The sequence below is a fragment of the Triticum aestivum genome, chromosome 5A, assembly GCF_018294505.1.
Source record: "Triticum aestivum cultivar Chinese Spring chromosome 5A, IWGSC CS RefSeq v2.1, whole genome shotgun sequence".
Classification (NCBI taxonomy): domain Eukaryota; kingdom Viridiplantae; phylum Streptophyta; class Magnoliopsida; order Poales; family Poaceae; genus Triticum; species Triticum aestivum.
In genome coordinates, this window is record NC_057806.1 from 646,966,494 (window position 1) to 647,038,582 (window position 72,089).

Below are 72,089 nucleotides of genomic sequence, written 5' to 3' on the forward strand. Positions count from 1 at the left end.
ACCGGAAGCAAGGGGGAGAGAGCCCCCCTCCTTCTTCTTCTTCATTGACCTCCTCCCTAGATGGGAGAAGGGTTTCCCCTCTGGTCCTTGGTCTCCATGGCGTGGGAGGGGCGAGAGCCCCTCCGAGATTGGATCTCTCTCTCTCTCTCTCTCTCTCTCTGTTTCTCCGTTCCCAGATTCTACCCTTTCACCGTTTCTTATATTCCCGGAGATCCGTAACTCTGATTCGGCTGAAATTTTAGCATGATCTCTATCCGGATATTAGCTTTCTTGCAGCGAAAGAAAGGGCATCAACCGCCTTACGGGGTGCCCACGAGGGTCAGGGGCGCGCCCCTGCCTCATGGCCCCCTCGGGCATCGTCTCGCTTGGATTTTTCTTCCCAAAAATCACATATATTCCAAAAAAAATCTCCGTCAGTTTTTATCCCGTTTGGACTCCGTTTGATATGGATTTACTGCGAAACAAAAACATGCAACAAGCAGGAACTGGCACTGGGCACTGGATCAATATGTTAGCCCCGAAAATAGTATAAAAAGTTGCCAAAAGTATATGAAAGTTGTAGAATATTGGCATGGAACAATCAAAAATTATAGATACAATAGAGATGTATCAAGGACACTTAGTCCTCACTGTATTCCCCTTGAGCTAAGGTCACACAGACCTCACCCAATTACTCATGGTAAGTCTTCAGGTGACTTCCAAACCTTCACAGACTTGGTCACCCGGTGATCCACAATTTCCTCTTGGATGCTCTAGACCATGACGCCTAACCGTCTGGAAGATGCATAGTCTTCAAAGGTAACAAGCGTCAGATCCACGCAGGATCAATCTCTTCAGTGATGCTCAATCACTTTGGGTTTGTAGGTGTTTGGGTTTGGGTTTTCCTCACTTGATGATTTTCGCTCAAAATCCTCGGAGGATGGGATGCTCTCAAATGACAAGTGTCAGTTTCTCTCGGAGCAGCCAACCAGCTAGTGGTTGTAGGGGACGGCTATTTATAGCCTAGGGAGCAGCCCGACATGATAAGACATGAATGCCCTTCAATGATATGACCGTTAGGTGGAATGATATTTTGGGACAGCTGGCGCGTAGCACAGCAACGGTCGGAAATTTGACTATCAAATTCCTCAGGGCTATCATGTTCCTCACTTGTAGGCAATCTGCACTGGCGAATTCCTAACTCCTCAGTCGGAACAAATTCCTTAGGGACCAGAAGAACTTCGTCTCTGTCACTGAAGAAGTTGACTGAACTGCATGAGATTTCCAATGGCTTCACTCGAAGGGATTGGTAGGTGTAGGATTTTGAGTTGAGCATCACTTGGAAACTTTTCCTTAGTATTTCCTCGACCCCTTTAACAGTATGGTGTTTCCTATGACTCGAGAAAGAGAAAAATGAAACTATGAAAACAAAAGTCTTCACGCTTCATGTTCCTCGAATGAATACCAAGTCTTCATGGTCACACCAATTTCTTCACTTTCAAAGTCTTCAGAAAGTCTTCAGAAATCCAAAGTCTTCGGTTGAAGAACTTCATTTTTAGGGGTCGACTTTCTCTGTAAATATCAAACTCCTCATAGACTTATAGACCTGTGTACACTCACAAACGCATCAGTCCCTTAACCTATAAGTCTTCAATACACCAAAATCATTAAGGGGCACTAGATGCACTTACACTTATAATAAGCTAAGCGTTCTTGAGGACACACGGGAATTTCATCTAGTCACTTTCATAATGTCCGTTTTACTCATGTTTGCTACTTTGATAATTTGATATGTGAGTGGACTGGTGTTTGGGTGTTGTTCTTACTTGAACAAGCCTCCCACTTATGATTAACCCCTCTCGCAAGCATCCGCAACTACGATAGAAGAATTAGGACAAATCTAACCATAGCATTACACATATGGATCCAAATCAGCCTTACGAAATAGCGCATAAACTAGGGTTTAAACTTCTGTCACTCTAGCAACCCATCATCTAATTACTACTCCACAATGCATTCCAGTGTCGACGTTCACATAACACCACTAGGGGAATCAACAACATACATATCATCAAAATATCAAGAAAATATCAAATTCACATGATTACTTATGACAAGACTTCTCCCATGTCCTCAAGAGCAAAAGTGACTACTCACACATCATATTCATGTCCAAGGCCAGAGGGGTATTGAATAGCATAATGGATCTGAACATTTGATCTTCCACCAAATAAACCAACTAGCATCAACTACAAGATACCAATATGAGGTTTTGATACAAAGATTGAATACAAGAGATAAACTAGGGTTTGATATGATGGTGTTGGTGAAGATGTTGATGAAGATTGGTCCTCCCACGATGAGAGGGTTGTTGGTGATGACGATGGCTTCGATTTTCCCCTCCCGGAGGGAAGTGTCCCTGGTGGAATCGCTCCGCCAAAGAGCAAAAGTTCTCCTACCCAAGTTCCGCCTCGAGACGGCGGCATTCCGTCGCAAAAGTCCTCCCCTTATTTTTTTTCTAGGGAAAATGGGCTTATATACCAGAAGATGGGCACCAGAGGCTGGGCGCGCCTTGGTGCCTCGTAGGCACCTGGGTGCCCCCCTCTGGTACTCCTTTGCTCCAATATTTTTTATTTATTTCAAAATCAATCTCCATGAAATTTCAACTAATTTGGAGATGTGCAGAATAGGTATCTCTGACATAGTTTTCTCAGGTCTAGAATTCCAACTGTAGGCAATCTCCCTCTTCATGTAAGAATAGGTATCTCTGACATAGTTTTCTCAGGTCCAGAATTCCAGCTGTAGGCAATCTCCCTCTTCATGTAAATCTTGCATATTAAGAGAGAAAATGCATTAGAATTGCTCCACAAAGTGTTATATTGATTAAAAACACTATAAATAGCAGTAAGAAATCATGGTGCAAAATGGACATTGATACGTCTCCAACGTATCTATAATTTTTTTTGTTCCATGCTATATTATATCCTGTTTTGGACATTATTGGGCTTTATTATACACTTTTATATTATTTTTGGTACTAACCTATTAACCGGAGGCCCAGCCCATAATTGTTGTTGTTTTGCCTATTTTAGGGTTTCGCAGAAAAGAATATCAAACGGAGTCCAAACGGAATGAAACCTTCGAGAACGTGATTTTCGGAACGAACATGATCTCGAGGACTTGGACCCTACGTCAAGCAATCAACGAGGAAGGCACGAGGTAGGGGGCGCGCCTACCCCCCAAGCATGCCCTCCACCCTCGTGGGGCCCACGTTGCTCCACCGACGTACTCCTTCCTCCTATATATACCTACGTACCCCCAAACTACCAGATATGGAGCCAAAACCCTAATTCCACCATCGTAACTTTCTATATCCATGAGATCCCATCTTGGGGCCTTTTTTGGAGCTCCGTCGGAAGGGGTATCGATCACGGAGGGCTTCTACATCAACACCATAGCCTCTCTGATGAAGTGTGAGTAGTTTACTTCAGACCTACGGGTCCATAGTTATTAGCTAGATGGCTTCTTCTCTCTTTTTGGATCTCAATACAAAGTTCTCCCCCTCTCTTGTGGAGATCTATTCGATGTAATCTTCTTTTGCAGTGTGTTTGTTGAAATCGATGAATTGTGGGTTTATGATCAAGTTTATCTATGAACAATATTTGAATCTTCTCTGAATTCTTTTATGTATGATTGGTTATCTTTGCAAGTCTCTTCGAATTATCAGTTTGGTTTGGCCTACTAGATTGATCTTTCTTGCAATGGGAGAAGTGCTTAGCTTTGGGTTCAATCTTGCGGTGTCCTTTCCCAGTGACAGTAGGGGCAGCAAGGCACGTATTGTATTGTTGCCATCGAGGATAACAAGATGGGGTTTATATCATATTGCATGAGTTTATCCCTCTACATCATGTCATCTTGCTTAAAGTGTTACTCTGTTCTCTTGAACTTAATACTCTAGATGCATGCTGGATAGCGGTCGATGTGTGGAGTAATAGTAGTAGATGTAGGCAGGAGTCGGTCTACTTGTCTCGGACGTGATGCCTATATACATGATCATACCTATATATTCTCATAACTATGCTCAATTATGCCAATTGCTCAACAGTAATTTGTTCACCCACCGTAATACTTATGCTCTTGAGAGAAGCCTCTAGTGAAACCTATGGGCCCCGGGTCTATTTTCCATCATATTAATCTTCCAATACTTAGTTATTTCCTTTTCTATTTATTTTACTTGCATCTTTATTTCTCTTTATCATAAAAATAACAAAAATATTATCTTATCATATCTATCAGATCTCACTCTCGTAGGTGACCGTGAAGGGATTGACAACCCCTTTATCGCGTTGGTTGCGAGGAGTTTATTTGTTTGTGTAGGTGCGAGGGACTCGTGCGTGGCCTCCTACTGGATTGATACCTTGGTTCTCAAAAACTGAGGGAAATACTTACGCTACTCTGCTGCATCACCCTTTCCTCTTCAAGGGAAAACCAACGCAGTGCTCAAGAGGTAGCAAGAAGGATTTCTGGCACCATTGCGGGGGAGTCTACGCAAAAGTCAGCATACCAAGTACCCATCACAAACCCTTATCTCCCGCATTACATTATTTGCCATTTGCCTCTCATTTTCCTCCCCCCCCCCCACTTCACCCTTGCCGTTTTATTCGCCCTTCTTCTGTTCATCTTTCCATTTGCTTTGATGTCTTACTTGGCTCGTTTGCTCGTTTGGTTGGAATAGTTATTTATTTATTGCTAAACAGAGAACCTAAGATCTATGGATCCTCATACGCTTGCTAATCTTTTTAAGAGATCCAATTATGATGAACCAATTGCTAGTGAGTTTTGTGCACTAGATTATCTTTATGAAGTTTTGCTTGAAATTCGTGAATCTGAAAATTGTGATAAAGTACTTTATGGAGTAATTCACGATGAATCTTTGAGTAGAAAGCATGATTGCAATGATGATAGTATAAATTCTATTAATGTCAATTGTGCTTATAATATGCAAAACCCTAAGCTTGGGGATGCTAGTTTTGCTATGACTACTATGTGTTGCAATGATCATGATTGGGGTGATTCTTCTTATGATCTTGAAAATTTATTCATGCCCCATGATAAATATGAGATTGATTATAATGTTTTCAATAATATTATAGGCGGGTTTGGAAGAGTGTCAACTTTAGATCCCACATATTTGGAGAATGTTCAATCTTATGAATTTTTTGGTAAAAGTGGGTTTGGAGAAGTCATGACTTTAGTTAATGTTAATCCCACTATTTTGGAAGAGTGTCAACTCTGCATGCATGTGGATCGTGTTGAAAATATTTTATGTGATAGTTATTTTGTTGAATTTACTTATGGTCCTACATGTAATTATTATGAGAGAGGAAAATATGGTTGTAGAAATTTTCATGTTACTAAATTACCTCTCATTATGTTGAGATTGCTATTGTTTCTTTCCTCTTCCTTGCATATGCTAGTTTTTGCTTGCCTTGATAATTTGTTTGCCTATAAGATGACTATGCATAGGAAGTATGTTAGACTTAGATGCGCTTCTCACGTGTTTTATGATGCTCTCTTTGTGCTTCAATTATTGTCTTTCATGTGAGCATCGTTGAAATCTTATGCCTAGCTATAAGGCTTTAAAGAAAAGCGCTTGTTGGGAGACAACCCAATATTTTTCCTTGATGTTATTCAATAAATAATTTATCTAGCCTCTGTTTTGGTTGTGTTTTTTGTGTTTAATTAGTGTTTGTGCCAAGTAGAACCGTTGGGAAGACTTGGGGAAAGTCTTTTTAATCTTGCTGTAAAAAACAGAAACTTTAGCGCTCACGAGAACTGCTGCCATTTTTATTTGGAAAGTTATATTTAGTTAATTCTTTTTGAATATGATTAATAGATAATTTCCTCACGTCCAGAAATTTTTTTTAGAATTTTTGGGGTTCCAGATCTTGCGTTAGCTACAGATTACTACAGACTGTTCTGTTTTTGACAGATTCTGTTTTCCGTGTGTTGTTTGCTTATTTTGATGAATCTATGGCTAGTAAACCATAGAGAAGTTGGAATACAGTAGGTTTAACACCAATATAAATAAAGAATGAGTTCATTACAGTACCTTGAAGTGGTGTTTTGTTTTCTTTCGCTAACGGAGCTCACGAGATTTTCTACTTTAAGTTTTGTGTTGTGAAGTTTTCAAGTTTTGGGTAAAGATTTGATGGATTATGGAACAAGGAGTGGCAAGAGCCTAAGCTTGGGGATGCCCATGGCACCCCCAATATAATCTAAGGACACCTAAAAGCCAAAGCTTGGGTATGCCCCGGAAGACATCCCCTCTTTCGTCTACTTCTATCGGTAACTTTACTTGGAGCTATATTTTTATTTACCACATGATATGTGTTTTGCTTGGAGCGTCTTGTATTATTTGAGTCTTTATTTGTTAGTTTACCACAATCATCATTGCTGCACACACCTTTTTGAGAGAGACACTCATGATTCGGAAATTGTTAGAATACTCTATGTGCTTCACTTATATCTTTTGAGTTATATAGTTTTTGCTCTAGTGCTTCACTTATATCTTTTAGAGCATGTTGGTAGATTTGTTTTATAGAAACCATTGTTCTCTCATGCTTCACTTAGATTATTTTGAGAGTCCTACAAAACAGCATGGTAATTTGCTTTAATTATGTTAGGCATTCAAGATTAATAATAAAATTTTCTTATGAGTGTGTTGAATACTATGAGAAGTTTGAAACTTGATAATTGTTTTGAGATATGGAGATGGTGATATTAGAGTCGTGCTAGTTGAGTAGTTGTGAATTTGAGAAATGCTTGTGTTGAAGTTTGTGATTCCCATAGCATGCACGTATGGTGAACCGTTATGTTAAGAAGTCGGAGCATGATGTATTTATTGATTGTCCTCCTTATGAGTGGCGGTCGGGGACGAGCGATGGTCTTTTCCTACCAATCTATCCCCCTAGGAGCATGCGCGTAGTACTTTGCTTCGATAACTAATAGATTTTTGCAATAAGTATGTGAGTTCTTTATGACTAATGTTGAGTCCATGGATTATACGCACTCTCACCCTTCCACCATTGCTAGCCTCTCTAATACCGCGCACCTTTCGCCGGTATCATACACCCACCATATACCTTCCTCAAAACAGCCACCATACCTACCTATCATGGCATTTCCATAGCCATTCCGAGATATATTGCCATGCAACTTTCCACCGTTCGTTTACTATGACACGCTCCATCATTGTCATATTGCTTCGCATGATCATGTAGTTGACATTTTAGTTGTGGCAAAGCCACCGTTCATAATTCTTTCATATAAGTCACTCATGCATCATTGCTATCCCGGTATACCGCCGGAGGCATTCATATAGAGTCATACTTTGTTCTAGTATCGAGTTGTAATCATTGAGTTGTAAATAAATAGAAGTGTGATGATCATCATTCATAGAGTATTGTCCCAATAAAAAAAGAGAAAGGCCAAATAAAAAAGAAGGCCCAAAAAAAGAATTAATAAAAAGGGGCAATACTACTATCCTTTTTTCCACACTTGTGCTTCAAAGTAGCACCATGATCTTTATGATAGAGAGTCTCCTATGCTATCACTTTCATATACTAGTGGGAAATTTTCATTATAGAACTTGGCTTGTATATTCCAACGATGGGCTTCCTCAAATGCCCTAGGTCTTCGTGAGCAAGCAAGTTGGATGCACACCCACTTAGTTTCTTTTTGTTGAGCTTTCATATACTTATAACTCTAGTGCATCCGTTGCATGGCAATCCCTACTCACTCACACTGATATCTATTGATGGGCATCTCCATATCCCGTTGATACGCCTAGTTGATGTGATACTAGCTTCTCCCTTTTTGTCTTCTCCACAACCACCATTCTATTCCACCCATAGTGCTATGTCCATGGCTCACGCTCATGTATTGCATGAAGATTGAAAAAGTTTGAGAACACCAAAAGTATGAAACAATTGCTTGGCTTGTCATCGGGGTTGTGCATGATTTGAATACTTTGTGTGGTGAAGATGGAGCATAGCCAGACTATATGATTTTGTAGGGATAACTTTCTTTGGCCATGTTATTTTGAAGAGACATAATTGCTTAGTTAGTATGCTTGAAGTATTATTATTTCTATGTCAATATTAAACTTTTGTCTTGAATCTTTCGGATCTGAAATATTCATACCACAATTAAGAGAATTACATTGAAATTATGCCAAGTAGCATTACACATCAAAAATTCTGTTTTTATCATTTACCTACTCGAGGACGAGCAGGAATTAAGCTTGGGGATGCTTGATACGTCTCCAACGTATCTATAATTTTTTATTGTTCCATGCTATATTATATCCTGTTTTGGACATTATTGGGCTTTATTATACACTTTTATATTATTTTTGGGACTAACCTATTAACCGGAGGCCCAGCCCAGAACTGCTGTTTTTTTGCCTATTTTAGGGTTTCGTAGAAAAAGAATATCAAACGGAGTCCAAACGGAATGAAACCTTCGGGAACGTGATTTTCGGAACGAACATGATCCAGAGGACTTGGACCCTACGTCAAGCAATCAACGAGGAAGGCACGAGGTAGGGGGGCGCGCCTACCCCCCCGGCGCGCCTTCCACCCTCATGGGGCCCACGTTGCTCCACCGACGTACTCCTTCCTCCTATATATACCTACGTACCCCCAAACTACCAGATACGGAGCCAAAACCCTAATTCCACCGCCGTAACTTTCTGTATCCACGAGATCCCATCTTGGGGCCTTTTCCGGAGCTCCGCCGGAGGGGGTATCGATCACGGAGGGCTTCTACATCAACACCATAGCCTCTCCGATGAAGTGTGAGTAGTTTACTTCAGACCTATGGGTCCATAGTTATTAGCTAGATGGCTTCTTCTCTCTTTTTGGATCTCAATACAAAGTTCTCCCCCTCTCTTGTGGAGATCTATTCGATGTAATCTTCTTTTGCGGTGTGTTTGTTGAGATCGATGAATTGTGGGTTTATGATCAAGTTTATCTATGAACAATATTTGAATCTTCTCTGAATTCTTTTATGTATGATTGGTTATCTTTGCAAGTCTCTTCGAATTATCAGTTTGGTTTGGCCTACTAGATTGATCTTTCTTGCAATGGGAGAAGTGCTTAGCTTTGGGTTCAATCTTGCGGTGTCCTTTCCCAGTGACAGTAGGGGCAGCAAGGCACGTATTGTATTGTTGCCATCGAGGATAACAAGATGGGGTTTATATCATATTGCATGAGTTTATCCCTCTACATCATGTCATCTTGCTTAAAGCGTTACTCTGTTCTCTTGAACTTAATACTCTAGATGCATGCTGGATAGCGGTCGATGTGTGGAGTAATAGTAGTAGATGCAGGCAGGAGTCGGTCTACTTGTCTCGGACGTGATGCCTATATACATGATCATACCTAGATATTCTCATAACTATGCTCAATTCTGTCAATTGCTCAACAGTAATTTGTTCACCCACCTAATACTTATGCTCTCGAGAGAAGCCTCTAGTGAAACCTATGGCCCCCGGGTCTATTTTCCATCATATTAATCTTCCAATACTTAGTTATTTCCTTTGCTATTTATTTTACTTGCATCTTTATTTCTCTTTATCATAAAAATACCAAAAATATTATCTTATCATATCTATCATACCTCACTTTCGTAGGTGACCGTGAAGGGATTGACAACCCCTTTATCGCGTTGGTTGCGAGGAGTTTATTTGTTTGTATAGGTGCGAGGGACTCGTGCGTGGCCTCCTACTGGGTTGATACCTTGGTTCTCAAAAACTGAGGGAAATACTTATGCTGCTCTGCTGCATCACCCTTTCCTCTTCAAGGGAAAACCAACGCAGTGCTCAAGAGGTAGCAGACATATCACTCCCACCACAAAATATCAGCCAAGTATGGAAACTTTCTTGAGCTTGCTGGTTTCTATCATCGGTCCGTGAAGGACTTCAACACCATCGTTGCTCCAATGAGTGAGCTAACAAAGAAAGAAATTCCCTTCAAGTTGGGCAAAATACAAGAGAAGGCCTTCCCAGAATTGAAGGCTAAGTTGACATCTGCAGCATTCCTTGCACTGCTTGACTTCGGTAAATATTTTGAAATTGAATGTGATGTGAGTGTTCTTGGTATAGGAGGAGTATGCATGCAAAAAGGTTGGCCAGTGCATATTTTAGTGAGAAAATAAGTGGTCCAGCTCTTAGTTATTCTATTTATGTAAAAGAATTATACACACTTGTGAGAGCTTTGGAAACATTGCAACGTTCTTTATGGTCTAAAGAATTTTTTATACACTTTGACCATAGGACTTTTAAGCATCTTAGGGGTCAAATAAAACTAAGTCATCGACATGCGAAGTGGAGTGAATTCATATAGTCATTTCCCTGAATTGTCCAATACAATAAAGGGGAGTACAATGTTGTACATGGTGCTTTGTCTATACGTCATATTTTACCCTCACATCTTGATACCAAACTTCTTGAGTTACAACGCATGAAGGAACTAGACCCATATTTTTCGGAACCATACACCAAATGTAGTGATGGAAAAGGTCGGGAAAAGTTCCACCTGCACGAAGGTTTTTTGTTTCAAGCTAAAAAATTGTGCATCCTAAATTGTTCCGTTCTTTGTTACTTTTGCACGAGACTCGCGCTGGTGGTCGCATGGGGCATTTTGGAGCTAAGAAAACCTAGAGTCTGTTGGTTGACGAGTTCTTTTTGGCCAAGGACGAGGCACGCTATGTGTTGTGTTGTGAGATTTGCCACAAAGCTAGAGTCACACTTAATCCCCTCATGGACATCATACGCCTTTATCAATTCCTAGTACACCTTGGGAAGATATTTCTAAGGACTCCTTTCTTGGTTTACCATGTACTAAGGAGGGAGTGTCGGTATTTGTGGTGGTTGATAGGTTTAGCAAGATGACTCATTTTATTCCATGTCACAAAAGCTTCACATACTACTTAATTATTTCTCAATGAAAGTTGTGTTGCTACATGAAGTGCCACATACCATTGTTCCGACTATTACACAAAGCTCATGAGCTATTTTTGGATAACTTTGTGGGCAGAGCTTGGAGCCAACTACTCTTTTCCACCACACGTTACCCAAAAACAGATGGACAACCCGAAGTTGTAAACTGCACACTATCCATGATGCTAAGAATAGTTTTAAATAAGAATTTGAAGATGTGGGAAGAGTGTCTACCTCACGTGGAGTTTGCATACAACAAGGCAATACATTCAAGCACTATACTTTGTCCATTTGAGATTGTATATTGATTCAAACCTGCTACTTCCATAGATATTTTGCCTTTACCATTGCAGGAATAGTCCAACCTTGATGCACAAAAAGCGGGTTGAATTCATGAGAGGGCCAAGGAAAACATTGAGAGATGACTAGGCAATATGCAAAATGAGCAAATAAGGGAAGAAAGAATATTTTGTTTTAAGAAGGAGATCTTGTGTGGGTGCACTTGCGGGAGGATCATTTTCCGGATCAAAGGAAGTGCAAGTTGCAACCATGTGGAGATGGCCCATTCAAAGTGCTTGAGAGGATAAATGATAATGCCTACAAGATTAACCTTCCAATGAAGTATGCAGTCGATCCATCTTTCCATGCCTCCGACCTTTCTCCATACTTTGGCCCATCAGAATCGAGGACGACTCTTTTTAAGAGGGCAAGGATGATGAGGACATCACTGCCATCGACAAGACTCCAACAACTATGCGTCCAATCACAAGAAGTCGCGCCAAACAAGTAACTAATTGGTTGAACGCTAACTTAATTTTCCATATAAAACTGATGAAATGGTTGTGCGTTCATCACCTTTGCTGTTGTCTGAACTTAGGACAAGTTGAGGGAAGTCAACAATCTTTGAGCTTATGAAGAAATAAAGTTTGTCGAAACAAGTTTTGGATATAAATCTCAAGTTCCGGAATGTGCCTATGATCTTTTGCTATCCCGCAATCATTTGCAAGATGAAACATGACAATGTGCTATACCACCAGAATATCATTGAAGTCTACTTTCAACCCAAAAAATCTTGCATCATTTGGAGCAGTGTATCAAAATTCATGACCATTTGGGTGGAAGTTGAACACATTATCAATGATGCATGAGAATTCAAGAAGCTTGCCAATGACTCTCCAAGTTGACTGCTTACTATCCCCCAAGGAATCCATGCAAAGATGGTTATTATTTGGAATCCTTTCACACCTATCTAAGTGGTATTGTCCTAGTTACAAATCATTTTAGAGAACCTTTTGTCAAATCATTCAGCTACAAGCTTATGCAGTGAGACCGGGAGAGACTCTTCTCACCTTTGCTCTTGTGAGTTCATCCGGATCCACGAGAAGGAGCCTCTAGTTCCCCATAATTCATGCTCTATGGTTCTAGACATTTTATGTGAGTTTGTCCTGCTTTGTGATTCTGTGATTGTACGGACAACATTTCAAAGTTCTTGCAGCTTCAGATAGCCTTCCCCGACACAGGAGTCTCATCCAACCATGATGGTTAAAGCTAGTTATCCCGGGTACTCACAGCTAGTTACCCTCCCTGATTTGATCCTACGATGTGAAGATCAGGACACCCTTCCGGAGTTCCCTCTCTGAGAATTCATCTTTTGTTATTCTAGTATATTTATATTACTTTTTATACCTTTAATTGATGATCTTTATTTTATTGGAAATCGTGTAAAGATTATTTGGATTTGATACAGCTACCTGTGCAAGCTGGGTGTGAACTCCTCCACCGGACTCATCTCTGCGATCGGGTCTACATCAACAACTTACATGTCGTTGCTTTTACAGGCTACTATGTTTCAACCACATTGCTTCGAAGGTTTGGAGGAAACAATGAGCTCTGGGCGCTCCGCGGAGGGATGCAAAAGAAAGATGGTGTTGTTTTTTAGGAACTTGAATGTAATTTCTTATTCCTGTAAAGGGGCTCTTGAAAGGATTTGCTTATGTATAATACCAGATGATCCGACGCGCTTTGCTGCGCCCGGGAGCACATACATCTCACATGTGGCTAATCAAGCTACATAAATTGTGACCTAAGTTGTGTTACCTTTGCTGCGCCCGGGATCTTCTAAAGCTTTTTCAAATAAACTCCAACTCTCTAACCTCTAGGATATACACCTATAATTTTGAGGGTATGACACAAAAGTTTCATTATTATGTAGGTCTTAATTACATGAATACCAACAAACTATAATGTTCCAAATTTTGAGTATTTGTCATAGCTTAGTTATGTGTACATTTGTTGATAACAATGTTCTTGACTGTCTAGCAAGAACTAACAAAACTTAACTCGGATCAATAGAAAACATCCACACAAACTAAAAAGATCAAGATGGACCTAGAGGGGGTGTGAATATGTACAATTACATTTTTTAATTACTTATTAGCAATTTTAAGAAAGTGTGAAAATATAAGTGTGATCCTAACAATTGCAAAGGCGAGTCAAGTACTAGCAATGATAACAACAATATGTAAAAGCTAAACAACACAATGTGATATATCAATTGCAAGGACAAGGTAACAAAGTAACCACAAGTAAGGAGTTAGGGTTAGGGATAACCGAAACTCTCGACATAAGGATGTATCCCGATGTTCACTTCCTTTGAGGGGAGGTAGTCACCGTTGGAGGGATGGATGTTACCACGAAAACACACCAACACAATGAAGGCTCACCCTATTCTCCATGGGATATATGAGTGCAATTCACAAACGCTGGTCTAGACCTTGAGGTTCCCTACAAACCTTCACAAACTTTACGGGGGTCATCACAACAATCGGTTCATCTCCGAAGAACTCCTACCGCCTAGGAGTCTCCAACCTCCAAAAGTAACAAGACCAAATATGGGAAATCAATACTTGATCAAATCACAACTTGATTTGGTCAAAAGAGGTAGAGGGAGTGGATCTATCACTTGGTGAAATCTCTCTCAAGAACTCTCAAAAGTCTCTCCAGGAGCTAAGATTTCATGGTGGGGGGTGAGAGGGAGCACCTGGTGTTCTTCAGGTGTCTTGTAATGAAGTGGCAACCCTCTACTAGAGTGTTAGAGGGGTATATATAGTGACCAAAAAACAAAGTCGGTTGGCTATTTTCTATAAGGGTCTAGACGTCCGGGTAGCAACCGGGATATTTGGGACCTCTAACTTTCAAATAGCACAACTAAGAACGAAGACATATGAGGCATCGCCTGGTTGCCCTGGTAGAAACATGGTGAGTCCGGAGGATGCCTGGACGTCCGGGATGAATCTCGGATGGTCCGTCTAAGTGAAAAAACTACTAGTATTAGTTATGAGATTTCTAGACATATGACTTGCAGTCAGACACGGCTTGGACATGCCAGATGAAAACATTGCTTTGTTTAACTATCCGGGCAGCATATATGAGCTGCCATCGGACACTGGGGGTGGATTCCATATGGTCTCACTTGGATATAAACCTTATATTGTCTTCGATTGGGTTAGCCGGGCATCTATGATGCATCCCAGATGTTCGGGTAGCACCTTGGACAATCTAACAGATGGCATGGATTTTGACTTCTAGACAATTTGAACCAAGCGACTAGGTTGTCTTAAGACTTTTTGGTAGTGATGTGAGTGGAATGATGCTAGTACAAGTCATTGATCTCTTAAATTAAACAAATTTACTCCCTCCGTCTCATAATGTAAAACGTTTTTTTGACACTGCAATAGTATCAGAAAATGTCTTACATTATGGGACGGAGGTAGTACTATATTATACCATAACACGGGAAGAATAAGTGTTATTAGTTACCATCTCATGTTCAAAATCACCAATCAGAATGATGCTAGTACAAGTCATTGATCTCTTAAAAAACAACAAAGTTACTAAATTATACCATAACACGATAAGAATAAGGGTTATCAGTTACCATCTCATGTTCAAAATCATCAATCAAAAGCATCAAGAAGTGTTTTTTTCTCAACCAAGCAACTCTTAGCTGTCCTGATCATCACACCATCTTCATATTAATTCCACAAGGCACAACCATGTTTTTAGCAGATCTACATTGCAAAAGATCATCTATACTAGTGACCATGATATTAAGCGATGAACAATAAGTGCACCTACACTCGTACCAATTTCATGCAAATCTGGAAATTGATTTTTGAACACGGTGATGCTTGTCGTTGTATTCGATAGCAACAATACAAATGTTTAGCACCAATACATAAGCAACAACCATAAATAGCAGCAAACGGAATATTTATAATTATGTATAAACAGCAACCACATATCACCATAAACCTCTCTCACTTCTATCTCAATCTCTCAACCTCCGTCCCAACCTCCCGCTCTTGTCTCACTCTCAATCTTTCTCAAATCGCCCTCTCTTTTAATCTGACGTCTCACCGAAGCTCTATCCTCTCTCTCTCTCTCTCTCATATGACCGCTCCATCTTTCTCAAGCTCAGTCGACCTCTCTCTTAGTCGCCCTGCCCACCGCAACCCTGCCTCCCCATTGCCGCCCTCCTCCGCGCCGGCAACCCTCCATGGTGCACACGCTCCTCCGCGTGGGATGCCTGCTTTGTCATGAGCTCATCCATGCAAGAAGCCCGCCACGTATCCCATGGTCTCAATCAAGGTGGAAGATGAGACTAATCTGTAGCGGTTGAGTGGCGTGGATGATGATTCCTGGACGCAGTTGCATCCACACGCAGGAGGCAGGGGAGTCCGGGGTCCAGATCGGGAAGAGCGCAAAACCGGGCATGAGAGTGACCAGTGTTGGAAGTGTTTTTTCACTTTGTTCAAAATGGTGACGCGGGAGCTGATGAATTTGATCCAAAAAACGCATTTTAATGAAATTGAGCCAACCACAACTCTCGCTGGCAACTCTTATGGCATTTGCACAGGAGGGTTGAGTTGGTGAAGGCGGTGCTCACAATGACGCTTGTGAAAGGAGACCCTATCCATGGCAAGGCTAGATCACCACCTTCTCTGCATGTCTCCCGTGTCCGATACAAAGGGAGACCAAGTCAAGAATGAAGAAAACAAGAACGAGACACTTTGGGGAGTGGCGACCATGAAGGGGCATTCAAACCATACCAACTAATATGGGCTCACCTAGCAGGTAGACACCGGGCTCAAGCATTGTTCCCGGTCGCGATGGACCAGGAATCAACATTTCCTGTGTCTTTCTAAAAGAAAGCAAAAACATACCACATGGTGTTTCTTAATCTTAATTTGGCAAAAGAATGCCAATATTGTCTCTTTTTTTTGTCATTCTAACTAATAATATTGTAAGAAAAGAAAAGGTGAGCGAGGAAATTACTGTTTTTTTATTTGAACTGGTGAGGAAATTATTGTTGCGGGCAATGGAAAAGGTGTCGATAGAGCGAGACGCGTTCAACCGACGCGACCCGTACAACACAAGCGCTGGCTCTCCACCCTCGCGTCGCTTAAATACGACGCCGCAGGCCCCAACGCAAAGGCCACTCTCTCCCTCCCCCCTTCTCTCTCGCGACCTCCTGTTTCCGCCCACCTTCTCCGGCTCCGGCGCCGGCGAACCCACCGCGGATCGAGCGATTCCCCCGATCAGGTGACCGACCCGCCTCCCTGGATCCACCCCCTCCCCCTCCCCCTCCCTCCCCTTTGCGGGCGCGCTCCTCCATTCGCGAGATCCGTCCTTTCCGTCGGTGGATCACGCCGAGCGGGTCGCCGGTTCGGTAGATCTCGCAGGGATCCATGGCCATTCCCGCACCGACGTCTCCTCGCCGCGCGCTGGATCCGCATGCGGATCCCGTGCCCGGCGCGTAGATCGCGGGGCCGGGCGCATGGCGATCGGTGATCCCGGGGCCGTTCGGTTGGGGCCCGGATCTGGCGCGCCGCGTTTAGATCTAGCGAAATGGGATGCCGTCTGACGCGTGGGGATCGTGATTCCGTGTTGCAGGAGAGGCGAGCCGGGAGGAAGAGCACCTACGCGGGAGGAGAGGAGATGGGGCTCACGTTCACCAAGCTGTTCAGCCGCCTGTTCGCCAAGAAGGAGATGCGGATCCTGATGGTGGGTCTCGACGCCGCCGGAAAGACCACCATCCTCTACAAGCTCAAGCTCGGCGAGATCGTCACCACCATCCCCACCATCGGTGAGCACCGGTCCTGCGCGCATCGCATGATTCCTGCCTATTTATTCATACCAAGTTATTGCTTAAATTGGGAATCTGTAGCGGAACATGCAAATGCTTGGCAATGTGATCCCAGCCGGTGCTATTTCGAAACGCAAGTTTTGCAAAATAACTGCTAGAATATCAATATGAAGCTATTAATGGCTAGGTAGTTGGATGATCTAAAAAATGGTTAAGTAGTTTTTGTTCATTAGGATCTCTCTGCAGGTCACGGGCAGTGCACTTATGCTGCTCATAGGGATATATATTGACATAACGACAGACAAGTCCCAGATTTACCGGTTGTTGCATTTCTTTCTTACAACCATATAAACGTAAGAAAATCGGTCCTGAGCTGGATGTCCTTTGGCGAAGTTCCAGTTACTTTGGTATGGTCAAGTTTCCCTTTAAACAAATGCCTACATGCCAATAGGAAGTCATTGATAGTAACAAACAAATGCCTATATGCCAACAGGAAGTCATTGATAGTAACGCTCATGCAGTTTTGGAGCATCCAGTGAGTAATTAAAAGCCCACTACAACCAACTAGCTACCCTATCTCAAAGTACACTGAAGTTGACTTAATATTGCCTTTTGTAAATCGACTGCTTGCTTCGTATGCCATTGGATGATATTATTTGCCAGTATAATATCCTCATGTGCATTTTATGGACTGTGCTGAAAGGCTAGACCATCTTGTCCTTTCATGCAAATTATATTATACTGTAGGTCAGATATGGACATTTGTTAATCTGCAATACATGTTCTCTGTGTTTTTCTCAAAATTGTCTTTCCTCCGAATACAGGGTTCAATGTTGAAACTGTGGAGTACAAGAACATCAGCTTCACTGTCTGGGATGTCGGGGGTCAGGACAAGGTACATAAATAACATATGATGCGCCTTGAAACTGAATTGTTTTTATAGTACCTGCAATGTATGATTTTCCAGTATCTCACACATAATTTCTAATACACTATGGAACAATATAGGAATTGTTTTTATAGTACCTGCAATGTATGATGTACCAGTGTCTCGCACATAATTTCTAATACACTATGGAACAATATAGGAATTGTTTTTATAGTACCTGCAATGTATGATGTACTAGTATCTCACACCTAATTTCTAATACACTATGGAACAATATAGAGCTCGTATCTCCCTTCTCTGGATTTGTCACGCAGCTTTTGTTAAAATGGATTCTAATGTTTAGCATGTTTGTAAAAACAGATCAGGCCACTGTGGAGGCATTACTTCCAGAACACACAGGGTCTCATCTTTGTTGTGGACAGCAACGATAGGGACCGTGTTGTTGAAGCAAGGGATGAGCTCCACAGGATGCTGAATGAGGTAAATTCTTACACTACGCAACGGTCCCATCTGCATTACTTGTTGTACTTTATCCTAGCGATTTCGAGTGCTCACAGTTGACATGTTCACTGATTGCAGGATGAGTTACGTGATGCTGTGCTGCTTGTGTTTGCTAACAAGCAAGATCTTCCAAATGCCATGAATGCTGCTGAGATCACTGATAAGCTTGGCCTGCACTCCCTTCGCCAGCGACACTGGTAGCCATGCGCAGACTTCCCTTGCTTGTCTTTTCTGTAATTTAAGATATATATGATCGTCATCCTTGTCGTTATAACTGGCTCATTTGCCCCAACCAACACATATAATAATTTTACAGTACTTGTGTGAAGAAAATGAAATTGATCTGCTGCCCTTTGGCTTTGTAATGCATGTTGGTGCTCTTATATTTCTTTACGGAGGGAGTAATAAATTGTTGTTGTTGTTGCTTGCAGGTACATCCAGAGCACTTGTGCTACAACAGGGGAGGGACTGTATGAAGGCCTGGACTGGCTGTCCAGCAACATTGCCAGCAAGGTATGCATAGGCTTTCCTTCTCGGTGGTTGTCTTCAAAACTTCCTTCTCTAGAAGAGGGACGCAGTCTCCCATCTGTGAAATTTATTTACAATGACTTGTTTGTCAGTTCATTAATGCCATCCATTTGAACGCACTTGCAGCCCTAAATTTTCGTCAAGATTTTGAAGGAGCTAGGAGCGCTTTGGATGGACGATTGAATCACCGGGTACCTAGGGATTGTGTTGGGATGGGATGGTGCTATGCTATTCCCGTATGTACTGTGTATTTTCCTGAGATCAACAGTTACTGAGCCAGCTCCGGCTGTGGTTTCACTGTCATACTATTGTTTTATTGTATTCGAGCCCTAAGATGTTTGTGAAGTAAACAGCTAAAGAGAGTCCTGTTCAATTTCGTAATAAGTGTTCAAGCATCTATCTACCTATCTATTCCTGTATATATTTCAGCACTGCTCCACTTTTATTTGCGCATTTGTTAGTAGCACCTGGGAAAGAAGATAGTACGATATGCTTTTTTGATGAGGATAAGAATGGAGCTGCTCAAAGGCACACCTCAGAAAGACGAGAAGGTCCCTTGTGCGAGCAAACTATACAGCGCCTGCGTGTCATTGCGACACCCAAGGGATTGCTCTCTGTTAAGTCGACATACAAAGTTATCTACAGCTGCGGGTTGGAAGGAGAAAGTTAGGAGCTCGATCTGGAAAAAGAACTGCCCAGGGAGAGATAGGACATCATTGGATGTGGCGAAACATCATCCCTCGTGTACGAATATCATGAGGCGGCGGTGTGGAAGTGGAACTTATGCGCTCGCGTGCGGCCACAAGGCACAGAACTTATAAGTGCCCGATCTCCACCTGAATAACTTGCCGGAGAAAACGAGGATGCGCACCATCTGCCTGTTAATGGAGCTGCTGGACTGAGCGGAACAGGCCACACGGGGAACAGGCGCCTGAATGCCAACGAGTTCACCTTCCAGCTCTCGGGGGGAATGGTCGGAATTATACTCATCACCTAGCCAAACAAATTGCTGCCTCACCGCCCAAGCGGAAGCCACAACCAGAGGTGATGGGGCCTGGGCAGCATTGCTGGGGTCTGCCTTTTTGCAGCAGCGGAAAGTTACCCCACACACTTGACAAAGATTTTGGAATGGGTAGTGGCCCTTTCACAATTTGCAATGATAACACACTTCCATATTGCAATTGCATGGAGGGCTTCACCATAACATCCCCAAAAGATTGGGAGCTACTCCCTCCGTCCCATAATATAAGACGATTTTTTACACTACACCAGGGTTAAAAAACATTTTACATTATGGGACAGAGGGAGTAGAAGATAGAACCACTGGGTGCTCGAGAAATATTCCCTTACACTGCAGACAAGTTCTACTCTGTGCCATGCATTGAGTTGCCCGAGAATGCCTCAAAAGTAAAAGCTGTTGCAAGCGTGAGTGTCTGCGCACAAGTTTGCCTGAGTAACTGTTCTTGCACCGCATTACAATGTGGTGGCACTATCAATTCAACTGGAGAAAGGTAAAGATTTGGAGAAACAAAAGAGCACTAGCTGTATACTGGATGGTGTTCAAGGTTGTAACAGAATCACTGCATTTAGATACACTGATTGACAGCGTGCCACAACAAAATTCACAAAGAAGTTAGGGGCAGGCAGTTTTGGTTCTGTATTCAATGGGTTTTTAAATGAATCTTCTTCGCCACAAACTATGTGCTCTGAAACAAGCTTTGGATCTAACATTTGCTAGGCGGTCAAGGTGCTAGGGCTGTGATGGAAGGCCATTTCCGTGTGACTTCCAAACTACCCCCTCATGTTAAACTATGCTGCGGATGACGGTAACCACCACTTAATGGAATGCTAGGTGTTCCACCTTCCAAAAAAAAGGCATCACTCAACGCCAGTGGGATAAGAGCACTGATAACAGAAGGGGTATCTCTGACCATAGAGAAACAAATTTTGCAACCCAGCGTGCAAGATTTACATCGACTGCTAATGGCATGATGAGTAGTACATCAGTTTCTAGACAAAAGTTAATGGCAGCCAGAGTTCTACTTCTACCCCGCCGAATCAGCGTCAAATCACGATGTCATTCCTAGCTTCTACTGGAGAACAGCATGAGCCACCCAACATAACAAAATTTGCAGCTCTCCCCAGCTTGGAATGCAACACGAACCACCAGAATCTACTTCTTCCGTCTTGTAATGTAAGCTGAATCAATCTTCCAAGATCTCTTCCGCGGCTGTGGCTGATATTAGTGAAGCTGACTGGATCTTCCCAGCATGCTCCAGCCTCATCAGAATTACTCCCCTGTGGCACACCAAGCAGAGCAATTAGTGTCGAGTGTACAAGCATGAGGTAAACACAACTAGAGGTCTGTGATTTAGTGATCTAAAACGTGCATGAGGTAAACACAACTAGAGGTAGCATTTGACAATAGACCTTTAAGGGAATGCGAGAAGAACTTGAATACTACAGAGCTTGTCCTAGATCAATGCTTGAAACAAGGAACATCTCGGCTTTGAAATACTCGGCAGAAGCATTTAGATTACATTATAAACTTGGAGAGAGAGAGAGAGGGAGAGCGAGTATTACTTTGCCCCACGACCCTGGATGGATATATCTTTGACCTTGATTCTGTTTACAGTGCCACCATGGCTAACTAAAACAACCTGCTCCTCACTTGCATCGTCATCTGTCATTTGATTTGTACACACAAAAAATCAACATGTTAAAACAAAGCTTATCTGTCGTTAGGAAACAAAAAAGGACTGCAGCAGAAGTTACCAGTCGGTTCCCCAACGACAAACACAGCAGCTAAGCGGCAATCTTCTGGAAGCTGCAAGCCAAAATAGCATATACTATCAACAACTCCATGAAGCTCAGATGAATGATGTAACCATCTGAAGGTTATTTTCAGGTTAAATGTACTTGAATCTTTTAGGCGTGACAAATTTCAGTGACAACAGAAGCTACAAGTTCCAAGGTGTACTTCACGTTTTATTCAATATGAGGTACTCTAGACAAAACGATTCGCTGAACACGGTAAATCAGAAACTTTACTATACCTTGTAGCCTCGCAAGCCTACTCTATTGAAGCTTGATTGACGGAAAGCATTTAGGGGCACACGCTTCCCATAACCATTTTCAGCTATGAAGAGCAGCCATGGAGGACTCAAGTCTCTGACCCTGGAATGCATAAATAGTTCAAAGATAATTTGGTCAGTGATTGGGCAGTAGCCGGAAGGCAGTTCAGACTGCAAAGTTGCACAAACCACTGGCATCAAAAAGCACTGTCAAAGAGGATACTTTTTAAATGCATTGAGACAAGCCAAACTGAATACAATTCACCTACCATCAATGCATTGGATTTCTTGAAAGAACAAATTTTCTTCCTTATTATTTTACTGAACTGTTAAATTTTGATGAACTTCATCCATCTGGTCTTGCTAATTACGAGCTGATTTTTAAAATTCAAAAAAATTGGTGCCAAACTACCTGCTGACAGTTTTTCCAGGCATTGTATGGGTTGTCGATGGAATTATATCCATGGCTGCCATCTTGTCATCTTCCTTTAGCCTCATTGCACCCATACCTCTTGTAGTTCTTCCATGCGGACGAAGCTGGGATGTGGAGCAAATATAATTAAATATAAAGAATAGATGTCAGTGAATTGGCAAAGAAAAAATGGTACACATGAAGCAGCAGGCAAACAAATCCAAAGGAGACAAAATATCATTTCTAACAAGAAACAGACAATAAAAGAACAGAAGAAATATCTATTCTTTATTGCTTGTCACTTCTGAAACATTTAAAGTCAAGTATTATTGCTTGTCACTTCTGAAACATTTAAAGTCACTAGCATAACACAAGAAAGATAATACTTGCTGAAATTAGTGATAGGCTTTAGATAAAATTATTTGAACTGATATTTCTGAACAATGGCATGCTCAGCTCAATCATTTATCAGATATCTGCGAACATGTGATTTGAGAAATCAAAATAAGCCCCAATATTTCTTTCGTCATACTCCCTCCGTTCCAAAATATAAGGTGTATTAGGTTTTTCAAAAGTCAAACCTGTGCGTGTTTGACCAAGTTTTTAGATAAAAATATCAATATCTACAGTACCAAATTTGTATAATTAGATTCATCATGAAAAGTAGTTTCATATTTTATTTATTTTGTATTGTAGATGTTCATACTTTATTCTATAATCTCAGTCAAACATACACAAGTTTGACTTGCATGAAAATCGACACACCTTAAATTTTGGAGTATATAACTTTCTATCACATGGAAAACCAGTTCAGTCAACATTTTCTCCACTTGCACCATTGGTCATTCGACTTCGCAAGCATCAGTTAATCACAAAAAATACAATACACAGAGATGCATTTTTGCATCCTACCTTGTTGCATGTGTTGACTATAACCATCCCACTTTGTGAAGCCAAAGCAACAAGGTCGTCATCCCTACAGAGACGGACCCACTTGAGCTCGTCGCCGGGAACCTAACATATTAAAATGGTAAATGATACATCACAAATTCAAGATAACCCAGAAGTATGTTATTCAGAAGAAACAGACACATGAGCTAGTATACCAGGCGCATTGAAATGATTCCTGTTGACCTGATTGACGCGAAGGCATTAAGAGGAACTTTCTTGATATAGCCGTTAACAGTCAGCATCACTAAATATTGGTCTTCAACAAATTTATTCACAGGAACAATGGAGGTTATTCTCTCCCCATCAGACAAATTGAGCAGCTGAAGACGAACAATCAAAGTAATGGTCGGTCAGTTTGTCATCTGCTAAATTGCATTAGCATGGCATATTATCAAGCCCTGTACCTGTACTAATGGAGTCCCAGCAGCAACTCTTGTGCATTCAGGTATCTTATAAGCACGTTCAGAGTATACTATCCCCTTGTCACTGAATCAAACATCGTTCAATAATCCAGTTACATGAGAGAACAAAACAATGAAACATAATTTAAATTTTAAATTCAGGCAAGCCATGTGAACTGCTTCAAATGCAAAACCATATTTCAAGAGTATATTTTGGTTTTCAAGATATTATTTAATTGGTAGAGTGTCATAGCTTATGAAGGGCAATTCAAATGTCACTATTCCAGACAAGCTGTAAACAATAGTAATGGAATGAACTTGAAGGGACTCGGTTGAACATTCTAGTTGACTGAAAACACTATATAAAAGTTATGAATCACTTCCCCACATACACAGGAAGGCCCTGTCTGAAACAGTTCAATTCCAATAGAAGAGGAATTTTCCCAATAAGGGTTCACATACCTGAAATAAAGAATATGGTCATGTGTTTGGCAGACAATGAAATCCGACATATTGTCATTCGTTCGCATCTTTCCAACAGATTTTCCAATTGTCCCCCGGTTTTGTAAATTGAAGGTGTTGGGATTCATCCGCTTAAGATAGCCTTTCTCGCTAAGAATCTTCAGGTGCCAAATGTTGTCAGGTTAAGAGAGGTGCAAACATAAGTAAGAAAAGGAAAATGGGTTCAGCAAAAATCTACCTAGGACCATAAGGGTACATTAATACATATTTGTGTTTCTTACCAAAAGCATTTCTTCGTTAGGAATAACATCCATATCATCAACTTCGCCGTTTGCTGAATCTTCTAGGAAAGAACGTCGTGGGGTAGCAAATTTGCTCTTTAAATCAGCTGCTTCTTGTTCGATAAGCTAACACACCCACCAGAAAAAAAGCGTTAATAACTGGGAGTGCAATCTGAAGATATTTATCCCAGAGGAAAAAACAGTGCAGACACTAGTTAATTAACAGCTAAGAAATTACAGAGCCTAGAAAGCATTTTCTACCAGTTGTATTGAATGTACAGTGGCTCGAATCTGCACAAACTATGCTCGACAAGGTGGCCCTCTTTCACCATACATGTTCTTATTTGTTGCTAGAACTCTCTCATACTATTCATGATGAGGTTGGTAGCTAAAAAACTGTTGGGAGAGCTACAGGGAATTCTCATTTGCCTTTTGCAGATGATAGTATGATGTTTAGGAGGGGCAATGCACACCAGGCTCAGGTCATTAAAGAAGCTCTTAACTGGTTCGAGCCAAGTAAAGGCTAGGAACAGTTTGGACTTGTAAAGTGCCACAGAAAGTAAAGGTGTTCACATGGAGGTCAGGAACATATTCCTCCGCTACAAAGAGGCTAGAGCATTGTGGGCTGAGATGAGTTTAGCCTGGAGTCTCTCTGCTGAAAGATGTTCTGCACACAGAAGGAGTGGCTGCTAAACATGCTTGCTAGCGCCGGCGAGTCGACAAGGCAGAAATTCTGATACTGTTTTGGTGAGTGTAGCATTTGCAGAACAGTTCCATCTTTTGGTAAGCATGGCATTTGCAGAACAATTCAATCTCTGGAGATGGCCAAGATACAGTAACAGCTACAGTTTCGCTTCTCATAAGCTACGAGTCACTGAGAACAGGACAAATCAAGTTTTAACAATGAAAGGCGAAGGGTCTGGCAGGAGAATAATTGGGACAATGTATCACATGCCAGAACTCCCTGGACAAGCCTAAGTGGAAATCCCCACCAGAGGGGTGGGTGAAAATGAAATGTGGATACCTTGTTTAACCAAACTGATGGTGCTTCAAGTGCAGGTATGGTAATTTGGGACTCACGAGCTTAAGTTGTTTTAACGGCATAGCATGTTCTGCCAGCATGTTCTAGTGCAGAGTTAGGGGACGTCCTCGCATGCCTGGAGGGCCTTCGACTATGCATCTATGCCATTAGCCCATTGCCAGAGTCCAGTGTGGCGGTCATGCAAGCCCTAATTTCTCAAAGGATGATCGATTGGTTATTCATCAGGTAAGCAATGAGGCCACGGTTGTTTTACTTCTTCTGCCAGGTGCTCGTGTGTCCAAGGTTTCGAGGAGAGTGTAATAGGTTGTTCATGATATAGCTAGATTGGCGTCTGGAGTTGGTACTATTAATTTGTTTACTCATGCTGCTCCTTCCTGCATGTCAAAGGGCATCGGTTCTGATTGTGGATTGTGATAACTCTTATGTTGGTTTGATCACTAAACTCTATCATTCTCCGCAAACGGAAACAAAATGCTCGACCGGTCAAAAGTAAACCAGGCATCCTAGATATCACAATGATACTGTATTTTCAGCAACTGAGGTAATAGCATGGCAGGAAGGCACCATCACATGGATCATACATATATCAGTGACTCCTGACAAAGCAAGGTGATATTTGGCCTGTCATGCTATTTATTTGATGAAACTAACATGAGTACCCCTTGAAAAGTACCTTTGGATATATCTAGGAATCAGAAGTTAAAGAGACATAGGAGATGAGAAAGCGAGGGACACAGAAAGTCAAGTGAAATGACAGGAAAATGACCAGTTTTATCACCAGGTTTTCATTTTCTCACATGTTAACAGTTAGCATTGATATTCTTTACCAACAAAACTGAAGAGAATTCAGATTTTTAGGTATATTGTTAATACTTTTCCTACATCAAGAAAATAGTTCATAGAGCTCAGAAGATAACAGGATATAATGCCAGATAAATATAGAACAAGCAGAATAGATGAAGAGCTTAAAATGACGAACCTGAAACATAAGTTTCTTGCTTGACAGGAGCTCATTTAACTTTGAAATGCTCTCCGACAATGAATTAGCTTCATCAATAAACTTCTTCCGCTGCAACAAACAGAGGTCCATTCAGATTCCCCAAATAGGTAAATAATTTTGATTAATTGTGAGACAAATGGAATCTATAAATGGCAACCTCAAGGGAAGTAAGTTTCCTAAGTGTAATGTCCAAAAGTGCTTCTGCTTGCTTCTCAGATAGACCATATTCTGCAAATGTAATTCAGGGTAAAACATACAGATCTGCCAAAAGCACATATAGTCAATCAATCAGCACGTTATTTGACGTCACTACTTTGTAATAATGGATGTTAATGTGGTCAATACATGAAGAAACCATTCACATAGTTGATTGCTCTTCTTAATATAATCGCTGATGGTACTTTGAAAACAAAACCAGTGTTAACTGTTAAGCTTCATGCACTAGCCAACGCAACCAAAAGTCCAAACTGATGGAAAGGGCTAGGCAATCCACATACACACTTCAACATTAACCAGCATGGAAAAATCAGAAGGATAAGAATACAGTGGTGCTAGTGTTAGTTATGTGCAGAACTCAAAATCAAATCTTCATTCTTGAGTTCCAGTAACAAAATTAATCAAGGAAAATATTGAACAAAAACATGTCCATACTAGTGCCCTTGTACTGCAAATTTGCATGATGCAGGAATAACTGTACAGCATTCGGCCGCATTATAATTTGCCACAGCCAATTATAGCCTTAACACCAGTTTCTACAATGGAATCTCTAGGAGAAGTTGGATAACAAATGCAACCTGCAACTATGTTTGTTTAAGCTTGGCCACATTATAGCTGTGAATCCTGTGAGTTAAAGATAACAACTAAAAAGCACTCAACCAGGTATTTTTAATGGAACTGTTGTAGAACTGTAGAGCTAAGGTTAGAAGAACAGAAAATAGGAGATAGTGTGAGTCACATCATTGAACAATTTCTAGATTTTACCTCATGGAAAGATCAACATTATGACTAAATGAAATAAAACCGACAAAATTGAACTAGAAAACGTTACCCTTTGCTAAAGCTTCCTTTGCCACGGTGTGATTTGATGTTTCTCTTATCACTTGAATTACAGCATCTAAATTGTCAAGACCAATGACAATGCCCTGCAGGACTAAGCAAATTAACCATCGACCTTTTGTTGTCCAAACAAGGCAGAATATCCAAATGATTTACCTCCACAATATGCTTTCTTTCTAGAGCTTGTGAAAGCTTAAACTTTGCACGCCTTTCAATAACAGAGCATCTGAAGTCAAGGAACGCCTAGAGCACAATCAGGATTTCAATGGAAAGTTAGGCCTGAAGTTCAAAAGGACATAAACTGCTAGATCATGTATCCTAGTAATCAATCATAATTTTGGAGTGTGCATGTGCAGTAACTACAATTGCTGAATGTATCTTATGAAAGCTTTTCCTCAAAGATAAACTACTGAAGGTTAATTATTGTCCAACAGTTAGTTACTTAATGTCATGGTATACAGTATAGCACACTAGCATTTGCAACTTCAGATAGAATCAACACATATTTTCTAGTGGACATGACATACAGAAACATTAACTCCATTGAACATGACATGGAATGGGAATGGACAGGATAGGGTGAACATCACAGCACCTGAAGAATTTCCTTCAGTCCCATCAGTTTTGGATGCCCATCAAGAATACTGAACAAGTCAAGGAAAAAAACAGATGTAAGAACTGAAGACAGGTCAAGTTAGTTATTACTGTTTAAAAATGCAATGACATAGATACAAATTCTAGATAGTATGGCAACCATGCACAGACAATGCACGTTTGATTAACATAATCAAAGCATGAAAAAAAACTTCTTATAATTTACATGTACACTTACCAATTTTTACATGTTCTTATCTTGAAACTTTGATGTGGAAGAGAATTATCAAAACATGTTTGTGCACACTTTTAAGAAAGGCCAGTATAGATAACATGCACGTCTTGAGAGTCAGAAATGGACACTTTTTATTAAAAAAATAGCAACATTTTTTATTTAGAGTGTAATTAGGAGGCAATAACGACAATAAAGAACTTAAAAGTACAGGAGAGATTAGGGTAGGGTACATTAGTCCACAACCACTGGATGTATATTTAATAAATTGGATTAAAGGTTTTGAATGGGAGCATCCGAACCTAAAATGTGATTTATATGGTACAGATAACCATAATAGTATTTCTTTAAAATAAAGAGCTCAAACACGTCAACCGAGATCTTAAAAAAATTATTAGGATCATCAGATTGCCTTCATACAGGGATGCATGCATAGCTTGACGTAAGGTACTCTTCTTCGCAGGAGCTTCACATAAGGCCTTAAATAGCTGTTGTTACATCAAATAAACAATTCTGCCAATTATTTTAGTCGTGCTGGTACATATCACGTTTGACGTGTGTATTGCATCAAACATGGCATCCAGTTCTCCATATGTGATTGCATTTTTTGCAAATAAGTTAATGCATGGTATGGGTCAATGGATGCTTCTAGTGGCTAAGGGTGAAACATGATTGATAGTCTCCCTGTCATACAACGACATCAGAAAAGAAAATGAAGAGCAAATACTATGCACCATGTGAACAATTTACAGTCCTGCTTTTACCGTAGAACACATGACCAAAAGAAACAAAATCATACAACTATATAAATGATTACTTACGCTACCATGTTGCAGCTAAAACTAGACTGCAATGCTGTATGACGATACAGGTTGTTCAGGACAATGGCAGGATTTGCACCTCTTTTCACCTGGAACGGTATGAAAGAGAAGGTAATGGATTCCACATAAGCAACAAGACAACTAATATCCTTGGACCCGTAATTTCAGCCTTAAATGATAAAGATAAGCTCAGCACATAAAGTCAAAGATGATAGTACAAACCTCGATAACTACACGCATTCCAGCACGGTCACTTTCATCCCGAATATCACTGATGCCTTCTAACACCTGCACTTAGTACCAAAAATGGGTTGGTGGTTCATAGTGGTGGTATCAATGACAGAATTCAAATTAAGCTTAAGTTACAGCCAACCAACTAACTTACGTCCTGTTTTTTTATGGATAAACCCAAACACCAAAAGGCTACAGCACGAGTAATAAAAAATAACTAATTATGTCCCAAATGAAGTTACCTTGTCTTCAACAAGCTCCGCTATCCTTTGGACTAGAGTAGATTTATTTGTCTGGTACGGAACCTGCACATAAGGATAAAGAATTACAAATTGTAAAATATGTTCACTTGGTTACAAAGGTAACTTGATTACAAGGTAATATGGACTGTCAAAAAGGCATTGCTCTGAAAATACTAACAGGAATCAAACCTCATTAATTATGATAGCCGTGCGCTTGGTTTTCTCATCAATTGTTTCCATGACGGTTTTGCCTCTCATCACAATTCGACCACGCCCGGTTCTATAGGCCTCCAAAATACTATGCAAGCAGAAAAAGAAATGCAGAATATAACACCTTAGTGTATGGTAAAGGGAAACAAGACCAATGAAATATGAATCCAGTACCCATCATTTCCCATGAGTATCCCTCCTGTAGGAAAGTCAGGACCAGGCATGTATTCCAGTAGTTCTTGGAGCTTGCATACAACAGAGAATCACAATCAAGATAATGAGAATCAATAAAATGTAGAAGCAGAAGGAGTAGAAGACTTGGAAGTGAACAGAACTAGAGAAATCCATTTAAGAGCAACAGTCAACTGCTGTGAACCTAAGAATTTATCCTAGTATGACTACACCAATGCCAATGTTCTGAGGATATTTTCTTTAGAGAATATGCAAATGATGCACTTGTACTTTTTATTAAGAGACAATCAGACAATTATTGAGCACAGTACAATTGCATGCTGGCCTTTTCTTTTAGACAATTAGATTGATTCACTATGCCTTAAGTAAAACAAACAACTACAAGAGTTTGCCCGCAGAGATTGTTGTCCACTTGTTCTGCTTAATTGCTTAAGAGAAAGAGTAGCAGCTACTTAACAAATATTCCCTCCGTTCCATATTAGTTGTCACCGAAACAGTGATACATCCGTTTGAGCGACAACTAATATGGAACGGAGGGAGTACATAACAATTTAGTGGCGTTGCTTCTACAGCTCAGATGTGCGAATGCGTAAATTATACACTTCAATTCGGCCAAAGAAGCTATTAGAACATTCTGCTACTAAGGGCAATCATTCGGAAGGCTTCCCAGACACAATCCAAGACCAGCATGGCAGCACTTATAATTGGCCAACAGACCTGACATGCTACATCAGCAAGTTTCGGCTGGGCAATTGCCTTATACTCCCTCCGTCCCACAACATAGCTTGAAAAATGATCTTATATTATGGGACGAAGGGAGTACTAGTATCCTGGCCCTAGTGTCTTCCACGTAGTTTTAGCACAAAAGAATGAAGGCTAAGCAACTAGCATTGCAATTGTACTTCCAAAGCTTTGGTCATGATCAGAGAAGTGCAGCATGACCATATATCAGAAAAGGACAGCATGCACTTTTCCCTTGATTTATATGAACATGCATTGACAAATTCTATCACTAAAGGCCTACCAGGCATCACCTGAGTGCTTTAACCAAATGTGCCACCAGCGACCAACAACTGGTTATTTATGGGTTCATCATGCTATGTACTATGATGCAATTAACAAACAAAGATCGATTGATTGAAAAGGAGATAATGATAGAATACTTACCGTAGCATCAGGGTTTTGAATTATAGCAGAGAGTGCATCAACAAGTTCTCCCAGATTGTGGGGAGGAATATTCGTCGCCATTCCAACCTGAAATAATACCACATAAAAAAAATCATATCCAGAACATCACATCTCTTTTTAGCATAAATAGGTGCCGAAATGAGCTGAACTCTTCTTAATAAGCTTATAAAAGAGCTCATACTGCAATTCCAGAAGATCCATTCAACAGTAGTGATGGAACACGAGCTGGCAACAGAGATGGTTCTTTCTGTGAATTATCAAAGTTCGGAACGTAGTCAACCTGTCCAATGGCAAACGAGTAGCATGAAATAGGTAGGAAAAAGGAACATCCACACAAACATGTGCATGCACACACACAGAGAAACACATAAGAACTGAAGCGCAAAGATTTACTGTATTCAGCTCCAAATCAGTCAGGAACATGGCTTCTGTTAATGGCTGCAAAATAACAAGAGGGGCCGTGAGACTTCAGTTGGTGAAAAAGTCAGCTCACCTAAAAAAATTGAAGTGGACCAAAACCTACATCCAAGCGGCACTCTGTGTATCGCATTGCAGCGGGAGGATCGGCATCTATTGAACCAAAGTTACCATGTCCTTGAACAAGTGGGTACCTCATTGAAAAGTCCTGCAAGCAAATTTGACATATGTGATGCAGCTTCACGAGTGTAGCTTGGTTTTAAATTGGAGAGATGTGATAGATATAGAAATTCTACATGCAAAAATTAGTACGTACAATTTGAAATATTCAGGTATCTGCCTAACATGAACTGAATTGTCACTACTATTTCATACTCCCTCCCTCCCAAAATAAGTGACTCAACTTTGTACTAGCTTTAGTACAAAGTTAGTATAAAGTCGAGTCACTTATTTTGGGACGGAGAGAGTATTAATTAATTAATACTACTGTAATATAGTTTACAGAGGTTGTCCAGTCACTAAACTCTGTTTCCTGTCATGGCTATCTAAATTGACATATAATGCAAGTACCCAAGTTTAAATGAGGATCAATCAGCATCTGCTTATCGTGACCCACCCAAAAGGGGAATAGGTCTGGTGAAGTGCACGAATTTACATTGTATGGCATTCTTTCATGGAATACATAGACAGATAAAAAAACTTAAACGGATGACCTGTCAAATGTCATGACACCACCTGGCCTTAAAAATAACATCTACACAGTAATGTTACCTGAGCCATTCGCACTAAAGTTTCATAGACGGCTGAATCTCCATGAGGATGGAATTTACCGAGTACCTGCAAGAAATATGAAAAGTTCACGTCCGTACACCTAATAGGCAGAAAGGCATCAGCCGAAAACCACAATATTGTTCAAAAATGTTATCAAAAGAGGTACAGAGGTAATGCTGCTCTGACATTATCCATCAACATAAATAACATTTTTGCTGATTTATTTACAACCTGAAATTTTCCAATTTATCATTGTAACTATGTCAAATGTGGCAAGTAGCAACTCATTCACAACTCAGCCTAGGTGATTATAAATTTTCTGGTCCTGCCTCTAAGGGTAAGGAAGTAGATAGGTGAGCCGATATATGCTTAACTAGATAACTCCAAATCCATGGGCAGGCTAGACAAACATGATATGCAGTTTTGAGACCACCAGTTCTGTAGCAAAATAAGTGGTGCAAAATAAACTGAAAATATGATCACAGTGGTATAACAAAATGTGCCTGCTCCAAAACAAAACTCTTTTTAGTGTATTGGTTTAATGGTTATTGCTGCTGTTATATGATACCCTAGAAGCCCAGAAGCAAATAGTTTGTTCGCCATGAAGATGCAATTGAACAAAAAAACAAACACCTATTAGCTTACAGTCATACCACAATAACTGCAACAAATTGCTTCTTTGACAGAGCGGAGTCTCAAAAACTTCAACGCACAGCATGAAAATGAATTTACTATTTGAAAGAGCGATTATTTGGAAAGTGCTTTGCTGGATACTGATGTTAAATGGGAAAAATCACCATTATAGCGTGTCCACCGCATCCAAATACTAGGGAAGCCATACTAGGGAGGGAGGGGACTGTATTCCTGATGATTCGATGGTTCTAATGTACATGTTAGTGTTTCTACTTATGAGGGAAAAACATGGTTTGGGGTGTGCAGTTGACATTTATCCATGTGGACACACTTAAGACATTCTATAAAATCACGGTGGATTAACATGTAAACCGAATATAGTGCCACCATTTCCATTTTTGAACTCCATGCAGTATAACTGGACACACTTAAGACATTCTATAAAATCACGGTGGATTAACATGTAAACCCAATATAGTGCCACCATTTCCATTTTTGAACTCCATGCAGTATAACTAAGTCAACTAATTCACGACCCCATTACATGGTGCAACTGCAACACTGTTATCAACACAAAATGCTTGATTACACAGGTAATGCACACTTCTCCTATCCAAGTGCTATCACACCGAGACACCAAAGAAACAAAAGCCTTTTAAGCCATCTCCACAACAGTAGCAAAGCAAAAAAAAAATGATCTACAGATCTATTCTGAAATTGGAAGATATTTGACTCTCTTTCATGAAACAAAAGGTACTTAGTTTTCAGTTTTTTTTAGATCCTGGTCATATCAGCTTGGGCTGACCTCTAATGGCCTCAGAGGAGCTGTAAGAGTGAGCGTATTATTTGCACAATACAAAGTCAACAGCAAAGTAAAACAAACCAACAGCATGGTACAGCAGGAGGGGAATATATGCTTCAAATCACCAATGACACAAGAGTTCCTTCATGCATACCTCACCAACGACTCTGGCACATTTTCTGTATGGCTTACGAGATGCAAGGCCCATTTCATGCATTGCATAGCTGCAGAGAAAATGAGGATATCACCCAGATGGGTTGGAGCAAGGTTAATAACAATACTAGAATGAAACTAATCTGCAAAATGTGCTAGCGTAGCACTAGTCATACAGATAACTTCAGAAATGGAAGAATACTCATATGATCGTTCAGTACTTCTTCAGAGTAAGAATTCAGATGCTATGTAAACCTAAGATACTTCAGAATGTAGATTAGCTCAAGAGACAGATTCAGGCACAACAGCTGTTTTACTATACATTCACTGCAATGGGAGCAATTTGACAAAAGATAAGCATCTCCAGGCAGCTACACTGTACAAAGTTATCTGGTAACTAATGGTAACAACTTGATTGCTTAACTCAACAACAATCTAAGGGTGATCAACAGAACATTATAACATTTAAGAAAACATCAATTTGTTTTTCTTCAAAGTGATATGACTTATTAGACAGGCTAGTATAGCCAAAACGGCCATCAAGGCTACTCTTACAAAGAGATGGGGACAAAATCCTTATCTGACTGCATTCAGCAATGAAGACACCCACAGCAATCCGACGCATGAACAAAGTGAGAAAAAACAACCCAGAACCATTCACAACTACAGTATATATGGTCACGTACTCTCTGATCACAAACTACGCACAATATCCTTATCTGACTGCATTCAGCAATGAAGACACCCACAGCAATCCGACGCATGAACAAAGTGAGAAAAAACAACCCAGAACCATTCACAACTACAGTATATATGGTCACGTACTCTCTGATCACAAACTACGCACAATTTGTACTTCTTTATCAAACCCATTGGACAACAGCTCAACCATTATTGGTTTACCACTAGAGGTCGTTCCTGCATACTTCCAGACCCTGCAGTCTACGGGCATGTGGCAAAACCAAACCCTCTCCAGAAAACTTACACCAATTGTTTACAAAGTAGTATGGACTAACGAGATGGTAAGGCAATCGGGTGTCTCGCTGGTGAACGAGTTAAACCACCGAGCTGCAAACGAATCAGCTTCAACCTAGCTCCTAAACAAGCTCAAGCACACCCAAGCCCCAATCGACCGAAATTACTTGGCGAACATGTAAATCCAGCGAAGCCTCTAATCCGACAAGCGAAGGCGCGCACCGAGCAAGCTGGGGTAAATAAACGAGAGGGGGGAACTCACAGTATCCGGCGGTGCACCGGCTTGAGCCCGTCGCGAACGTCGGGGAGGGCGCGGCCGAGCAGCACGGACATGGCGTAGGACATGTACGCGTCGGTGGCCTCCTTGTGGAGCTCCACCTGCACAATCCGCTCCTTGGTCACGGCGGCCCCATCCCCGTCGTCGTCGCCGTCGCGGCGGCGCGCGCGAGGGGCAGACTTCCCGGAGCGCGAGGAGGAGGAGGAGGGGACGGCGCAGAGGAAGCGGAGGGCGGGCGCGGGACCCGCGGCGGCGCGGCGGCGGGAGGCGGCCCCGGCGGCGGCAACGAGGGAGGCGGAGGGCCCGCGGAGGAGGCGCGGGAGCGGGAGGCGGAGCGCCGCGGCGCGGGAGAGGGCCATCGCGGGAGGACGGGGAGGGGGAGGGCGCGGCGGCGGGGCGGGGCTACTGCTGCCGCGGCATTAGAAGGGGGTGGAAATGGCAGAGGGGGAGGAGGAGGGGTGGGTTTTGCGAGGGTTTTGGTTTTGGATTGGGGTGGGGTGGGGTGCGGAAAGGGGAAGGAGAAATAAACAGGAGGGAGATGGAATCCGGTGGGGGTGGTGGATGACAGGGGGCGGAATGCTCGGGGCCTCGGGGCGAGAGATGCAAATGGACGGGTGGCACTGGCCGAGCTTGATCCGACGGCTGACCTTCCTCGCTGCGCTGCTCCGAAGAAGCCTCTCTAGGTTTCACTCGAAGTAGGAAAAAAGTAGGGTGATTTATCAGGCGAAAACCTCCATTCAGTGCAAACTTGGAAACATTTAATCCTTATCATCGTAGTCCCAGGTGGACCGTGGACGGCGATAGGGAAGGTGTTCTCGTCCAGGCCGTTGAACATCAATGCATTTGAGAGAGCCATGCAAAGAACGTGGGGCCTTCACCACAGAACTCGTTTCTGCGCGTTGCGCAACAATGTTTTCATGGTCAGATTTGAAAGTGAACGCAATTGAAAACACACAATGAATAATGGTTCATGGCAGTTTGATTTCAGTGGCATGGTTCTGAGAGATTATGTGGGAGACATTCGGCCATCGAAGATGCCCTTTGGTAGTATTGATGTTTGAGTAAGGGTCAAGGATCCCCCAGATAAAAAGATGTGAAGTGTTTGGTAAGGCATTGGGCGACTGGTTGGGGGGGGGGGGGGAGGCAATATGTGTGGACGTGGATAAGGAGGGATGGACAAGAGGGAAATATTCCAAAGTTTGTGCAAAATTCTCTTTATTCGAGCCTTTGGCAAGAAGTTTCTTTCCTCGATCTTCACTGGAAGACAAAGAGGGAATTGGGTAAGAGTTCCAATATGAGAAATATCGCATTCTTGCTTTGGTTGTGGGAGGCTGGTTTATGGAGAGGAAGGGTGTGACCCACATGAAGATTCTGAACTGCAATGGGGCGAGCGGATAAGGGTGTCTCCCGGCTGGGACAAGGGTCTAAGGATACGACCGCGACGGCGTCTATGTCGTCAAGTAATATGAGTCATGGGAGCTATTGCTCGAGTTGGGGGGGTGGCATGGTCAACGTGGACAACCCATGTCAGAGACCTACCGCCACGTAGCAATTTGTCTCAAGAGCACATCAATGTTGAGGAGCCTTGTATGGAAGTGAGGAGGAATGTGAGACACGAGGAAGTTACCAACCCAACTAGACCTCACTCGAGGAAGGGGCGTGCAAAAAGATCACCTGAAAGGAGAGCAAGCAGGCATGGTCGGAGCTTGAGGCGTGTTGGTCATCAGATGCATCCTAAGTCCTAATGCCTTCATTCAGAGACTAAGGATCAACAGAGGAGTCCTTCGGCTACGAAAAAGAGATTGAAGTAAATATGAGTGGCTAAAGGGGAGGACAGGATGACACTGGTTGATAATTTTATGGGCAAGAAAGTGATAAGGATTCTTAACTCCATTGGTTTTCTGACGGGATCTCAGAACCTAATGATCAAGTGGCGGGCCCTGCTGGTCAGGCCCGCTAAGACCAATGAACATCTTGGCCTGGAATTGTCGGGGACTTGGGTTGGACTCGATAGTGGGTGAACTACAGACTAGATATGGTCCTAGAACTCAACGGTGGTCTTTCTGTCAAAAACCAAAAAAGAAGAGGGGGTGAATAAATTGCGTTGGAGTATGGGATTCCGACATGGTCAAACAACTAATTGCGGGGACGAAGTGGTGGGCTTGCACTTTTGGTGGAGATATGGCTATAATGTTACAGTGAGGCCTTGGTTTCAATATCGTTTCAATGTTGTCGTTTCATGTGATGGTAATAAAAGCTGGAGATTCGCTTGAATCTACAGTGAATAATGCACTGGGCTGAGGAAGAACACATGTGATGTGATGTGCTACCCGAGACCTCAAGATGACAGATCATGGTTGTGTGTGATGGCATGCAAGACATATAGGGTAGTGTAGCACCTTCATGTAAGTATCCCGATAGTTATAGTTCCCAACAAAGAGCAGAGGAGAGTATGGTGAGTGTCGTTTCGATCACACACAAGTTGTCACCGGTCTTGACAGTCTTGTGCGAAGTAATTGTCTGAAAATCTGCAAATGATTTTTCTGTCTCGTGAAACAAATGTAGGAGAGTGGTGGAAAGAGTTGATAGTTGCAGCGCCAATAATAACGACTTGAAAGTAAATAACATTACTCCTATAAAAGAAATATGGGAGTACCCGTCTCCTGGGGGCCGTCGTTCGTTCTAGGTGGCGTGCCGCGGGGGCCTATCGGGGAATCTCCGTGGTGTTCGATCTGCCCGGACGATGCGCACCTGGGCCACCGCCTCGTCAGTCCATGTCGGGTGGACCGTGGGCGCGCGCAGGGTCACAGTCATGGGTGGCTTTGGGTGTGCCCGCGAGCGAGGCCCTGTGCATTATCCCGCGTGCGATGGGTTAGGCAGACCCGCATGTCGACGTCTGCTACTTCTTGAGCTTGCGTTGGTTTTTCCCTTGAAGAGGAAAGGGTGATGCAGCAAAGTAGAGATAAGTATTTCCCTTAGTTTGAGAACCAAGGTATCAATCTAGTAGGAGACAACACACAAGTCACGGAATACCTGCACAAACAAACAACAACTTGCACCCAATGCGATAAAGGGGTTGTCAATCCCTTCATGGTTACTTGCATAAGTGAGATTTGATAGAGATAGATAAACGATAAAGTAAATATTTTTGGTATTCTTGGTTTATAGATCGGAAAGTAAAAGATTGCAAGATAGTAAATCGAAAACTAATATTATGGAAAATAGAACTTATATGATGGAAAATAGACCCGGGGGCCATAGGTTTCACTAGAGGCTTTTCTTATGATAGCAAATAATACGGTGGGTGAACAAATTACTATCGAGCAATTGATAGAAAATCGCAAAGTTATGACGATATCTAAGGCAATGATCATGAATATAGGCATCACATCCGTGTCAAGTAAACCGAAACGATTCTCCATCTACTACTATTACTCCACACATCGACCGCTATCCAGCATGCATCTAGAGTATTAAGTTCATAAAGAACTGAATAACACATTAAGCAAGATGACATGATGTAGAGGAATTAACTCAAACAATATGATGAAAACCCCATCTTTTTATCCTCAATGGCAACAATACAATGCGTGCCTTGCTACCCCTACTATCACCGGGAAAGGACACCGCAAGATTGAACCCAAAGCTAAGCACTTCTCCCATTACAAGAAAAACCAATCTAGTTGGCCAAAATAAACCGATAGTTCGAAGAGAATTACAAAGATATCAAATCATGCATATAAGAATTCAGAGGAGATTCAAATAATATTCATATATAAGCTAATCATAACTTACAATTCATCGGATCTCGGCAAACACACCGCAAAAGAGTATTACATCGAATACATCTTCAAGAACATCAAGGAGAACATGGTATTGAAAATCAAAAAGAGAGAAGAAACCATCTAGCTACTAGCTATGGACCCGTAGGTCTGAGGTAAACTACTCACGCTTCATCAGAAGGGCAATAGAGTTGATGTACAAGCCCTCCGTGATCGAATCCCCCTCCAGCAGGACGCCGGAAAAGGTCCCTAGATGGGATCTCATGGGTACAGAAGGTTGCGGCGGTGAAAAGTGTTTTCGTGGCTTGTTCTGGTGGTTTGGGAATATAAAAGTATATATAGACGAAAGAATTAGGTCAGGAGGTGCATGAGGGGCCCACAAGGGTGGGACACGCCCTACCCCCTGGTGCGCCCTCCGTCCTTGTGGCTGCCTCGTGGCTCCTCTGACTTCATCTCCAAGTCTCCAGGTTGTCTTCTGGTCCAACAAAAATCATCGCAAAGGTTTTATTCTGTTTGGACTCCGTTTGGTATTCCTTTTCTGCGAAAATCAAAAACGGGAAAAAAAAAGAAAGTGGCACTGGGCTTTAGGTTAATAGGTTAGTCTCCAAAATAATATAAAATAGCATCCCTGGGGCTCTCCGAGCCGTCCGATCTGCCCGGACGGTGCACACCTATGCGACCTGCCTTGGGGGTCCATGACGGGTGGACCGCAGGCGTGCCCAGGGCCACCGTCATGCGGTGGCTTTCGTCATGCGCCCTATTGCGTGCTCGGACGCACGCGACGGGAGAGATCGGGCCGTCTATCAGTGTCTTTGGACCTGATCGGGCTGTTCGCTCACGCCAACGGGGGCGCTCATGCTTGGACCGAGCCACTATCATGTGGTGGTTTTCGGCCACGCGTGTGTGCCCGTCTTGGCCGCTGTTTCGCATCCGCGGGGGGTATAAGTCTGGGTTGACATCGTCCTTTGGCCCTGGCCAGGTTGTGTCCAACTAGGGGTGGTGCGTGTCGGGTGGTGGTTGCAGAGTGTCGTCCGGCTAGGGGTCGCGATGGCAGGCCAACCGACCTTGAGGGCCATCCGGCCAGGGGTTGCGACGGCAAGAGGCCGGGTGGCTAGCATTGTTTGGTATTTTGCTTATGGCGGTTGCGTTGTTCCTATAAGTTAGCAATCGTATATAGTACCTGTACTTGTCGTTATGATTTAGTTCAGGAATATTCTATATGCCCAAAGTCACACTTTACTATTTTTATGGATGCCAATTACTGCATATGCCATTTTGCAGATGCTGAAACCATAGCTGCTGCTATATATAAACATTATTAATTAATTCCTTAAAATCTGCATCAAGCATCTCTGTCATTGTTGTGTGATTCAGTTCATCAATGGGAGCCATACTTTTACATCATTTATGCATCTGCTATTTGTATTCTTTCAGCGTGCATATATGCAACATTAACTCTCTAGATTCTGCATCAAGTTGGTAATTTGTGTTTGCTGATATAATAGTATCTGCCTTTTCTAAGGATTCCAGTTTTGTCTCACTCTCTGGTTTCTTATACATCTAACAATCATTGTGTGTTACCCTTCTAGATGCAATTGCTGACCTAAGTTCCGTAAACTGAACAAATGACAATGCCAGTTACTAGTTATTGCTTGCATGTGCTCTTTGCCTTCCAACTGGAGATGATGAAAGCCTAGCTGCACACAACATTTCCAACTCTTTAAATTTGCATCAAGTTGGTCAATTTGTGCTCCCTGATATAATATTATTTGCCTTGTCTAAGGATTCCAATTTTCTCACACTCTGGTTTCTTATTTATCATAGTCACTGTCAGCCTTCTAGATGCAGTATGCTGACACTAAGCTAGGTTCTCTAGACCCCATAAACTGAAAAATGACAACGACGTCTCACTTAATGTTTCTTTGTTCGTGTCACCAGATCAGCAAGAGGGTATTCGATGTGACCAGGAGCGAGTCCGTAGACCCGTCGAAACTGGATGGATCCACGCAGGAGAACGACATGAAGACTGCCGAGCTCCTTGACGCAGACAACATGACCAACGTACCGTTTGAGCTATACATGACCCAGACAACTGTTGCGGTTTCCAGGGAGGAGTTCCTGGATGTCGTCTGTGATGCACTTACCCTATACGTTTTGCTAATCTTATATGTTTCCTGTGTTCATATCATAGCTCTGCAACTACACTCAGTCACCGATCTTGAGGTATTTGAATGCTTTTAAAGTGAAAGTGCTATGGCAAACAAAACAAATGTATTGCCTACCATTAATATCCATCTGTGAAGTATTTTCCTATAGGAATTTGTTTCATCAACGACCTTTCCTTTTTGTGCGCTCCCGGTGCTTTACATTAGAATGAAGGAGAGGAAGGAATCAGTGACAATGTTGCTATGCGGCACAAGTGGATGCGGCAACTCCACTCTTATCATCTTTGTTGGTAAGTGTTTATCTGTAGATAGGGAAACCATTCACTAGTGATACAAGTTGATGAACCCCTTCTGCTCACATTAGTATATAGTTATATTCTATATATGCATACCAAAACCAAGCCACTTGCTAAAAGTGAGTTACATTGATATACTGAGTACAGAGTTCAAATAAAATGCTGATAATGTGCTTGAGCAACATTGTGAAAGGACCCTTCGGATGACATTTTAATACTGAATCTAGCCGTATATAGTCAGTAGACTCCAAATTTTATGGGGTATCTTTTCTTATCTAATGCAAACTTACATCTGAATTCCTAATAAAATCTGAAGGCTCTAAAGATAGGTACATTGTTAGTAGACAGCTCCTTGGTCCCAAGAGCGATAATCACACCACAATAGCCCCATCAGCCACGGCGTCTTCATGGAAATGTTCGATCCTGCCCTCCAAGCGACGCAGGCCCATCAATTCAGGATAGCGAGCGTAGTAGGCCTCGGTGCGCCGGTGCCACCGCGCCTTCCACTTGGCGTGGCACGTGCCCAGGTCATTGTCTGAGTTGTAGTCGTCGGAGGAGTACCCCTCCTCCTCCTGCGTCGTCGCGTCGGTCTCCCCCTCTCCGCCCTGGCCTTGAGGATCGCCGCCTTCATCACCCTCGCCTGAGTAAATAGCATAAAACTACTACTTTGCAGGCTAGGGTTCCAAAAAACTACATGTTTTAAATTTTTCTCATATAACTACCAAGTGGGTGGTCGGCTGTTTTAAAAAACCCAAAACATCTAGTGCTTTACAGTTGATCCTGATAATGACAATTGGGACCCGCACGTAAGAAAACTGATTGTTTGACCGTTAACTGACATGTGGGGTCCATATGTCAGCTCTCTTCCTCATTCTCTTCACTCCTCCTGCCTCTCTTCTTCCCCAGGAGATCGATGGAGTGACGGCCGCCGCTCCTTCCACCAGTGTCGGTCGCCCCTCCTTCCACCTCGTCGGCGTCGGCCGACCGCTCCTCCGTCTCCACTACTACCCCCTCTCCCTGGAACCTCTTCTCCTCACCGTCGGCGTCGGGAGGCAGAAATGAGGTCGGGGTGCTCCTGCACGAGCTTCCCGCGAGGCCACCGTGCTCCGCGTCCATGGCGTCAGTGGCGGCGCTGATGCCAGGCAGGGGAGAGACGCGCTCGTGGGGTTGCTCCGGTGCTCCAGCCACGCGTCCTCCTTTCCCAGCTCGAATCCCCTCCATAGTTGTGGTCAACGCTCGGGTCCGAGCTCCCAAGGCCGGCCACCATGACTAGGCTCAAGCTCGAGCTCGAGCTCCTGCCTCACGAGCTTCCTGGCCTGCACTTCCCATGCCCGCAAGCCTGCCTTCTGCGCCCAGCCGCAACGGCCATCGCCCGGTGAGCGGTGCTGCCCCCTGGCGCCCGTGCGGAAGGGAGCTCCACAGCGGCGCCATGGCTGCTGGTGGCGACGGAAGGGAGCACCACGCGCCGACCGCGACGGAAGGGAGCTCCAGGGCGGTGCCATGGCTGCTGGCCGACGACCCTCACGGCGGCTGCTCGCGCACGGCCACGGGAGGGACCCGATTGCTTTTTTCAGAAGTTTACAATGACCTGATTGCGTTTTTGAAAAGTTTGCATGGGCTTGATGGCATTTTTGAAAAGTTTGCAGACACTGACATGTGGGACCCACATGTCAGTTAACGGTCAAACAAACAGTCAAATAGATGGATCATTTAGGTGCGGGCCCGACCTGTCATAAACCTGTTTAATCTTGATAGAGGTCAAGGTGTCCCGTCTTTCAATGAGACGGTGGCTATCATTTTGGAGGAACTCGACTTTGACGATCCGACTACGAACGTGCGAGGACGTCGCACCTTAGCAATCGCTAAACCAACTCCGAGAGGTTATTGACCACGCCGGAGCATGATCAACCTGACCACGAAGGTTTGTTTCCTGCAGGCAAATGAAGAACAAGCAAGAAACTAAGATTGCAATATGGATATTGCGAATATAAGAGGAAAGTTTTATTGATCAAGGTGGGGTTCTGTGACGCCTTTGTCTGGTCGTTGAACACAAACGAAGTACACGAAGTTGCAGCTATGGCGAACTTTAATCTAAACAAAACCCAAAGTCTAAAAGATGCCCTAAGGGTTGTATATATGGAGGAAAGAGGAGGAAATTTCGTGGCCCTTGGAGGAGGGGTACGAAACCAACCCTAACTCTTGTTTCCCCACACATACGGACTCTAAAACAGTCTATACTTAAGTATTTCGAAATTATATGGGCCTGGCCCAATAATAAGGTGTCACAGCACCTAGAATAGCCTTTGGACGAAATTTATGAAGTGGAATCTTGTATATTTCGTCCAAGGCTTCATGCACTCATTATGGTGGCTTCAAAGTCATGAAATCATCACTTGCAACCCCATTCTTGTTCCCCTTGCGCATGCCATCATCTCCATGCTTGGTCTTGTTCCAGTGTTCATCCCTCTTATCCATGCCAGGCCCTTCATTTGTAAGCAAAACAAATGTATCCAATTTAGGCAGGATCATATTCTCATGAACATTAGAATCATTACCAAGAAGCGAAAGTACCTGATAATTTAATTGGCATGTGCGAGCTCTAGTAATTGGTCCAGTATATGTAGCAGTAGGGGCTGTGGGTGTAACAATGGTATTGATGTCCTCATAATCCCCCCCTCCTTGAAATGAAGTCGTCCTCGACGGAAGCTCATCTTCCTCACCCAAATAAGGCTTCAAATCTGCAATGTTAAAAGTGGGACTAACCCCAAAATCTGCAGGCAGCTCAATTTTATATGCATTATCATTTATTTTCTCTAACACCTTAAAAGGACCATCAGCACGTGGAATTAGCTTTGATTTGCGCAAATTAGGAAATCTATCCTTACGCAAATGTAACCAAACAAGATCTCCAAGTACAAACACAACATGTTTTCTACCCTTATCTTTAGCAAGTTTATATTTAGCATTCATACGCTCAATGTTTCCCTTAGTTAACTCATGCATTTTTAAAATCGATTCAACACGTTATTTAGCATCAAAATTAATCTTTTCTGAAGATGGAAGAGACAACAAATCAATAGGTGCATGAGGTAGGAAACCATACACAATTTCAAAAGGGCACATCTTAGTAGTAGAATGCAATGAACGATTATAAGCAAATTCAATATGAGGCAAGCATTCTTCCCACATTTTCTTATTATTCTTCAAAACAGCCCTAAGCATAGTAGACAATGTTCTATTGACTACTTCAGTTTGTCCATCAGTTTGGGGGTGACAAGTAGTACTAAAAAGCAGTTTAGTCCCCAACTTAGCCCATAAACATCTCCAAAAGTGGTTAAGAAATTTAGTATCACGATCTGAAATAATAGTATTTGGCACACCATGCAAGCGAATAATTTCACGAAAGAACAAATCAGCAACATTAACAGCATCATCACTTTTATGACATGGTATAAAGTGTGCCATTTTCGAGAATCTATCCACAACAACAAATATACTATCCCTCCCCTTCTTTTTTCGAGGTAAACCTAAAATAAAGTCCATAGATATATCCTCCCAAGGAACACTAGGTACATGCAAAGGCATATATAAACCATGAGGATTGAGTCGTGACTTAGCTTTTTGACATGTAGTGCAGCGAGCAACAAAACGCCCAACGTCCCGTCTCATCTTTGGCCAAAAGAAATATGTAGCAAGTACGTCCACTGTCTTCTTCACGCCAAAGTGTCCCATTAATCCTCCTCCATGCGCCTCCTGCAACAACAAAAGACGAATGGAGCTAGCTAGAATGCATAGCTTGTTAGCACGGAACACAAATCCATCATTAACGACGAACTTGTTTCATGTTCTTCCTTCTTTACAATTCTGCATTACATCTTTAAAATCAGCATCATGCACATATTGATCTTTGATGGTCTCCAAACCAAATATTTTGAAGTAAAATTATGAAAGCATAGTATAGCGACGAGATAATGCATCAGCAATAATATTTTCTTTACCCTTCTTGTGTTTAATAACATAAGGAAAAGTCTCAATGAATTCAACCCATTTAGCATGTCTACGATTCAGCTTAGCTTGACTTTTAATATGTTTCAAAGATTCATGATCAGAATGTATAACAAATTATTTGGGCCATAAATAATGTTGCCATGTCTCTAAAGTCCGAACAAGAGCATATAATTCTTTATCATAAGTAGAATAATTCAGACTAGGCCCACTCAATTTTTCCAAAAAGTATGCAACAGGTTTGCCATCTTGTAATAGCACACCTCCTAATACAATTCCATTAGCATCACATTCAAGCTCAAAAGTCTTATTAAAATCAGGAAGTTGGAGTAAAGGAGCATGTGTCAACTTATGTTTCAATACCATGAAGGCTTCTTCCTATGCGACACACTAAACAAAAGGCACATCCTTCTTTGTAAGATCATTGAGAGGTGCAGCAATGGTGCTGAAATCTCTCACAAAACGCCTATAGAATCTAGCGAGGCCAAGAAAACTCCTCACTTGTGTGACCGTTTTGGGCTGCGGCCAACTCTCAATAGCTTCAATCTTGACTTTATCAACTTCAATTCCCTGTGGAGTAACAACATAGCCAAGAAAAGATACTCGGTCGGTGCAAAAGGTGCACTTCCCAAGGTTACCAAACAAACGTGCATCCCGTAGAGCAATAAAAACAACATGTAAATGTTCCAAATGTTCTTCCAAAGATTTGCTATAAATCAGTATATCATCAAAATATACTACCATAAATCGTCCAATGAAAGCACGTAAAACTTCGTTCATTAGTCTCATGAAAGTACTAGGTGCATTATTTAACCCAAAAGGCATGACTAACCACTCATATAATCCAAACTTAATTTTGAATGATGTTTCCCATTCATCTCCCAATTTCATACGAATTTGATGGTATCCACTACGCAAATCAACTTTGGAGAATATTATAGAGCCACTCAATTCATCAAGCATATCATCTAGCCTAGGAATAGGATGACGATAACGGATAGTAATATTATTAATGCCTCTACAATCAACACACATACGCTACGTACCATCCTTTTTAGGCACTAGTATAATAGGAACAACACAAGGACTAAGCGATTTGCATATATAACCTTTGTCGAGCAGCTCATGTACTTGGCGCATAATCTCCTTCGTCTCCTATGGATTGGTGCGGTATGGTGCACGGTTAGGCAGCGAAGCACCGGGAATTAAGTCAATCTGATGCTCAATCCCTCGAATAGGCGGTAATCCCAGTGGCACGTCTTGTGGAAAGACGTCAGCAAACTCCTGCAAAATGTTAGTGATAGTAGGAGGCAAAGAAGAAGGCATGTCCTCGAATGAAAATAATGCCTCTTTGCACACAAAAGCATAGCAAACATATTTGCTGAAATCTAGATCATTAATATCAGATTTGGTGGCAAGTAAACATGCACTTTTCAATTTAATTTCAGAAGCAACACTAGATGATTTATTATTAGGCTTCATTCATTACTCAAATTCTTTTGCCATAATCTGATTTTCACTCTTATTTTTCTCCTGTTTTGCTTTATTAGCTCTATTAATACCATCTTTCAAAATGGAATCAGGAGACATAGGAAGCAAAGTAATATGTTTATCCTTATGAACAAGAGTATACTGATTGTTTCTACCATGGTGTACAGAATTTTTATCAAATTGCCATGGTCTACCAAATAATAACGAACATGCTTGCACGGGTACCACATCACAATCAACATAATCAGCATATGTAGAGATACTAAAATGCACACGAACAGTACGTGTTACCTTAACCTTGCCGCTGTTGTTGAACCATTGGATGTAGTAAGGATGTTGATGTGGTCTTGTGGTGAGAGATAGATTCTCCACCATCTCCATGCTAGCCAAGTTGTTGTAGCTCCCTCCATCTATGATGACGCGAACAGAACGTTCCTTCACAACTCCCTTTGTATGGAACAAATTATGCCTTTGATTTTGCTCAGCTTGTGTAACCTGCACACTCAAAACACGTTGAGCAACTAAATGTTCATACTTGTCAGCGTCTACAGGAGCCATGTATTGCGTCTCATGATCAGAATCATCTTGAAAGTGCTAGTGATCGACTAGAGGGGGGGTGAATAGGCGATTTTTATGAAAGTCTTCAAAACATGGAAGTTTCAAAGACAAACGATAGAAATAAACCTATTACCATCCAGCGGAAGGTAGACTACACTAGGCAAACCATAGTCAAGTATTCAATGAAGTGAAAGCACAATGACTAATAGCAGCTAGGCAGTAAAGATCAGGTAGGAAGATATTGTGAAGCCAATCAGAACAAGCAGTCAATCAGTGAAGACAAAAGATAATGCAATCATACAATGACTTCACAAGGACCAACAGTAAGTAAAGGGAAGGGAAGGATGAAACCAGTGACTCGTTGAAGACAATGATTTGTTGGACCAGTTCTAGTTGCTGTGACAACTGTACGTCTGGTTAGGGAGGCTGAGATTCAACTCAGAAGACCTCGTCTTCACCTTATTCCCCTTGAGCTAAGGACACCCAGTCCTCGCCCAATCACTCTGGTAAGTCTTCAAGGTAGACTTCCAAACCTTCACAGACTTCGTTCATCGGCGATCCACAATGACTCTTGGATGCTCAGAACGCGACGCCTAACCGGCTGGAGGATTCACAGTCCTCAAGTGTAATAAGTCTTCAGATCACACAGACAGGAAGACTTAAGTGATGCCTAACACTCTTTGGCTCTGGGTGTTTAGGGCTTTATCCTCGCAAGGAATTCTCTCTCAAAGGCTTTGAGGTGGGTTGCTCTCAAACGACTAAAGCCGTACTCTAACTCTGAGCAGCCAACCGTTTATGGTTGTAGGGGGTGGGCTATTTATAGCCACTGGGCAACCCGACCTGGTTTGTCCGAAATGACCCTTGGTCACTAAGGAATTGACACGTGTTCCAACGGTCAGATTTCAAACACACACGGCAACTTTACTTGGACTACAAGCAAAGCTGACTTATCCAACTCTGGACAAGATTTGCTCTCATAGTCTTCACTCGAAGACATAGGATTTTGGTTAAGCATCACTTCAGTCATTCTAACTGGTTCTTTTGGACCCCACTTAATAGTACGGTGGTTCCTATGACTCAACAAAGAAAAACACAGAACGACGAAACTGCTAAGTCTTCGCACTCCATAGTCTTCACGCGATGTCTTCTCTTATCATAGTCTTCAATGTGAATGTCTTCACATACCACCTCTGACTTCAATGTCTTCATACATTTTTAGGGGTCATATCTGGTAGGAAAACCGAATCAATGAGGGACTTTTACCTGTGTTATCCTGCAATTCTCACAAACACATTAGTCCCTCAACTAGGTTTGTCGTCAATACTCCAAAACCAACTAGGGGTGGCAGTAGATGCACTTACAATCTCCCCCTTTTTGGTGATTGATGACAAACTAGTTGAAGTTTTCAACGGGGAATATAATATGTGAAATTGTAAAGGATAGGGGATTGTCTTCATAAGTGGCAAAGGCTCCCCCTGAAGATGTGCATATAAGTAATTTGCTTTTGGTATGCAAATGCACATGGCAGGTTGTACTTGTGGAGATCCTCTTCAACTTATGATGACAACTCATTATGCAAGATATGACGCGACGAAGATGATGATATGCATAATGAAAAATGGACGTCTGCAAAATGATCTAAGTGCGGAATTTATCTCGCACATGCGGAATTTATCATCGCATCACAGAATAGCAAATAAGTAGCAGACGACCATCGAGTTTGAGTGTTACAACTCAAAGAACAAAATGTATCAAGACGCGAGAGTTGTAAACACTAGGCAAAATATAAAACTACTGCCCATATGAACCCGCTTGAAGACTATCAAACTCATATGCTTCTCCCCCTTTTGTCAGTAAGGACCAAAAAGGTTTGAAGACATAGAACACCTACTCGTCCCTGTGAGGAGTTGGTGAAGCAGCAGGGTCTTCGGTGTTGGTTGGCGGTGCAGACGAACTCGGTGCAATGTTGATTCGCGCTGAAGGTGGTGAAGTAGCATCATCTTCATCATCAATGACACGTGCATTCACTGTTGCAGCAGAGGAGGAGAACTCAGAGTCTTCAAGAGACGGAGTACGCCGCAGCACAGTCCTTCTTGGAGGTGTTGAGTCAAACTTGAAGCGTTCAGAGAAGCCATCCTCTTAAAGATCATCTTCAGAACACATAAGCGTCAGCCCTTTCTATGTACGCCGAAAAGTTTCATGGGCAACAAAGGCATTCTTGGTGGCAAGGTTGCAAATCCTGTTTACGTCCACCAAGAGGCTTTGCATTTGGCGCTTCAGCCAGTCATGATGCTTATCCTGTGTCTGATGAAGGGCAACCAGAAGTTCTCGGTCGTTGAGAACACGAGATCGCTTCTTGGGCCGTTGGACAATGGTGCTTTCAGTTGCTTCAGTGAGGGCACGATGAGGTGCACGGGTAGTACCAGCCAGAGGATAAACACGAGTGACTGCTGGATCTCCGTCAATGTGTTGTGAGAAACTTTGCTTATCAGCATTTTGAATACTAAGGGGCTCCTTGGCAGGCTCTGGATAGATGGCCTCAACTGACATATCTACATCAGGCATAAAGATCCGATGATTGCGAGCAGAATGCTGATAGGTGACAGCTGAGTGTAGTTTGATCAGCCGCATAATCCATGGAGCGTAAAACTTCAAGCTGTAACATCCCAAATTTTCAATTGGAATGTTATACATTAGATCATCATTGCATACCATATTTTATTTTTGCATTTTGGTTGATCCTAGAAAATTCTACGCAACTCAATGACCCACGGAGAGAGTTGGGGATTTCGTTATTTTCATATTTGAGTTTTCTCAAATTTTGAGAATAGGATCATTTGATTTTATTTATTTTATCATTAATTATTTCTATTACAAAAATATGAGAGAGGGAATAAAATGACTTTCCCAAAATAGAGAAATATTTAGGATTTAATAATAAAATCAAACAATATTTTATTTTGGAGTTTTTCGGTGTTTTATTTGAATTTAGGAAAAATGTGCGTTTTTCAAAATTGCATTTAGGGCCCAAATAAATGTTCACTTTGTCGGGATTGATTTTAGAAGCCCGGAAAAATTTATTTCAGGATTTTTGGAGTCCGTTTAGTATTTCTTTTTATTTTTCTTCTGAGCGGAATATTTTAAAAAAAGGGAACCGATCTAATCGGGCCGTGTCCGGATAGGACTCTGGCCCATCAGGCTTTAAAAGCCGGCCTAGCCCCCTGGGGAGGAACCCTAGCCCCAGCCCCGAGCCGCCCCAGCCGCCAGCGCCACGCCGCCGCCCCGCCGCCCGCCGCCCGCGCCGCCGCCGCCCCGCCGCCCGCCGGAGCCGCCGCCGCCCCGCCGCTCGCCGGAGCCGCCGCCCCGCCGCGCCGCCAAGGTTCGCCGCCGCCTCGTAATCCACGCCGCCGGTTTTTTTTAGAAAACCGATTGGTTTTCCGTCGGTTTTTTTCGGTTTTTTTAGTTTTCGTTTTTTAGATCGGTTTTTTTGGTTTAGGTTAAATAGCGAGCGTTCGCTCATTTGTTCGTTTAAACGAACACGTTCATCGTTTAGATCTGGATAACGAACGTTCGTTCGTTAATCCGTTCGTCGTTTTCTTTTTCTCGGATTAAATCCGCGATTTTTCTGATCGCGATTCCTGATCCGATTTTCGTTTTAGTATAACTTTTCGCTCGTTTATCGGAATCAGGCGATTCAAGCGCCTAGAGTTTCGTCTCGAAACCCTCTATCCGTTTAACCAACTTAAATGAGATTTTGCTACTGTAAAACTTGCCCTAGATCCAGATTACTAGAACGAAGTTGTTTTCTTTCGCCGTTTGACTTTCGTTGCTTCGTTCGATTTGATTCTTTTTGCCAACCGGAGTTCTTAAGTTGAACCTTCTGGTTAGATCTATTATTTGAGTTTTACTTGTGCATTAGATGAGTACTTATTGTATGCTTGTTTTTTTGTCTGCGATAGAGTATCCGGAGTGCGCCGCGTGTTACTTCGAATCGTTAGGTTTCCCGGATCATCAGCAAGGCAAGTAACACTTTGATCATACCTTTTCCACTACCCAGTTTTATTGCATTAGATCAATCCTCACATATTGCATGATTAGGATCTAATTAAATTGTGGGATGGGAAGTAGATGAGGTAGTACCTATTACCTGTTCATTATCAAACCTTTGGGACTTACTTCTATGTTTGCTTATTATGCCATGCTATGCTAGTAGATGTGGATTGGGTGAGTGATATCCATGACAGATGTGAGATTGATAATTAATGGTTTATCTAAGGTGGCAACTTAAACACACATCTGGGTGGATTGAGGCACCTGGGTATTCCAGGACTTGCCTGTTTTCTTTTGGACCGCCACCCAAGCTCAAAGGGATCATGAGACTATTCATACTAGAAACTTCCGTGTGCAGCCACAAGCTATTATGGGCTCTAGCATAGTTGACTAAGTTGTGCGAACTCTTACAGTGGTAGACTAGCAGATGTAGGGGATGTAGGTGGTACGGTCTACCCGATCGTAAGGTGCTAGTGCTTTTGAAAGACTATGTCTCGGTCATCCGTCTTCTCAAACACCATGTAGTGCGAGAAAACAAACGGAGGCGATCGAGTCTTGTGGGGAAAAGTGCGCAAACCTTTGCAGAGTGTAACAAACTAATCATGATTAGCCGTGTCCCCGGTTATGGACATCTTGAGTATCTGGTACTTGGATTATCATGTGAATCTCATCATGTTACTTTAATTAATATTGTTGGGTTTTAATGATGATACTTAATTGGGATTGGGAATGCTGTCAACCATTCTCAATGTTTAACAACCACCTTGATAGTAATTAAAATTTTATTCCTTTGAAGTAGGGAAAAATTGGCTTTACGCAAAACTGTAACCATAGAGCTTTCCACCAGCCAAATATGCATATAGTATAGCTGTCTCATTCCATTACTCTCTATGTGTTACCTTGCCAGCATATTCCATGTGCTGACCCGTTTTCGGGCTGCAACGTTAATGTTGCAGACTTTTCAGACGATGATTAAGGAGTTTTTAGGTCGTGGTTCTATACTTAGTGATGCCGTTAGAGTTGATGGACTCACTTATCTTCCAAGCCTTCCGCTGTTATCGTTATTAGATGGCCTTAAGCCATATTTATTGTAATAAGTTCTCTCTTGAGACACTCGATGTAATAAGTGTGTGATTGCTACTCTGCTATAAATCCTCCGAGTACTGTGTGGTGTCAGCATTACTGATCCAGGGATGACACCGGAGCACAGAGATCAGACTGTTTGAGGTCTGGTCGCTACACAAGCCAAAGATATCAGATCCTGATGCAGCAAGTTGGCGGACGAAGAAGTCTTGTGCATTGAAGCATTTGCCGTGAAGAATATGGAAGACCAAAGTCTTCATTGCACCTTCCAACTTTGCATGTGGAGAATGTCCTTTGATGGGCCAGAGAGTTCGCCTTATAATGTGATAGATAGTGTGTGGTAGATACTCAAGGTCTTCAACAAAGAACTCCTTAGGATATGCAGCATATGGAGGCAAAGGCTTCATCATGCTAAGCATCTGACTCATGTTTGGTTCAGGCTTGTGAAAAATGCTCTCCATAGCTACACTGTGAAGCTGACAACCAGGTTCATAAAGATCTCCTAGAGTGGGCAGACCAGTGAGCTCAATGATATCAAAGGCTTTGGCTTCGTGATGAACATTGCCTGTCATCCACTCAAGGACCCAAGTCTTCGGATCTCTGTTGTAGCCACGAATATGAAGAGTGGCATAGAATTGGAGCAGCGATTCTTCGTTCCAGTGCTACTTGTCAGTGATGAACGGCAACAATCCAGACTCTCTGAAGCAATCCAGAGCTTCTTCCAAACAAGGCAGACCAGTTATGGCTTCAGTGTCAAGACGCATATGTCGGAAAATGCGACCTTGATTGTACATAATGCATGAGTAATAATTGCGTTGCTGATAGTTCCAGAACCGATCAGAAGATATTCTTGCCTTGGTGTAGGGGTTCTTGGCACTATCAAAGAAGGTGTTGTGTGCCTTGAAGCCATTGATATTAAAAGATCCGGGTGCAGATGCAGTACCTGGAAACCTGGGCAACCTTGGCATTGGCTTCTGAACCTAAGGCCTGTGCTCAACGTGATAGTCAAACTGAGAACCAGCAGCAGACGGAGGAGTCAGAAAAGGCCATCTGACAGTGATAAGTTGGCCATAGTTGAATGCTTGCTCGATAGTGTGTGGCCTTGGTGGCGGAACAGGAGCAGTGGAATCAACAGAGGCGTCAGGCTGCACATCTGTTGCAGGTGCATCATTGGCTTCATTGGTCTCTGGCACAATGTTAGGTGCAAGCTCCACAGTGTCTTCAGCCATGACCACGTCATTGGCTTCAGTGGTGTTAGTGGTGGCAGCCTCAGGATTCTCAACCTCCACTTCAGAAGCTGGAGGGTCGGTCACATTCTCCTCGAGAACAACATCTTGGTGAGATGGGGGTGTAGCAACTCTTGGGGCTTCTTCTTCATCGGTTGATGCAACCGGAACATCTTCAACCATTTTGGCTTCGGATTCAGACACGTGCATTGTGGGAGTGACTTGGGGCCTTGGTCCTTTGCGAAGCCTGCGTAATACAGGCGACGCTTGTGGAGATGGAGTGTGCTGGGCCTCATAGTCATCACCATCTTGCACTGTTGGGGTAGCTTGCGGTTGGGGAGAGCTTGGAGTGTCTTGTCTCTATGGGTGATCAGCCCACGATGCATCTTGAGCAGTTGGCGTCAGAGGATGACCAATGCTGATGAGTTCGCTGTGCATGAGCACATGCGATGATACCAGTTGGTGCTCAATCTGAGGAAGGACTTCATCATCTTCAACATTGTCATGGTGACCAATGTCTTCAGCAACGGTGGGGTCAACTGCTGGAATGTCTTCAGCTTCAGGAGCCTCTGTGGAAGCAGGCTCATGAACTAATATCCGTCGTTCTTGATGCGAGGAATCAGGGCGAGCAACAGAGATGGGTTCTACAACAAGGGGCTTTGTGGGAGCAGCCCGATCTTTCTTGGTTCTGCGCTTCTTCTTGGAGGGAGCGACATCAGAAGCATCAGGATTTTTCCTCTTTCTGGCTTCAGCCTCGGCAATCCTCGTCTTCTTCAGTTCTGAAGCGGTTGACCGGACCTTTGGCTTCGAGCCAGTCATGCTGCTTGGAAGGACTATGCGTGGCTCTTCCTGCCTTGAAGGTGCAGATTGGTTTGTTGATGGCTTCTTCTTCTTTGCAGCCATTCTTGGGTCGATGCCAGGACGACCAAGAGCCTTGCGCTTCTCAGCCTCATTGTAGGCTTGCACACACTTGTCAGCCAGGCTCTTCGTGCACTCACGAGAACCTTTAGCTTCTTCATGCTTCTTGAGAAAGGCTTCCTTGAGCTCGTGCAACATAATCTTGAAGTTTTTCACATCTTGCACGCTGAGCTTGGCCATGTGCTTCTTGAACTGAGCTTTCTCATAGTCGATCTTTTGCTTCAGTTCAACGATGTGCTGAGCTAGAGCTAGCTCAGAAGCAATGGCGCCAGTGAAGGCGACACTGAGGCCAATTGGAAGTTGCAGATCTTCAAAGCTGAGGTTGGGCGTGTCAAACCACTCATCAATGAAGTTATGGATGATTGGCACATCAAAGAGAGGCAAATCATTGAAGATCTCTGCTTCTTCCTTGCTCTTGATCAGTTGCTCAAGAGCGTCATCTGCAAGATCTTCATCGCTGGACAGATCAATGGCGTCATTGCACAGAATAGCAGCAGCAGTCAGTTCTTGGCTGGTGGGCTGCAAGGGCATCTTTACTCTTGAGGGCTTGGAGATGCGTGACAAATCTTCAGACTGCACACTGTGTTCAGGAGGTGTAGTGGCCAGAGGCTTTACCTGTAAGACCTTTGGTGCAGGAGCAGGCTTTGAAGCTTTAGGCTTCTTCAGTTTCTTTGGCTTCGGCGGTGCAGGCGCTTCATCAGATTCAGCGTCATCTGCAGGCTCATCCACGGCTGTCCCTTGAACCATGATATGAGTGATGAGACCTTCCAGGTTGTAGAAGGGCCCAACAAGATTGGGTTCAACTTCACGTGTGCCATCAGCATGAGGAGCAGAGGGGCCTGGATTGAAGTCTAAGCCTCGTGACTTCTTGTTCTCTTTGGCCGAGTTCCTGGCAAACTGAAGGTTGCGCTTGAACAGATTATCATCGCGGCACCACAGTAATGAAGATGGGTCTGCATCCGCAGGCTGTGCGGTCCACGGACCATGCAAGGATAGAAGCCTTGTTCAATGGCTTCAGCTCTGGACTTGGGTTGAAGATTTCTGTATAGAATGTCTCCCCATAGTCGTTTGATGGTATTCTTCTCAGCATACTCCTGGGTCACGAACCTGTACTTGAACCACTGTTCTGCCCAATATCTTCGAATCCATTGGATTCGTGTCTTGCGCTGATTGTAATCCTCTTCTGGATCTGTCTTGTACAGCTCTGAGAGGTCATCAGGTAGATCTCTTGATGTTCCCCCTCGACGCTGTCTGCCACCCTTCCTTGCTGATTTCTTTGTAGCCATGAACTTTAAACTGAAAGGCTTCAAAGGCTTCCACTTTCTGGTCAAACAGGAACTGGCTTCGGGAGAGTTAATGTGATGCTGTAAGAATTCTGCAAACGAATGCAGACTATGAGAACCAAGGGATTCTCCCACGGACATGTACCTGTGACAGCATTAAGGTGCGAGGGAAGGGGAAGAGGTCATATGCATTCTCAGAAGATTTTGAAGATAAATCAGTTTAGAAGACATTGACCTCATCGTGCGAAGACATTCACTCATAGATAAAGAGTTGGTTCCAGATTTGTATGAATCCACGAATAAGTACAAGTGAGGAATCTAACTACTTTGTGAAGCATAAGTGAACATACTAGGCATATTATGATATGCAGTATGAAATAGATCCAACTTGTGTCAACAGAAACTGCTTGTGGTAGAAAGTAATGAATCTATAGGATCAAAGGGGCCGTAAAAAGGAAGTTTTATTTACCACACAAAGAACTGCTAGACGGAGTGGGAGAGGAGGCCGAGCAGTTCGATCGTTCGTGCCCTAACTTGGCGATGGAGGACACCTACGGCGACGGCGGAGAAGACGATGTCCGCGGCCGGCGTGAAGACGGCGTCGGTGAGGTCGCGGCAGCTAAGCGCTTCGTCGCCGGCGTCGTCGAGGGCTAGCGGTGGCGCTAGGGTTTGTGCAAGAGTGGAAGAAAGGATAATGACTGTGGTGAGGCGTGTATTTATAGGGACAGGGACGGCACAGTGTTATTACACAGGTGCCCCTGGTGATTTACATCTGAAGGGCACGTGGCTATCATGCAACATATCGAAGTTTGTTCCACGTTCCCACGCACGCCTGGATTGTCGGGTGGTCGTTCCTACTTCTCCGGGTTTCAGGTGAAAGGATTTAGCATTGAAAACAGACTTAATGTTTGTCTCTGTCTCTTCTGCTGACAAGGACGCAGAGAAGATATTCGACAATTTCAATAGAATGCATATGATTTGGAGAGATAGAGTTTGAGATAGAAAGCATAGAGAGGTTAGGGTCCGATCACATTCACTTAGTTCAAAAGATTCAACAAGAAGACATAGCTATAAGTGAATGCTGTAGAGGACAGAACACTAGTATATATATATGAGAAAGACAATCGAATCAACATAGTGAAGATAATCATGAAGACAAGTTGAGATTGAGGCCAAACCAAATGTGAAGACATACCAAACGTAGCGCCATGAGTGAAACACTTCAAACAGAAAAATTTGGTGGTGGCGTTACCCACCGTATAGGAAGTATTAGACCCAGACACGGCGCACAATTATCGTGGCGCTCCAAATTCAAATTCCACATTAATGTATTCACACTTAGAATGTAAGTCTTCATTGATTGAAGATATACTTTACTTCGTGTGTTGCACATCTAAGTCATCAATATGCATAAGTGTTAGGATGTGTGCCTGATCACAGGACATTTGAGGATTCCAAGATATTTAGCTCACACTGTAACTTGCAAAACCTCTTCTCATCCAAGGGCTTGGTGAAGATATCTGCCAATTGCTCTTCAGTGTTGACGTGTATGATATCAATATCTTCCTTCACAACATGATCTCTGAGAAAGTGATGACGAATTTCAATGTGCTTTGTCTTCGAGTGCTGAACTGGGTTGTTGGCAATCTTGATGGCACTTTTGTTATCGCAGTAGAGTGGCACTTGCTTCAGATGAATGACATAGTGTTTGAGTGTTTGCTTCATCCATAGAAGCTGAGCACAACAAGATCCAGCAGCAATGTATTCAGATTCAGCAGTGGAGAGAGATACACAGTTCTGCTTCTTTGAAGACCAACATACAAGTGATCATCCCAGAAAATGGCATGTGCCTGATGTAGACTTGTGATCCACCTTGTCACCAGCATAATCAGCATCCGAGAATCCAACCAGATCAAACTCTGAGCCCTTTGGATACCATAATCCTAATGTTGGGGTGTAAGCCAAATATCGAAGAATTCGCTTCACAGCCAAGTGATGCGATTCCTTTGGTGCCACTTGGAATCAAGCACACATGCAAACACTAAGCATATCTGGCCTAGATGCACATAGATAAAGTAAAGAACCAATCATGGAGCGGTATACCTTTTGATCGAACTCTTTACCATTGTCGTCGAGACCCAAATGATGTTTGGGTGGCATTGGCGTCGTGAAGCCTTTGCAGTCTTGCATCCCAAATTTCTTCAGGCAATCTTTGAGGTACTTCTCTTGAGATATGAAGATGCCGTTGCGTTGCCGACGTATTTGAAGACCAAGGAAGAACTTCAGCTCACCCATCATGGACATCTGATATTGCTCTTGCATCATATATCCAAACTCTTCACTGTATTTCTGATTGGTGCAGCCGAAGATAATGTCATCCACATATATTTGGCACACAAACAGTTCACCATCATATGTCTTTGTGAAGAGAGTGGGGTCGAGGGAACTAGGTTTGAAGCCTTTGCTCTTCAGGAAGTCTTTGAGTGTGTCATACCAAGCCCGAGGGGCTTGTTTGAGGCCATACAGTGCCTTGTTGAGCTTGTACACCATGTTAGGATGTTTTGGATCTTCAAAGCCAGGCGGTTGTGCAACATACACTTCTTCTTCAATCTTGCCATTGAGAAAAGTGCTCTTCACATCCATTTGATACAGAAGAATGTTATGATGATTTGCATAGGCCAGCAGTATGCGTATGGCTTCAAGTCTAGCCACAGGAGCAAATGTTTCATCGAAGTCACTTGAGTGTACCCTTGAGCAACGAGACGAGCTTTGTTTCTGACAACTTGACCATGCTCATCTTGCTTGTTGCGATATATCCATTTGGTGCCTATTATATTGTGCTTGCGAGGATTAAGACGCTTAACTAGTTCCCATACATTATTCAGCTCAAACTGTTGAAGCTCTTCTTGCATAGCTTGAATCCATTCAGGTTCCATGAAGGCTTCTTCAACTTTCTTGGGTTCAGATATTGAGACGAATGCGAAGTGCCCACAGAAATTTGCTAGCTGTGTTGCCCTCGAATGAGTGAGTGGACCTGGTGCATTGATGCTATCAATTATTCTCTCAATCTGTACTTCATTTGCAACACGAGGATGTACATGATGATGATTTTGCTCTTGCTGATCATTGTCATCGTTAGAAGGATTGTCTTCAGGCTGAGCATTGTCTTTAGTTTGATCAGGTGCGGAGATGATAAGTTCCTCTTCAGGTTGAGATTCAGATGGTATGATTTCTCCAGTTCCCATAAGTTTGATTGATTCACTGGATGGAACTTCATCTAGCACGTTTGGCAGGTGCTCTCTTTGTGAGTCGTTAGTCTCATCGAACCACACATCCACTATTTCAACCACTTTATAGTGAAAAAGGCTGAAGACTCTGTAGGAGTGCGAATCCTTTCCATATCCAAGCATAAAACCTTCATGTGCTTTTGGTGCAAATTTTGAAGTGTGATGTGGATCCTTGATCCAGCACCTGGCACCAAATACTCTGAAGTAACTGACATTTGGCTTCTTGCCAGTAAGGAGCTCATAGGATGTCTTGTTGAGAAGCTTGTGAAGATAAACACGGTTGATGATATGGCATGCAGTATCAATGGCTTCAGGCCAGAACTTTCTTGGAGTCTTGTATTCATCAAGCATCGTCCGGGCCATCTCAATAAGTGTTCTATTCTTGCGTTCCACGATGCCATTCTGCTGCGGTGTGTACGGAGCTGAGAATTCATGTGTAATGCCCAAAGTATCAAGATAAGTGTCTAGACCAATGTTCTTGAGTTCAGTGCAATTGTCACTTCTGATGTGCTTGATCTTGACGCCATAGTTGTTCATGGCTCAATTGGCGAAGCGTCTGAAGACATCCTGCACTTCAGTCTTGTAGAGGATTATATGCACCCAAGTATATCTTGAATAATCATCAACAATGACAAAGCCATAGAGACAAGCAATAGTAGTAAGAGTTGAGTAATGAGTGGGACCAAAAAGGTCCATGTGGAGCAGTTCGAAGGGTTGAGTCGTTGTCATGATTGTCTTCGAGGGATGCTTGGCCCTCGTCATCTTTCCTGCTTCACAGGCACCGCATAAGTGATCCTTCTTGAACTTGACGCCCTCGATGCCTATGACATGCTTCTTCCTTGCAAGGGTGTGGAGGTTCCTCATGCCAGCATGCCCTAGCCTCCGATGCCAGAGCCAGCATTCAGAAGCTTTTGCTAGAAGACATACGACAAGTTGTGGTCCTGCTGAGAAATCTACCACGTACAAATCATCTTTCCGATACCCTTCAAACACTAGAGACTTGTCAGATTCCATTAGAACAAGGCAACGATATTTTCCAAACATCACAATCATGTTTAAATCGCAAAGCATTGAGACAGACATTAAGTTGAAACCAAGGGATTCAACAAGCATGACTTTATCCATGTGTTGATCCTTTGAGATTGCAACTCTACCTAGACCCAATACCTTGCTTTTACCAGTGTCAGCAAATGTGATGTGACTTTTGTCAGATGGACGTAAGGTTGAGTCCATGAGAAGGCTTCGCTTGCCAGTCATGTGATTAGTACACCCACTATCAATAATCCATTCTGAAGCAGCTGGTGTCGTACCCTACAGTGCAGTTAGGGGGATAGGCTTCACGAAGAGAATTGTGAAGCATAAACATTTGACGAGCAAGTGGATTATGAAAGCTTAGATCAAGGTTAGGACTGATAGGGCAAGTGGCAAGCGACTCAGGAACAAAATACATAATAAGACCATTTGGGCATTTGATCTTGCGCCCTACAAGATGTTTAAGGTCCCCAGCAATGGCTTCAGACGATTTTGGTTTTCGGCTGGAGACCTTTCCCTGCAAAAGAGAGTTAAGCTTTCTTAGCCACCCACATCTTCAAGGGTGGCTTCGAAGCAATGAGTCTAAGTGCAGCATCTGAGAATTTTGGCTTTGGAGCCCTAGCAAGAATTCTTGCAGGTGGACAATAGTACTCATAAGGATAAGCAGAATAGTTTTTGGTCTTATGAACATGGCGGTTCGATGAAACGCGCTCATATTCATAGGCCCGAGTAAGGTTTCCCTGCAAAACATTTGCGTTCGTGCGACTCAGGTGAGTCCTCTGTCTGTATGAAGCCTTTGGACCATATGAAGCCTGTGGTCTGGGGTTTGTCTTCTTCACTTGTGGTGTCATGACGACATTCACAGGAAGATTCTCCAAACACCTTTTCGGCACCAGACTTTCTTCATAGGCGGCCCATTCCTGCAGTTACTACCAATATACCTGGCAAACACTTCACCATTCTGATTCTTAAACAATTTATAGTTTGCATCAAAGGATTCATCAATAATAATGGGATTAGCACAAGTGAAGCCAGATAGGGTGGATGGATCCGCTGAAGGTTCCTTTGCAGCAACCCATGTGGTTTTGGGGTACTGCTCAGATTTCCAGTAAGAGCCATCAGCATTCATTTTCCTTTCGAACCCAACACCCTCTTTCCTAGGGTTTCGGTTTAGGATCTGCCTTTTGAGGACATCACATAGTGTCTGATGCCCTTTGAGACTTTTGTACATCCCTGTTTCAAGCAATGTCTTCAACCTAGCATTCTCATCAGCAATAGCAGTGGTATCCTCAGCAGAGGGGTTAGTTACCACATCAACAGTTGAAGATATTGCAATAGTAGCAGCAGTAGAACACCCAGCAACAGAAGTAGCGTTGTCACGCTCGATGCATTTAAGACATGGTGGTTCAAATCCTTCCTGAGCTGAACTGATCTGTTCGGCGCGAAGTGACTCGTTTTCCTTTTGAAGATCTTCATGAGCCGCTCTCAATTTCTCAAGATCTTGCTTCCTTTGAAGATAATCATAGGAAAGCTTTTCATGAGTTGTTGAGAGCGTTTCATGACGACTTTCAAGTTCCTCATACTTAACATGAAGATTTTTTATGTCTTCAATTAAGGACTGAGATCGAGTCATTTCAGCGTCTAACAGATCATCGCTTTTGTCTAACAGTTTTTGAATATGTTCCATAGCTTTCTGTTGTTCAGTTGCAATTTTAGCAAGTGTTTTGTAGCTGGGTTTGGAACCACAATCAGAGTCATCTTCACTAGATGTTTGATAGTGAGTAGTGCGTGTGTTTACCTTGGCACCACGTGCCATGAAGCAGTAGGTAGGAGCGGAGTAGTCCTTGTCATTTGCATCGGTGTCGGTGATGAAGTCATTGTCTTCAGTGTTGAAGATGGACTTGGCAACGTATGCTGTAGCCAGACTCGCAACGCCAGAATCGGACTCCTCCTCAGACTCCACCTCCGCCTCCTCAGAAGCGGACTCCTCCTCTGAATCCATTTCCTTGCCAACAAACGCATGTGCCTTGCCAGATGAGCTCTTCTTGTGTGATGAAGACTTTGAGGAAGACTTGGAAGAAGACTTTGAGTATTTCTTCTTCTTCTTGTCGTCAGAGTCATACTCCTTGCTCTTCTCCTTCTTCTTGTTCTCATTGTCCCACTACGAACACTCAGAGATGTAGTGGCTAGGTTTCTTGCACTTGTGGCATGTTCTCTTCTTGTAGTCATGAGCAGAAGCTTCATCATTCCTTGAGCTTAATCGTGAAGACTTTCTGAAGCCTTTCTTCTTGGTGAATTTTTGGAACTTCTTCACAAGCATAGCAAGCTCCTTTCCAATGTCTTCAGGATCATCAGAACTGCTGTCAGATTCTTCTTCAGATGAGGAGACAACTTTTGCCTTCAAGGCACGAGTTTGCCCATAGTTGGGACTGTAGATGTCTCTTTTCTCAGAAAGCTGAAACTCGTGTGTGTTGAGCCTCTCAAGTATGTCAGACGAATCGAGTGTCTTGAAGTCAAGACGTTCTTGAATCATCAGGGCTAGAGTGTCAAACGAGCTATCAAGTGATCTCAGGAGTGTCTTGACGACTTCATGCTTGGTGATCTCAGTGGCGCCGAGAGCTTGAAGCTCATTTGTGATGTCAGTGAGTCGATCAAACGTGAGCTGGACATTCTCATTGTCATTTCTCTTGAAGCGGTTGAAGAGGTTGTGAAGGACACTGATTCTCTGATCTCTCTGGGTTGAGACGCCTTCATTGACCTTGGAGAGCCAGTCCCAGACTAGCTTAGATGTTTCCAAAGCACTCACACGGCCATACTGTCCTTTGGTCAGATGACCACAGATGATGTTTTTGGCAGTGGAGTCCAGTTGAACGAACTTCTTGACATCAGCAGCGGTGACACCTTCACCAGCCTTGGGAACGCCATTCTTGACGACATACCATAGGTCGACATCAATGGCTTCAAGATGCATGCGCATCTTATTCTTCCAGTAGGGATATTCAGTTCCATCGAAGACGGGGCATGCAGCGGAGACTTTAATTATCCCTGCAGTCGACATAGCTAAAACTCCAGGTGGTTAAACCGAATCACACAGAACAAGGGAGTACCTTGCTCTGATACCAATTGAAATTGCTAGTGATCGACTAGAGGGGGGGTGAATAGGCGATTTTTATGAAAGTCTTCAAAACATGGAAGTTTCGAAGACAAACGATAGAAATAAACCTATTACCATGCAGCGGAAGGTAGACTACACTAGGCAAACCATAGTCAAGTATTCAATGAAGTGAAAGCACAATGACTAATAGCAGCTAGGTAGTAAAGATCAGGTAGGAAGATATTGTGAAGCCAATCAGAACAAGCAGTCAATCAGTGAAGACAAAAGATAATACAATCATACAATGACTTCACAAGGACCAATAGTAAGTAAAGGGAAGGGAAGGATGAAACCAGTGACTCGTTGAAGACAATGATTTGTTGGACCAGTTCCAGTTGCTGTGACAACTGTACGTCTGGTTAGGGAGGCTGAGATTCAACTCAGAAGACCTCGTCTTCACCTTATTCCCCTTGAGCTAAGGACACCCAGTCCTCGCCCAATCACTCTGGTAAGTCTTCAAGGTAGACTTCCAAACCTTCACAGACTTCGTTCACCGGCGATCCACAATGACTCTTGGATGCTCAGAACGCGACGCCTAACTGGCTGGAGGATTCACAGTCCTCAAGTGTAATAAGTCTTCAGATCACACAGACAGGAAGACTTAAGTGATGCCTAACACTCTTTGGCTCTGGGTGTTTAGGGCTTTATCCTCGCAAGGAATTCTCTCTCAAAGGCTTCGAGGTGGGTTGCTCTCAAACGACAAAAGCCGTACTCTAACTCTGAGCAGCCAACCATTTATGGTTGTAGGGGGTGGGCTATTTATAGCCACTAGGCAACCCGACCTGATTTGTCCGAAATGACCCTAGGTCACTAAGGAACTGACACGTGTTCCAACGGTCAGATTTCAAACACACACGGCAACTTTACTTGGACTACAAGCAAAGCTGACTTATCCAACTCTGGACAAGATTTGCTCTCATAGTCTTCACTCGAAGACATAGGATTTTGGTTAAGCATCACTTCAGTCATTCTAACTGGTTCTCTTGGACCCCACTTAACAGTACGGTGGTTCCTATGACTCAACAAAGAAAAACACAGAACGACGAAACTGCTAAGTCTTCGCGCTCCATAGTCTTCACGCGATGTCTTCTCTTATCATAGTCTTCAATGTGAATGTCTTCACATACCACCTCTGACTTCAATGTCTTCATACATTTTTAGGGGTCATCTCTGGTAGGAAAACCGAATCAATGAGGGACTTCTACCTGTGTTATCCTGCAATTCTCACAAACACATTAGTCCCTCAACTAGGTTTGTCGTCAATACTCCAAAACCAACTAGGGGTGGCACTAGATGCACTTACACATCTCCACCGTGTTCTTCATGTGTAATGAGAGCCAAAGTCTTCTCATCATAGTCACTAGCGGACTCATACCCACCATCCTCAGTAGCAATCATCACACGCTGAGATTTGAATTCTCTCAAAAATATCTTTTTCCCTTACAACGACGACAAATAATATCACTTATGTGCCCTGTTGATGCCATGGAAGAAGAAGAGCTCTGCGCAGGCCCGACATGTGTGCTCTTGGCAGATAGTAGTGGTTGTGCCTGCTTTCTTGTATCACGGCTGGAGGTGGCACCTGACGGAGTTACTGGCTCAGTGGAAGTAGAGGATGCACGTGGTGTCCATGATGAAGGTCGACCTGCAAAAAAGTTAGTTCGTGCCAATGCCCGTCGATCCCGCACTTCACGTTCAGCTTTACAAGCAAGATGGAATAAACGAGTGATATTATTATACTCCTTATACTCTAGAATGGTCTGAATCTCTCTATTTAATCCACCCATAAAACGTGCAAGCATAGCTGCATTCTCCTCAACAATACCACATCTAATCACGCCAGTTTGTAATTCCTGATAATATTCTTCTACAAATTTTTTCCTTATCTTAAACGCTGCAATTTTTGAAGTAATTCACGTTGATAATATGGTGGAACCCAACGAGTACGCATAGCAGTTTTCAAAGCAGCCCAAGTAGCTAGAATATGATATAATCTATAATGTTCAGACCACCAAACACACGCAAAGATAGTGAAAGCACAAACAACAGCAGGAACACGTCTCTCCTCACAATATTGTAAACATATAAATTGTTGTTCAGTTTCTAACTCCCAAGTAAGATATATATCAGGAACATATCGACCCTCAAATGGTGGAATATTCAATTTCAGTTTAGGGAGATGGTCATGATCTCGTACCTGAGGGGGAGCCCTACCATTTCCATTATTTGCATGTGGATGACCTGGTGGTTGTGGTGCTGGTGGTTGCACGTAGTTCTGATTTTGATCAACCTCATCCTCGTAATCTCCCGCATAATCATCCTCCTCCGCATCAGCAGCAGGAGCCACAGAAATATCAACAGCAGCACCAATAGTTTGGCCAGGCGCAAGAGGGACACGGCTCGCTCGGCGGAGGGCTATTTCGTGATGTGGAGGTAGTCGTCGTCGTCGTTGTTGTTGTAGAGGTGCGTTAGGTGCAGCCGGTGGTGGTGGTGGAAGACATGCGAGCAATTCATTAAACTTGTTATCGAGCTTTATTTCGAATGTCTTCTCCATGCCATCTATGTTCTCCATGGCCTCTTCAAATCTGTTTAGCACATCTTGCACCTGTCCACTCATCATTTGCTGAAATTTATCATGCAACTCCTTATTCATCATGTTCTCCCAGTCAGTCTCATCGGCTTGTGATCCTGTCATGGTTAGCAGAAATAGAAACACACAAGAATATGATCCTATAGACTACTAACAAAAGGTGGTGGTTAGTGTCACAAATCCGTCAAGCAAATCTCAAATTCTTACCAGTTCTTACCCAACAGCAGGCGGTGATCGGCAGCCGTCGTAGTCAAAACTCTCAAAGCTTGGATAGAGCGATTACCGGGGAGAGTCAAACGCATGACGTATATGTATGTGGAGCTGGGAAGGCTTATAATATAGTAGCAAAAAGGGTCAGCAATAATCAATCCAGAGATGCAAAGGTGAATAAGCGCTCAACGACGGTACTGTGCTTGTCCTAGGCTAGACCGTGCTAGAGACGCGAGCCTAGAACACTAAAAAAATCACGACGCTGCACGTAAACAAGGGAGGAGCACGCTCTAATTTTTTTCACTTTTTCCCTCTTTTTTTGCTCCGCAACATTTTTTTTTCAAAAAAGTACAAATGGTCTAAAAGCTGCCTAGCCAGAATTTTCCAAACTTAGTTTTTTTGAGTTTGGAACTATTTTTCTACTGTGGGTAGCACGAAAGTTCGAGAGTCCTACTTTGTCATGACTCGGAGTATGGCGTGATCTGGAAATCCAAAACAGAGTAGCAAAATACTGGACTCGGGCTAGGACTGGTGGCAGAGATGAATATGGTGGAACTCAGACTGGTGGCGGAGATGAATCTGGTGGAACTCGGACTGGTGGCGGATATATGTTGCAGGTGGACTCGAATTGTCGTGATGGCGGCGGATATGTGGTGGCGTATATGGACTCGGATTGGTGGTGAATATGTGGTGGTGGTATATGGCAACGACGATGAAGTTGGTGTGGTGGTGGTATATGGCAGCAGCGATGATGATGATGTGGCGGTGATATATGGCATCGTCAACGTGACAACCTGTGAACAAAACTCGAAACTCTAAAGGACTAGACGCTAAGACTAGCAACTTGACACGACGATGCAATCGCAAATTCAACAAAGCAAATACATAAAAGATTATGCAAAGGCTCAGATTGGTTCGGAGAGGATGAACTAACCCTAATTATTTTTGGCTTTTTCATGGACTATAGGTATGAACAACAGACTCGATCTAAACTACGAAAAACTATAAAATCTCACCGAGCAACCTGGAAATCTGATACCACTTGATAGAGGCCAAGATGTCTCGTCTTTCGATGAGATGGTGGCTATCGTTTTGGAGGAAGTCGACTTTGACGATCCGACTACGAACGTGCGAGGATGTCGCGCCTTAGCAATCGCTAAACCAACTCCGAGAGGTTATTGACCACACCGAAGCACGATCAACCTGACCACGAAGGTCTGTTTCCTGCAGGCAAACGAATAAGAAGCAAGAAACTGAGATTGCAATCTGGATATTGCGAATATAAGAGGAAAGCTTTATTGATCAAGGTAGGGTTTTATGACGCCTTTGTCTGGTCGTTGAACACAAACGAAGTACGCGAAGTTGCAGCTATGGTGAGCTTTAATCTAAACAAAACCCAAAGTCTAAACGATGCCCTAAGGGTTGTATATATGGAGGAAAGAGGAGGAAATTTCGTGGCCCTTGGAGGAGGGGTACGAAACCAACCCTAACTCTTGTTTCCCCACACATACGGACTCTAAAAACATCCTATACTTAAGTATTTCGAAATTACATGGGCCTGACCCAATAATAAGGTGTCGCAGCACCTAGAATAGTCTCTGGACGAAATTTATGAAGTGGCATCTTGTATATTTCGTCCAAGGCTTCATGCACTCATTATGGTGGCTTCAAAGTCCTGAAATCATCACTTGCAACCCCATTCTTGTTCCCCTTGTGCATGCCATCATCTCCATGCTTGGTCTTGTTCCAGTGTTCATCCCTCTTATCCATGCCAGGCCATTCATTTGTAAGCAAAACAAATGTATCCAATTTTATTTTATTTTGAAAACCCCTCCCATATATTAATTAATTAAAAATGTTCATACAATCGTCTATTACAGCTTCAGCCACGCAGGGCGGAACACTATTAAGACTCACACCATCAGACCTATTAACAAAACTGAATTAGCAATTTCATGCGCCACCCTATTGGCCCTTCTGTTAATCTTGGAAATCTTGAAACCTGTCATCAACCTGGAAATGCTCAATGCTTCCATCTTCAGATCAACAAGGGAAGACCTGTCCAAATAATCTTTTCTAGAAAGGAAGCTGAGGGAGTCCTGGATTAGGGGGTGTCCGGATGGCCGGACTATACTTTCAGCCGGACTCCTGGACTATGAAGATGCAAGATTGAAGACTTCGTCCCGTGTCCGGAAGGGACTTTCCTTGGCGTGGAAGGCAAGCTTGGCGATACGGATATGCAGATCTCCTACCATTGTAACCGACTCTGTGTAACCCTAACCCTCTCCGGTGTCTATATAAACTGGAGGGTTTTAGTCCGTAGGACAACATACAGAACAACAATCATACCATAGGCTAGCTTCTAGGGTTTAGCCTCTTCGATCTCGTGGTAGATCTACTCTTGTAATACCCATATCATCAATATTAATCAAGTAGGATGTAGGGTTTTACCTCCATCGAGAGGGCCCGAACCTGGGTAAAACTTCGTGTCCCTTGCCTCCTATTACCATCCGGCCTAGACGAACAATTCGGGACCCCCTACCCGAGATCTGCCGGTTTTGACACCGACATTGGTGCTTTCATTGAGAGTTCCTCTGTGTCGTCGCCATCAGGAAGGATGCCTCGCCCCGTCTTTAAAGACGGCACCGTTGCTAAGGGAGCTTTGGCTATCGGCCAAACCCTCCGGCTAGGTGGTTTTCTTATGACCGCCTGTTCGGCTTCTGCGCCGATGATGACCTCTCGAGCCATCGAAAACAATCTTCATGTCAGCTCGGAAGTCGCCGAGCAGTTAGATCCAATGGAGCTCTCCTCCATAAAGAGCTCTTGGATCGCTTCGCCGCCCTGGGAGTCGCTACGGATTACGACCAGATTGGGCCTAAACCCGATCTGAGAGAGATTAACTCTCCCCAAGTCACCCATCACATTGCCGTGGTAGAGGGACAGTGCGGCGACCCTTCATCTATCTTAAGGACTCGCTACGTCCGGATTCCCAATCCCTCCAAGCCGGATACCCGCGGAGGAGAGGATATCACTCAAGACCTGAACTTAGAGTCAGGCGACGGGCTGGATTCATTGGACAACATCCAGGAATCCAAATTTTCGAGTACGGAAATTCCTCAGCCTCTGAGCCTCAGATGGGGTGAGGCTTCGGATTTAATTCCACCCACCCACCCCAACATAGGCGATCTATCCAAATTCAGGCAAGAGCCGATGAAACAGTACATCATTACTGGGCCAGATTCCTCCTGGTTAAGAACAGGCTAAGGGACTGCCGCGAGGAAGACACAATCTCAATCTTCTACAATAATTGCACGCACAAGGGAATACTCAACGCCATAAGTCGCCGTGATATTACACACTTCGCTGACTTGGCGTCCATTGTACTAAAGTACTGTGCGATGGAAAGCGCCTGGAAAACCAAAATAAAATTTTGGGACAATCTGTCCCTGAATACAAACCCAGTCCGAAATAAAAGGGTGCATCATCACCAGACACCCGGATCAAGCACTAAAAAGCAAAAACCCTCTACAGGGCATGGAACCGTACTGGAAGGATGGCTCAATGGACCCTGTAAAACTCACAGTACAGAGGACGCCACACCAACTCACAGCCTCAGAGCATGTTGGATACTCCGGCAGGTGGCCAAAATTGGCGAAAATCTCCTAATTCCGGAGGCCACAGAAAGCCACCCACAGACACCAATACGGTATTAACAGTCTTCGAGACTTTCACATCAAATAATATGCGAAAAAGGACACTTCGCAGCCTTGCCGAAGTCTACCAAGTAGCAACAATAAACCCATGGAGTGACACGGCTATTACCTTTAACGCCAGTGATGAACCTAAATTCCGAACAGCCCGAGCACCAGCCGCATTGGTCCTCAGTCCAATAGTGGACGGCTTTCGTCTTACCAAGGTACTCATGGACGGCGGCAGCGGATTGAACCTCATTTATGAGGAAACCCTTCAAAAAATGGAAATAGACTGGAACCGCATTGAGCGAAGTAGCACAACCTTTAGAGGAATAATCCCCAGTCGGGAAGCGCGCTGTACAGGAAAAATCACACTAGATGTGGTGTTCGGCACGCCGGATAATTACAGGTCCGAAGAGGTCACGTTCCATGTGGCTCCGTTCAGCAGCGGTTATCACGCTCTGCTAGGGCGGGAAGCGTTTACAATCTTCCAAGAAATACCCCATTACGGGTACATGAAGCTCAAGATGCCCGGGCCTAACGGGATCATCACTCTCGCTAGTGATCCGGACATAGCACTCCGCGCTGAAAACAAGACAGCCGCACTAGCCCTCGAGGCACTATCTGAAGCCCTAGCGGCTGAGGAACTGACTACGCTGCGCTCTATGGTGAATAGGGACGATGTGGTACTCGACAAAAGATCCAAGTCCACCTCCTTTAAACCGGCGGACGAAATAGTCAAATTCCAAGTCCATCCAACGAACCCTAATAAAACAGCTTCCATCGGGGCACAGTTAAACCCTGATGTAGACGTCGCACTGCGAGAGTTCCTACGAGAGAACTGGGACATTTTTGCCTGGCACCCTTCAGACATGCCAGGAATCCCACGCAGGCTGGCCGAGCACAGCTTAAATATCCAAACAGGATTCAAACCTGTCAAACAGGCTCTTCGGCATTTTTCCGAACCTAAGAGACATGCCATGGGAGAGGAGCTAGCAAAGCTATTGGAGTCCGGATTCATCAGAGATATAAAACATCCGGACTGGCTAGCAAACCTGGTGATGGTACCAAAGAAGGACAAATCCTGGCGCCTGTGTGTTGATTTTAAAGACCTTAACAAGGCTTGCCCAAAGGATCCCTTCCCCCTCCCCCGCATCGATCAAATTATCGACGCTACCGCAAGACACAATTCGTTGTGTTTCCTCGACGCATATTCCGGCTACCATCAAATCAAGATGGCAGAACCAGACCAAGCCGCAACGACATTTATCACACCATACGACCCATTCTGCTTCAACACGATGCCCTTCGGGCTTAAAAACGCCGGTGCAACATATCAGCGCATGATTCAGACATGTCTGGCAAGCTAGATCGGCAAAATAGTGGAGGCATATGTAGATGATGTGGTCGTCAAAACAAGACATGTTGAATCTCTAGTAGATGACTTGAGGCTCACATTTGATAACCTCCGAACATATGACATCAAGCTCAACCCGGAAAAATGCGTTTTCGGCGTTCTAGCCGGAAAGCTCTTGGGCTTCATTGTATCCGGTAGAGGAATTGAAGCAAATCCAGCCAAGATCTGAGCTCTGTCGCAACTGGATATCCCAAAGGACCTCAAACAAATACAAAAGTTAACCGGATGCGTGGCGGCTCTAAGCCGCTTTATCTCCCGCTTGGGAGAAAAGGCCCTACCCCTTTACCGCCTTCTTTGGCGCACTGAACACTTCAAATGGACGGATGCAGCCACGGCCGGACTCGACGAAATAAAAGCCATACTGGCAACAAACCCAGTCCCAG

The 72,089-nt window shown here is 43.2% G+C and overlaps 2 protein-coding genes across 2 annotated transcripts; one reads left to right on the forward strand and one right to left on the reverse strand.

Annotated features, from left to right (window-relative positions):
- Positions 1 to 16,372: 16,372 nt before the first annotated feature.
- On the forward strand, positions 16,373 to 19,426 carry LOC123105601 (ADP-ribosylation factor). The gene is made up of 7 exons (XM_044527690.1): positions 16,373 to 16,588; positions 16,940 to 17,132; positions 17,957 to 18,027; positions 18,382 to 18,501; positions 18,601 to 18,719; positions 18,954 to 19,035; positions 19,177 to 19,426. Exons 2-7 carry the CDS (start codon positions 16,985 to 16,987, stop codon positions 19,180 to 19,182), a joined length of 546 nt encoding a protein of 181 aa, XP_044383625.1. The 5' UTR covers positions 16,373 to 16,588; positions 16,940 to 16,984; the 3' UTR covers positions 19,183 to 19,426.
- A 1,530-nt stretch (positions 19,427 to 20,956) lies between these two features.
- Positions 20,957 to 35,903, reverse strand: LOC123105600 (probable DNA gyrase subunit A, chloroplastic/mitochondrial). The gene is made up of 27 exons (XM_044527689.1): positions 35,453 to 35,903; positions 34,217 to 34,286; positions 32,628 to 32,693; positions 31,963 to 32,064; positions 31,833 to 31,877; positions 31,621 to 31,719; positions 31,419 to 31,505; positions 30,234 to 30,304; positions 30,039 to 30,147; positions 29,850 to 29,912; positions 29,599 to 29,664; positions 29,377 to 29,465; positions 28,325 to 28,373; positions 27,886 to 27,972; positions 27,722 to 27,815; positions 26,831 to 26,901; positions 26,653 to 26,742; positions 24,632 to 24,757; positions 24,351 to 24,508; positions 23,892 to 23,973; positions 23,643 to 23,807; positions 23,449 to 23,550; positions 22,537 to 22,661; positions 22,107 to 22,227; positions 21,826 to 21,877; positions 21,634 to 21,733; positions 20,957 to 21,348 (listed from the first exon to the last, which is right to left on the reverse strand). The coding sequence occupies exons 1-27, from the start codon at positions 35,824 to 35,826 to the stop codon at positions 21,255 to 21,257; spliced, it is 2,757 nt and encodes a 918-aa protein (XP_044383624.1). The 5' UTR covers positions 35,827 to 35,903; the 3' UTR covers positions 20,957 to 21,254.
- Between the last annotated feature and the right edge of the window lie 36,186 nt (positions 35,904 to 72,089).

What these genes read in the sequence shown, in the direction of transcription:
- LOC123105601 (XM_044527690.1), top strand. Translation starts at nt 16,985, where the DNA reads ATGGGGCTCACGTTCACCAAGCTGTTCAGCCGCCTGTTCGCCAAGAAG. An exon ending in ATGTCGGGGGTCAGGACAAG is followed by an intron (nt 18,028 to 18,381) that starts GTACATAAATAA and finishes TTGTAAAAACAG; the next exon opens with ATCAGGCCACTGTGGAGGCA. An exon ending in TCCCTTCGCCAGCGACACTG is followed by an intron (nt 18,720 to 18,953) that starts GTAGCCATGCGC and finishes TGTTGCTTGCAG; the next exon opens with GTACATCCAGAGCACTTGTG.
- LOC123105600 (XM_044527689.1), bottom strand. Translation starts at nt 35,826, where the DNA reads ATGGCCCTCTCCCGCGCCGCGGCGCTCCGCCTCCCGCTCCCGCGCCTC. An exon ending in ACACAGAGTGCCGCTTGGAT is followed by an intron (nt 31,878 to 31,962) that starts GTAGGTTTTGGT and finishes GTTATTTTGCAG; the next exon opens with CCATTAACAGAAGCCATGTT. An exon ending in TTTAGCTGCAACATGGTAGC is followed by an intron (nt 28,374 to 29,376) that starts GTAAGTAATCAT and finishes TGACTTGTTCAG; the next exon opens with TATTCTTGATGGGCATCCAA.